The 60,018-nt window shown below is 48.4% G+C and overlaps 2 protein-coding genes across 4 annotated transcripts; both read right to left on the bottom strand.

Moving 5' to 3' along the window:
- Window positions 1–1,712: 1,712 nt before the first annotated feature.
- Window positions 1,713–3,023, bottom strand: LOC136656056 (uncharacterized protein F54H12.2-like). Its single transcript, XM_066632893.1, has 2 exons — window positions 2,815–3,023; window positions 1,713–2,727 (listed from the first exon to the last, which is right to left on the bottom strand). The coding sequence occupies exons 1-2, from the start codon at window positions 3,021–3,023 to the stop codon at window positions 1,713–1,715; spliced, it is 1,224 nt and encodes a 407-aa protein (XP_066488990.1).
- An 11,055-nt stretch (window positions 3,024–14,078) lies between these two features.
- LOC136655421 (fibrinogen gamma chain-like) lies at window positions 14,079–36,707 on the bottom strand. Of its 3 annotated transcripts, none has more exons than XM_066631861.1 (11): window positions 31,787–31,811; window positions 25,247–25,411; window positions 25,100–25,147; window positions 24,633–24,816; window positions 24,442–24,535; window positions 20,890–21,020; window positions 19,722–19,855; window positions 19,429–19,613; window positions 17,233–17,510; window positions 16,384–16,550; window positions 14,079–14,737 (listed from the first exon to the last, which is right to left on the bottom strand). In XM_066631861.1, exons 2-11 carry the CDS (start codon window positions 25,301–25,303, stop codon window positions 14,723–14,725), a joined length of 1,293 nt encoding a protein of 430 aa, XP_066487958.1. In that variant the 5' UTR covers window positions 25,304–25,411; window positions 31,787–31,811; the 3' UTR covers window positions 14,079–14,722. The 3 variants fall into 3 exon arrangements, with proteins under 3 accessions (XP_066487958.1, XP_066487957.1, XP_066487956.1); XM_066631860.1 differs by having other exon boundaries at window positions 16,326–16,550; XM_066631859.1 differs by lacking the exons at window positions 14,079–14,737; window positions 31,787–31,811 and adding an exon at window positions 36,599–36,707 and having other exon boundaries at window positions 16,139–16,550.
- Window positions 36,708–60,018: the final 23,311 nt, after the last annotated feature.

A 60,018-nucleotide genomic window follows, 5' to 3' on the forward strand; every position in this document is an offset into this window, starting at 1 on the left:
CCTCCTCACGGCAACATGTCTATCTGCGTGAGGAGAAATCTACCCCTTTTACCGCTGCTTATCAAGGCCCCCCCCGCGACAGAGAAAAACCATTCTGTGCACGGCTCCTCACGATCTCGTCTCGGCTATCTCAGAAATTGCACTCAACACTTTAAAAGGTAACATTCCCTTATCTGGCAGTCAGATTTCTCAACTGAGAAAAAACCGCTCACTCATCAGAAAACTGAGTAATAAACGGCTATCATTAAGAAAAAAGAAGCAGCTGGTAAATCAATCTGGAGGGTTTCTAGCTCCCTTGTTAAGCATAGCTCTCCCCCTAGTCGCAGAGCTTTTACGTAACCGTTGATGGAACACGCTGAAAAAATGTTCCTTGTACCTAGCCACCAGTTAGAGCAACTGAAAAATCCTTCCCCAGGAGAAGAAAACATCAGAACTACAGCCCTCAGTTCCTTAGATGCTGACATGCGAAATGTTTTACAGAGAAGGGACTTAACGGAATATGAAAAGGCAAAACAATATTCCGCTCTGCTTCAAAAATATCTAACTCATGTGAAACAGGGGAAATCTGAAAAAGGACATCTGACCTTGTCGTTACCAGCAGCAATGCCTGCAGAACCGGCTGAGACAACTACCAAAGCATATGTCTCTTCAGATCCAGACAGTGTATATCATGAAGTCTTGGACAGTTTGTCTGTCAGATATAAAAACCCTGCGAAGATAGTACTAAACAAAATGATGCAAAACAAGTCTGTTTCTTCATGGAATGAAAAGGGGGCTTTTGTTTACAAAGGGGAAACTATCCCTGGCTCCAACATGTTGGACTTGGTGAAAGGAATTACACAAATCCACGCGCTGCCAGCTGCGCGCACGCCTAAGGGTTGGGATGTCTTTCTGAAGGCAATGGCTGAACTAAATATCCCATCCACGGTTGTCGGCAACCCGGGAAACAGGACCTCTTTGGACCACTTGAAAAACCCCAGCCCCGTGACGGAAATAAAACATAACCCCAAGGCTTCCAGAAGATCTTCTAAAAAGCAGAGACAATCTAGTTCTGTACCGTGGCTGACCTTATAAAAAATAAAAGCACTTTAAAAAAAACAAAAAAACACGCTGCTTCGACTTTTTTTTTCTTTTAAACCCCCTCAGAGAGGGGTATCTTTTTTATTGAAAACCATGCCCATGAAAATTACTACATGACACACAGGTTTGGGGCTGATAAAAAAAACTGGGAGGCTAGTCGTGACATGTTCTGCTTCTTTTTTACAAATAGCAGTACCATGTGGTCGTTCCTTAGCAAATCATCGGAATAGAGTTCTTGAATCTGGTTAAAAGTTAGCCCCTTACACCGTTGGCGCAGAAAAAACACACAGTGGTAACCACAGGTTGCAGAGTCCGGGTATTGTACTTGCTTTGCTTGATATGTCGTTACAGGGCCACATGTTCTTAAAAAATCCATGATTGCCTTGGGGAATCGGGGATGGTCTGGCGGATGGCTGTAGGAGTCAAAAAACTTTACCTGGTTTTCTTCTGACAGGTACAAAGCTAGCCAGTGCTCTCCCGGGCGATCATGAGGGTCCGTGTTGACCACCAGTCCCGCGGGTCTCTGTAGCTGGTTCGCTTTAGGAAGCTGGTCACAAGGAAACACTCCCTTGAATACCTTACGGGTGGCGGGGTCAACGGACAGCAGCCGCGTTAACTGCAGAGTGTCCATGTCACATATAATCAAACAGAACATTCCTCTGGTTATTTATTTCAATTATGTTGTCAAAAACCCCATAGACGATCATGTTAACGGTCTGCGGGAGGGGTCTGGCAAACTGAACTTCTGCCCTAAGGTTCCCCGTGTTGATCAAGGAATAGTGCTCGCCACATTCCTGGTCAGGGGACAGGTCGAAGGCGAAGAGCGTGTACCCCCTCGCAAAGTCTTCTCTGTTGACTATCAGCCCCTTGTCTTTCATGTGCTTACCAGAGGCGTGCACCAGGCTCATGTACTCCCTCACACAGCTTCCTTCTTGAAAGTCTGGTTGAAAAAGCTTTGCTGGGATTTGGTACCCCGACAGGTAAATAGCAAAAAAATTGATGTCATAATGCTTAAAGTTAAACGGGTTTTTGCTGAAGGTTCCGCTGAAAGCGTCGTTGTCCACCAGGCCGATCACGAACATCTTCGGCAGTTGTCCCAGAAACAGGTTCTCCTGGTTACTAACGCGACTCCCCACCGGGAGACTAAACACTTTCATACTGACACGGTCCACGGGGTACTTGGCGGTGGCTGTAAGCAAAGCTTCAGCGTGCCCCAGCCGTACCCCCGGGGAGACTCTCACCTTCTTTACAAACAGCGACGCCGTCAAAAGCTTCAACTTGTAGCAGACGTTTGCATCATCAGTCATCATGCAGAATCTGTCTTTGCTCCGGGTGAGTTTAATTTTCACGTCCACCCCGTTTAACAACAGTTTTTCTTGAAAAAAGAGGTCCGCATGGAGATGACCCAGGAGTTCTATTTTTCTGCTTTCAGCAGTCAGTCCCGCTCTTTTAATAAACCCTTGGTTTTTCCCATCCAGGTCCGCTGAGTCGTGTTCACCAGGTGTGTCTTTGTAAAACATTCCGGCAGAGAACTGACTGGATAGTGCGTCTTCGCCGTAGTTTAGCACAGACTTGATGAAAGCCCTATAGGGATAGCAGTTGTTGCTCTGGCTGATGAGTCTGTCTCCCAGGGTCACGTCCAGCTGACTAAAAATGGAAGCGATAGGGTAGTTCACCAACGCCACTTCTGCCTGTCGATCACTGTTACCCCCATCTTCTTTTACAATTTAACACCTCAGGTAAAGTAGAGTGTTGTTTAAATTCAAATAATCCTCCCCATTTCCCGCGATGAAAAACTCCAATGATGAAGACTCCGTCACAGCCGTCAACGGAGGCACCTCCACATAAACGCTTCCTTCAATGCTGGTCTGCGTAGGGGCTATTTGGAACAGGTCTAGTTCGGATTTTGTACACTCTTCTGAGCAACCGTGAATAAAGGCCATGGTCGTTTTTTTTAAAATATGTCTCTAGAGAGGACTCTCTTTCTGCACCTCGGCTTCCGAGCTTTTCTCTTCTGTGTAGTCCTTCGACTTTAGCCCTTCTTTTAAAGGGACGGGGTGGTCCTGTCAGCAGCGCTCGTGATGCTTTTCGTTTAACCGCCTTCCTTCTTTTCACGTACATCAGACCCGACCCCTTCTGTGGTATAACTTTATTCAATACGGCCTGAGAAACGTTTCCAACCATGTCCCAGGTAATATTGCGGGCAGCTAATTTAATGTGCGGTTTAATAATCTCTAACCCCCTCCTCAAAGGGGAACCACCTTTCGAAAAAGACTTCGGAATATGCCTCCGACCCCCGCTCCATACATAACAGGCGCTCCATGAAATCCTTGAAGTCCATGCCCAGCCTGCACCCTGTAGTAGTTGGTAAAAAGGGCCAGGTCCCCATAGCGTTTTAGAAGGACCATGTTTTTTTAAAATATCCTGTTTTTCCTGGGACGGAAGTGTAGCTTCACAACCACTTTGCCAAAACGAAATGACACGTTTTTGTTCTGGTCTGTCTTTATCTCCATGGTGATGCTGTCTATATGGTCCCTGCATATGCTGACATAGTGTGGTCTATCATAAGTCACTGTAACTTGTTCACCATTCTCGCTGCGAATAGGAACACATCGCAACAGAGGCACATAAAAGTCCCCCACGACCTGGTGGTCTATAATGTCTGTGTAAACGTACAGGGTGCTAAACCCCCCTGTAATATCCGCAGTGAAGGTTGATTTTCTGGTGGTTAAACTCGTGTCCAGCCCTAATATATGAGACAGTTCCGCTTCTGCTTCAATTTTGTGAAGCGACGGGGCAATAAGATAGATCTTCCTATCCATAGAATCATAGGTCAGAGATGTATCAGGTGGTGGATTTATATGACTCTTTATTACCTTGTTCATATTATCCAGTATGTCAGGTACTGAAGCGTAATAACCCCTACGTAGAGTGAATAGCCATTCTGTCCTTCCATCGTCAATTTGAAACTTTCTATCGTCTGTGAGTGTGTCCCAGGTGTGAGGGTATTGTATCTCCGCTAACCCCACTTCCCACTCCCCCGGCAGATCCAGGGAGCGCGCCAGCCGGATCGTGAAGGCAGCACTGGTGTTCTGATCAGATATTTTATTGCAGGCGTTGCTAGGAAGGGTGATGTAAAAATCGTTTTCCGCCATTTTCCCCCTTCTCTACTTAGCTTCACACAGTTCAGAGTCTGCGACCCAACTATTAAATTTGTCAGGCCACCCTAACCATTTCACCAAGTGTTGCTTTTTCTTACCCCTCCCCCTCGTAGCTAGAACTTTTTCAACCCTGTAAATCCTATCCTCTCTGGCCCTCACTCTCTGTAATTCTTCAGGATGGAAAGTCCCCGCAATGCTCTCCCCCTCGTAATCTTTTAAGCTGTACACGGGTCTTCTCCCCTTGTTGCTGACTTGGTCGACTATGAAAATCTCAGTGGTAAAGCTTTGTTCGTAACCTTTTTCAAATACCCCCTTGAGCTTTGAGATCCTCACATGATCTCCTTTTCTGAACACAGAAACCTCTTTTCCCCCTCTAACCCAATCTCCGTACACTGTTTTCCAGACAGCCCCGGCATTGGAGTGGTTCACATCCACAGGTCAAACCCTGATCGTTCTGTGCACCGTGTGGTTATAACTGCTTATAAGTCGCGGTAGCACTTCCTTGTATCTAAAAGTGTTGTTAGCTGTGAAAAATCTCCACATTCTTGATTTTAATGTTCTATTAAAACGTTCCACGACCGCAGCTTTGACCTCATTCCCTGTAACAAAGTGATGGACGCCATGTTTTTTTAATAGTTCTCTCACAGTACGGTTTAGAAATTCTTTACCAGAATCAGTTTGCAGTTTGCGTGGTATTCTCCCCTGTTTGAAAATGTGTTGAAAAGCGGATGCCACCTGCCTGCGTATTTGGAAAGTATATCCACCACTGTTAAAATGTACTTGTATCCCGCGTTGTACTTAGAAAACTGTTGCATATCCACTAAATCAGCCTGCCACTGCGCATCCATTCCCGAAACAACCGTTTTGTTTCTCTTAAATCGTACTCGGTGCTGTTTGTGCAGTGTGTAAGCATCTTGCTCTGCAAGCCAGTCCTGAACATGTTTTTGAGTCAGAGATTTACTTTGCTTTTTGGCCTCTCGAAAGAGCGTGTTTACCCCTCCAAAGCTCCCGACCGCCCCGGGTGTATAATATATATTTTTTAAAATTTCCTCATGCTTTTCCATGGCTCCAGTTAGCACAAAAACGCGCACAATCAGATAACGTAATTCTGTTTTATTTTCTTCTTCACAGTTATTTTCATTCCTCCTCCGGCTTTTTAGGGAAGCACGAACAGCCTAACAGCTCACTGAGAGTCATGCGCCCAAAATCCTCTTCAATTTCCTAGACAAGACAAAAAATCATGTCTCACACATTTTTTTTTCCCCCTCAGTGATCGAGGTGTCTAGTTATATTTCAGACCCCCCCCCCCCCCGTAAAATTTTACATACAGACATGCACGGACACCACTGCGGTGTCTTCTTCGGGACTTTCCAGATATCTTCACTGGTATCCCCATCAGCCGACCAATCTAGTGGAGCAACATCTAGTTCCCGCATCTGATTTTTTTTAAAAAAAAAGAAAAAATGCAAAATATTACCACTCCACCCCATGTACCCGATATCGAAACCCTCCCCCCCAAAAAACAGTGCTTTTTTTTTGCTTACCGTGGACTGTGTCCAATAGGGTGCTGAATCCACTTCACTTTCCTGGCTGTCAGGCAGAGAACTACCCCTGTATAAAACCCCCTCTGGAGGTCCAATACATGGCTCTGGTTCTTCACTCTCCAAGGGGACCTTTCCAATTAAATCATCCATGTGTGTACCCCATTCAAGTGAATTACTACGCGGATCCACGGCGTTATAAAAATTGATAGTTGTACCCAAGCACTGCCCATCTACAGTCTCCATTTTTAATTTTTTTACACTCGGGCCGGGGCCTTAAATACAGGGGCATGCCCTGGCATGCCCGGACATGTTCCTGAAAGCCTATTCCTATTGGTTCATTCCTCCCTCCTCCCCTCAAAAAACATACATTGTGGGTCTTCCATTTTCTTTATTTTTTAAAAAATCATACAAAGGTTTTCTTACATCTCCTTCTCTTGTCATGAACACTTAGACAGCAGTGCCCTCTTGCAAGAAACTTTTGATACTTTTTTTTAGAAACCACGGTATATACATAGTCAAGGTAAGTGTAATCCTCCCAATCCACCAATGTATTAAGCCAAACCAGCGGGTCAGGAAAGATATTCATGCTAGCAAACAGGCTTAAAATATAATCAACGGTTGTGGCGGTCAGATGCAAAAACCGAAAACTGTAAGCTATATTAATCACAGTGTTCAGAATTTCCTTCAGGTAGATTCTTTTACACACAACTTCAAACAATCCTAATCTATCAAAATTACTCCATTGTCTGCAAAAGTGGGCTTCCTCTTCCTTGGATTTAATTTTACATCCAATGCAGCGGTCAAGTAAATACCCCTTATAGCAATGCTTAAGAATCACATACACTGTAGCTCTGATCAGTGATTTCATAGCGCCTGAGCGGCAATTGGGGGTGAAATGCTCCACCCGGGTCTTCTGAAGGCCTAAAATTTCACGGAAACTTGTACGGCCTTTTTCTTCTTGATTTTCTAGAACCTTCCCGGTGTTTGGAGATCCGGGACATTCTTTCTCCTTTTAAAAAATATATAAAAAAACAATCTTAATTTCTAGTCCATTAATACAGTTGCAATGAGGATCATCCATAAATGTAAAAATGTTACCTGCGCAATCTTAATTGATGCGGCCTTAGGATACTCGGACACTGAGTGGAAAAGCGCAAACCCGCAGACACAGCCGGCTGGGGGAAAACGCACAGTCTCTTCACCCCAAGCCAGCTTGAAAAGAAGCTCCATAGGTATTGGCCTACAAAATTCACCACTGACATCGATTTCACAGGAGCGGCTCTTCTTCCTCGGAGGAGAATCCGTCAATCGCTCAGAGCCTGAAGCCCGGTAGGGAAGATTCTCAAACACTGATCTAAGCGCGTTAGTGTTAGGCGATTCAGGGCTGTCCATGGTCTCCCACCCCTCAGAAGGCGGCACGTTCTCCTTCTCTTCTTCGGGGCTGTCCATCTTGACCACCACCATAGTGTGATTTTCACTCTCCTCCCCGGCAGGGGATTCGCACTCCAACTGGGGAGCCTCCATCTCAGAAGGCGAAGTGGGTGAGCTTTTCAGAGGGGGGCCATGGCAGAAACAACAGCAACCGCAAAGGCTGAATGGGTTTCTCCCTCCCCCCAAAGACCCTGGGCCTTAAATACAAGGACATGTCCGGACCTGTTCCCACTCCCCCTTTTTCCCCATTGGCTCCACATGGTGGTCCGAGAGCTATGAAACCTGCGCCTATTGGTCGGCGGCAATGGGGCGAGTTGTTTGAGTGGTCACATGAACCCCTTTCCCACACTTTATTGGCGGGCTCCTTTTCCCGCCAAACCAAATGTCGGGGTGCTACAAAACCCTTCCCTAGCAGTCGAGGGGAATGGGGCGAGTTGTTTGAGTGGTCACATGAACCCCCTTTCCCACACTTTATTGGCGGGCTCCTTTTCCTGCCAAACCAAATGTCGAGGTGCTACAAAACCCTTCCCTAGCGGTCGAGGGGAATGTGGCGAGTTGTTTGAGTGGTCACATGAACCCCCTTTCCCACACTTTATTGGCAGGCTCCTTTTCCCGCCAAACCAAATGTTGGGGTGTCCCAAAAACCCTCCCCAGTGGTGGGGGGCAGTGGGGAGAGTTGTTTGAGGGGTCACTTGAACCCCCTTAGGGGGCGGGATTTCTGGTAAAAAGGGGCGGGACCAGCTGTCAAAGTTAGTTTTGACATAAGGTATGTACTTCCTACTAATAAGGTAGTCCCTCCCTCCAAGCAGATGAATGTATTGAGCCCTATGGAAAGCAAAAATAAGCCACACGGTCGCATTTACTCGCGAGTAAGCAAACATGCCTTGGCTCCTGGTCAAGTCAGGCAAAGGGGAATGCAAGGCTAGCTGCATGGTCCCAATATGATGAAAGTGGAGCTCAACGAATGCTCCAGAAGGCAGCCCACCGCCCCAAGAATAAAACAGAGGTTTCAGCTGGTAAGGCCATTTTATTTGTTTTTAGACTTGTAAAGCCAGGTGGGTCCTGATAGTGCAATGCTTGAAATATAAGAATTTACACTGAACTGGGCACTGGGGAGGGCTGAAAATCTCACTGATATTTTTGTGGAGGGGGTGTTCTTGCAAGCAGGCTACAAAGAAAATTCACTTGGTGGAACAGGGCTGGCTTCCCCTTATTTCATTATTTATTTTTCTTTAATTTAATTATTTACAATTATTTATTTTACTGTGCTTGATGATGTCACTTCCCGCCATGACATCACTTCCAGTGAGTCCTGGACAGTGAGTTCTAAAAAGTGGGTCCCAGCGTTAAAAGTTCAAAAAACACTGACTTAACTCAAAACAGGTCAATTAGACATTCTTGGGAGGGGGGAAGTGTGACACCCTACTGACCAAAATTCTGGAAATCATGGCTTTTAGGAATAATACCATCATGTTATATACCATTTGATGCAGAATTTCATTCTTTGCTTGTGGGAAAATATTCACTGCATTTATTTTCTAGCCATTATTATTAATTATTCATTTCAAACCCTGAGCTGCTTAGAGGAAGGGTGGTATAAAAATGTGAATGAATGAATGATGTTATATGGGGTGACAAATATTTTTTGTCCCCGGCTGTCAAATGACCTAGCTACGCCACTGTTCACAAGGTAAGGGAACATTTGTTCTCTTGCCTCAGGGCTGCATTGCCTCTGCAACATTGCTAGAAAGTTGGATAAGATTTGAAAGGAGGGAGTGGAGATGATATGGAGTCACTTGTGGGGAGCAGTGACCTACCCTTCAGATTTCCCTCTGCTCTCTTTGTTAGTTTTCCTGGTGCAAAGTGCTATTGTGTATCAGCAGTCCTGTTTTCCCTGTGGACCCAGAAGTCTTTGGTTAGGTATAATGAGTGGGACACTAATGGTGAAACTTAACATGACCCTAAACACATGCCTTCAACTTTATGGTTTGTTTTTTTTCCTTTTTTTTTTCTTTTCAGGAGTAGTGTTTGAAGAAAGAGGTGAAACGTGGCAAAACTGTGGTGAGGACAGGCAGACTGTAGTACTTTGCCCCCACTGCCATTCTGGGCCCAGTCCTAATCCTTCCCATGCTTTTACTTGAGAAAAACTTCCATTGGCATTCACGCCAACCATTTATTTATTTTAACAGAGATGGCAATGTAGGCTATACTGAACTCAATTTTTAGAATGGTTGTGAGCTGTTCCTTTCACCTAACAGCAACGACACTGTAGACTGCAAAATTATTGAATATTTAACTGGACTTCTAATGGGCCAATAATTAATCATGTTTGTAGCTACAATTTGTAGTTTTAAAAATGGGAATAAATATTTAAGTACACATAGTGGCCTGGATCCAAGGAACTGCAACTAATTCTTCATGTCGAACGGAGATTTGCACTTGTTCTTAAGAAACCTGCTGCATCAAACTAAAGGTCCATGTAGTCCAGCATCTTGTTTATTATCACAGTCAGCCAGTTGCTCCCAGGAAGCCCATCAACAGAGCATGAAGTTATACTTCTCAGCTGTTAGTCTTCCAAAACCCCCTCCAAAAAAACTATAGCATTCTGCGGTGTTCATTTGCATACAGCCTCTTGAACTGGGAAGTTCCTGTCAAGTTGTAATTGCTAATCTTTTCCACTATAAATTTGTTACTTTGTTTAATTGCCTTCTAAAGCCATCTAAGAGGAACAGGCCTTGCTGAGGGAGAGTCAGCATGGCTTCTGTAAGGGTAAGTCTTGCCTCACCAACCTTATAGAATTCTTTGAAAAGGTCAACAGGCATGTGGATGCGGGAGAACCCGTGGACATTATATATCTGGACTTTCAGAAGGCGTTTGACACGGTCCCTCACCAAAGGCTACTGAAAAAACTCCACAGTCAGGGAATTAGAGGACAGGTCCTCTCGTGGATTGAGAACTGGTTGGAGGCCAGGAGGCAGAGAGTGGGTGTCAATGGGCAATTTTCACAATGGAGAGAGGTGAAAAGCGGTGTGCCCCAAGGATCTGTCCTGGGACCGGTGCTTTTCAACCTCTTCATAAATGACCTGGACACAGGGTTGAGCAGTGAAGTGGCTAAGTTTGCAGACGACACCAAACTTTTCCGAGTGGTAAAGACCAGAAGTGATTGTGAGGAGCTCCAGAAGGATCTCTCCAGACTGGCAGAATGGGCAGCAAAATGGCAGATGCGCTTCAATGTCAGTAAGTGTAAAGTCATGCACATTGGGACAAAAAATCAAAACTTTCGATATAGGCTGATGGGTTCTGAGCTGTCTGTGACAGATCAGGAGAGAGATCTTGGGGTGGTGGTGGACAGGTCGATGAAAGTGTCGACCCAATGTGCGGCGGCAGTGAAGAAGGCCAATTCTATGCTTGGGATCATTAGGAAGGGTATTGAGAACAAAACAGCTAATATTATAATGCCGTTGTACAAATCTATGGTAAGGCCACACCTGGAGTATTGTGTCCAGTTCTGGTCGCCACATCTCAAAAAAGACATAGTGGAAATGGAAAAGGTGCAAAAGAGAGCGACTAAGATGATTACGGGGCTGGGGCACCTTCCTTATGAGGAAAGGCTACGGCGTTTGGGCCTCTTCAGCCTAGAAAAGAGGTGCCTGAGGGGGGACATGATTGAGACATACAAAATTATGCAGGGGATGGACAGAGTGGATAGGGAGATGCTCTTTACACTCTCACATAATACCAGAACCAGGGGACATCCACTAAAATTGAGTGTTGGGCGGGTTAGGACAGACAAAAGAAAATATTTCTTTACTCAGCGCGTGGTCGGTCTGTGGAACTCCTTGCCACAGGATGTGGTGCTGGCGTCTAGCCTAGACGCCTTTAAAAGGGGATTGGACGAGTTTCTGGAGGAAAAATCCATTATGGGGTACAAGCCATGATGTGTATGTGCAACCTCCTGATTTTAGAAATGGGTTATGTCAGAATGCCAGATGTAGGGGAGAGCACCAGGATGAGGTCTCTTGTTATCTGGTGTGCTCCCTGGGGCATTTGGTGGGCCGCTGTGAGATACAGGAAGCTGGACTAGATGGGCCTATGGCCTGATCCAGTGGGGCTGTTCTTATGTTCTTATGTTCTTAAGAGCCCAATCCTGGGCTTGGCGCCGTGGCTTTGTGCACACTGTCGCAAATGTGCCGTAACGCACGTTTGCGAGCCTCACCACCGGGCTACCAGCCATGCTAGCCCAGTGCCGGCCAGTGCTGAGCTGGTGCTGGGCTAGTGCAGGGCGGGCGTCCAGCCTCTGCTGCTTGGCGTTCTCATGGACTGCTGAGCCGCAGCATGGTAAGCGGGGACAGGGAGGAGGCGTTCCGGGGAGGGGGGAGGCCGGCGGGGGCAGAGAGAGGGCAGATGGGAGGCGTGACGGGGAGTCGGGGGGAACGGGCAGAGGATGGGCAAGAGGTGTGCCGGGGGAAGGAGCAGGGAGGGAGGGAGGCAGGTCTGTGGAGCTCTGCTCCACTGGATTCTGTGAGTTCATGTGGCGTTTGGCGCCCTACACAAACGCCTTTACTTTGGTAAAGTGAGTAACCCCATTGTGGGGCTGCTTCCCTTACCCGGGGGAAGGGGACAAAAGTCCCCTTCTCCCGAGGTGCCTCCCGCGGTAGCCTGAGGCGCACAGGATCTGGCGGCAGCCGTTCTCGGTGCCGCCAAGGCTGGGCGTCCCAGGCAGCTCAGGATTAGGCTGTCAGTCAGTGGCACTCATTGCATCTTGTGGCGGTGGCTTCCATACATTCAGTATACACTGTATGAAGAAGCAGTTTTCTGATGACACACCTCCATTATACCCATACACCTTACCATACAGCAAGTGGGAATGCAATGTGTTTCAAAGCAACACTAGACACAAGCCCATCCTAAATTCCAGTGGCTTCTGAGCATGCACCTTGCTCCAACCTTCCCCCTCATGGCAATCTGGGTCCCAATTCCATGGCAGCATGTGGAGCTTACCACTTCCCTGTGCCCCTTACCTGACACAGGTACAATTCCTCCTCCTATTACTGCTACATGTCCTGCTCTCTACCTTTTCCATTGGAAAAGGAAAAGGTGCAAAAGAGAGTGACTAAGATGATTACTAGGCTGGGGCACCTTCCTTATGAGGAAAGGCTACGGCGTTTGGGCCTCTTCAGCCTAGAAAAGTGACGCCTGAGGGGGGACATGATTGAGACATACAAAATTATGCAGGGGAAGGATGAAGTGGATAGAGAGATGCTCTTTACACTCTCACATAACACCAGAACCAGGGGACAGCCACTAAAATTGAGTGTTGGGAGGGTTAGGACAGACAAAAGAAAATATTTCTTTACTCAGCGTGTGGTCAGTCTGTGGAACTCCTTGCCATAGGATGTGGTGACAGCATCTGGTTTGGATGCCTTTAAAAGAGGATTGGACAAGTTTCTGGAGGAAAAATCCATCATGGGTTACAAGCCATGATGTGTATGTGCAACCTCCTGATTTTAGAAATGGGCTATGTCAGAATGCCAGCTGCAAGGGAGGGCACCAGGATGCAGGTCTCTTGTTATCTGGTGTGCTCCCTGGGGCATTTGGTGGGCCGCTGTGAGATACAGGAAGCTGGACTAGATGGGCCCATGGCCTGATCCAGTGGGGCTGTTCTTATGTTCCAAAAGTAGAGGGCAGGGAACAGAATGGAAGGAAGGGTTGAGGCACAGAGATGAGATGCTCCTACACACTTTCTTCTGCTTCATACCACATCCTCTGCCTTGAAAGGGCAAGGAGTAGGACAGAAAAGGTGAAGCAGTGGCAGCAACAGCACAGCACAGAGATGGGTAAGGAAAGAAGCCAGTTAATATGACGAGAAGTGCATGGGGACCCCCCTGCCATCCATCTCACCCTACCTCATTAGCAGATGGGCTATGTCTAGGCAGCATCATGGATACAACAGCCCTAAACATTCTATGCTTCTGGAAGAACCAACTATCTGAGCAGGGTGTGTTTGATATTGGCTGAAACATTCACAAATTATTCATTAATTATTATTGTATTTTTCCTACTGAAGTAACTACAATTATACACTGAGGGCCCAATCTTATGCAGTGCATGCTGGCTTACTGCTGACACATTCTGTCGCAAACGTGCAGTAAGGCACATTTGCAGGGCTTAGCACCAGCCGAGTACCAAAGCTAGCCCAACACCAGCAGGCACTGGGCTGGCGCTGGGGGATAGCTGGTGCTTCACTGCCCAGTGGTCGCCTGAACCGCTGGGTGGTGGAGAGGTCGATGGGGGTGTGGGGAGGAGGCATTCAGGGGTGGGGGAGGCAGCAGAGGGTGGGGAGGTGTGGTAGCAGAGGGAGCAGGGCAGGCGGAGGGCGGGACCGGTGGAGCTGAGCTCCACTGGATCCTTAGCTCCTTGTCAGGCCACACGGCCCGACACGGAGCTCTTTGATTCTGCACCGGCCCAAGGGTTCCCGCAGAATTGAGTAACCCCATTGTGGGGCCCCATTCCTTACCAGGGGAAGGAGATGAACCTCCCTTTCCCCCGAGGATCCCGTTGGTGGCTGCCTGGTTGCAAGTTGAATGCAGCGGCAGCCATTTTTTGCGCCACGGCAGTTCCACGCAGCTCAGGATTGGGCTGTAAAAGTAAGCAATATGAATAATTCCCCAGTGGCCAGTAGTGAATTAATTTCAGGCTAGAAGCTGCTCTTGGGTTTTGTTCAACTAGGAATCATCTAAATAAATAAATAAATAACCTGGCTTTCAGTGTGAATGAAAGAGGTTGTGTGGTGCAGAAATGTCTTTACAATGAAGAATACAGTAATTCAGGCATGAGGTGAGTTTGTTATTAAAGTACCAAATTTGAAATTTGGAGCTTTTATTCACCAAATGAGATGCATTTTTAAAATTCCGTTGTTGTCCAACTCTGATACAAGATCATTTTAAATAAAGGGACATTTGACCACTGACAAATCTATTCAGTGTACTAGCACAGCGCTTTTGTATGGCTTATCGAACAGTAGAGAACACTAAGGTGCTGCAGTCCATATACAAAGGTATAAACAAATATTTTTAAAACAGTTCAGAACTTTTCTTCATTTTGTTACGGCAACAAATGGTCACACATTTTATTCCTTTGTGTGTGTGCGTGTGTATTTCTCACATGTGGAAACTGCCATATTGTTGCATTCAGACACAACCCAAAGAATATCAAGATTCTGGCTTTTATCAGGTGGGCTGCAGGGGTGAGCCATTCACTTTTTTCCTAGCCTAGAACAAGCCAGTACCATTCTGTGTACCTGTGTTTAGTTCAATCCATGCTGAATGTGGGCTGTGAATGTCTTTTATCCCATTCATGGTGGAACAGATGGGTACATGCAATTATCTGATTTCATTTTTAGATCCTATATCACAGTTAACTGTGGTGACTTTTAGGTGAATTCATTGTACCATTTTATAAAGGTTTGTGAACTTGTCCAGTTAAATCTTTGCCAAAAATGCTCTTTTAAACATCTCCAACCTACAATAAAAGAGAAAAGAAACAAATGTAATTTTTTTCTTGAGAAACAGCTAAATTATGTATGCCTAGAATAGGAGTTTTTTTTAACAAAGGACAAGGCCAAAGGTTCATCCAGTTCTCCTGGAAATCCAACAGCAGAGTATGAAGGAATAGCCCTCTCCTTCTGTTTGTTCCCAACAATTGGTATTCAGAGGTAAACTGTGTCTGAATGCAGATGTTCCATGACACTATTATGGCTTACAGCAGTTTATACATTCATCCTTCTCTTTATAAACACTTTTAGCCAGTCGCCATCACCACATGTAGTGACAGCAAATTCCATGTGTTGGGGATGTACATTTAAACTACTTAATTTCAAAGCATAAAGTATTTGAAAAAAATATGAATAGTAGTGATTGTCTGAGAATGAGACGGGCAGCCCAATTCAATGCTAGGACAATGGCCGTTTCAAAGAGTACCCCTCCTGGGCCTTGAAGCCTGACACAAATGTCCTTGGTTACGTACCAGCTAAATAGCTCTCTGGCTGGTTCCCCTGCCCCACAGGATATAGCAGTAGTCATACTGACGCAGTTGTACCATGGTACAGTGGTCAGGAATAGGACTGTATTTGTTAATTTAATAAACTAAGGGCCCAATCCTGTCCAACTTTCCAGTGCCACAATGCAGTCGCAAGGTAAGGAAACAAATGTTCCCTTACCTTGAGGAGGCTGCTCTGCAGGGCTTCTGAGAGGAATTTTATCAGGGGGTTCAAAGTTTCTTTTGGGTCCCTACCCAAAGGTGGAGGGGGCAATGGTGGCAGGCAGAACGAGGGGCAAAATAGGATAGGGGGAGGATACTGACAGCCAGAATATGTAGTCTTTGGAGCCCAGGGCTACCTGACCATGCAGCACTGGAAGCTAGATAAAGTAATACGGAAAACTAAACTTCCATGTCTCTCTAAAACCTTTGCAATATAGAAAATCCATTGCATAAAATTAACATCTTCATATCTGGGCTCACACTAGAATGGACAGTGTCCTATGCACCAAAGTGAACTTCTGCAGCAGCTGTAGTCTTGCAGCTGTGTCCCTGATCTCCTATACACTCCTTCATAGTAAGCGGATCCTCAAATTAAAGAGCTACTGTAGCAGGTCGGTTTCCTCCCAGATTTGACACTGTGTTAAGGAGGGTCTTGGATGCATGCCTGGGCCTGGTGTGTATGGCTTGCAGCAGCTGTTGCTACTGCATGCCCGCGGTTGTGCCTCCAGCATCATGGCAGGCAGCAAGTTCAGGTGAGACAGGAAAATGTCAGATCCCAGGAACTTTGGGGGCCTCCTCCTTTGACTCCTGGGCCCCCTGTCTGACCCTGGGCCCGGGTACAAATTACCCCCCTCTCCTAGGCCCTGCCGCTCTGACTACCAGCCACTGCAGAATGCAGTGCACACCCCATTCACACGGCTACATCAGCCCTGGAAAGTTGGATAGGATTGGGCCCTTAGCCACACAAATAAGTGCAGGCAACATTAAATACTGGTAAAACTGAGAACATTTTTCTATAAGAGCCAAGGAAAATGCAGACAGTTTGTTCAGGTGCAAAGTTGTTATTGACCATATTTGTGGTGAGCTTTATTATCTTTCTAAATGTCTCCTCGGTCTCCTGCTCCAACCTGCTTCACTCCTCCAATCTGTTGTCCATCTGCTATTGCAAGTCTGGTGAATGGAATTATTTTCATTGTCGTTTTCTTCATGGAATACCACCGACTATGCCAGGTTGCCCAGATAATTCCATTGTCATATCCAGTTGGACCTGCATCTTTCTCAGTGTAAGTACCACCTGAAATGCAAGGAACATCATACTGACTACAGGGCTTTTGATATAAGGATGATATTTGTATAGTTTAAACTATGTTTGACATTCCTATGTTTCTTGTCTCCAGAATTTATTTCAACATTTCCTTAGTCTGTCCTAAGTATGTTCCACTGAATTCAGTGGAACTAATTCTTTAGAAAGTATGCTAATTGCCCAATCCCATCCCCTGCCAGCCCAGAATATGCAATGAGAGTAAGTCCCAGATCCTAACCAACTTTCCAGCACTGGCATAGTGGTGCCAAAGGCTCTGCTTCTCACAGCAAACCTGTCTGACTTCAGGAGGTGGGGTAACTTGGAGTTAGGCCTCCTCTCTAGGGGCCTAATAATATCTAAGGGCCCAATCCTATCCCATTTTCCAGTGCCAATAGAGCTGCTGTGCCAATAGAGTATGCTTTGCTTCCTGTGTTGGAGAAGCAGTCACAGAGGCCTCCTCAAGGTATGGGAACATTTGTTCCCTTACCTTGGGGCTGCATTGCGGCTGGACTGGTGTTGGAAAGTTGGATCAGATTGGGTCCTAAGGCTGCAATGCTATACAGACTTTCCTGGAAGTAAGCCCCATTAAACACAATAGGACTTACTTTTCAGTAGATATGCATAGGATTGTGCTGTAAGTACTCAGGACGGTTTATACAGTTCATATTATTACCTTGATAATATTTGCCATTGAGGTGACCGGCATGGCATCTGTTCATCCACCATCCGGACCCATCCTGTTCAGCACAGTTGCCTTCATATTTATCATTGTCACTATCAGGTGTGCTGAACAGCATGCCATTGTGGGAGGTAAAGATTTTGTCGCTTGGATCATCCCCAAAATTAAAGCCATCAAAGGCATCTCCAGCTTCACCCCCGGAAAAGAAGGCATAGGTCAGGCGATACTTATCCGCTTCAGCTCCCAGTCTGAAGTGGGCATAATCTGCATGGCTAATTAAAAAGAAAAGGAAAAGTTGAAAACATCCCAAAATTTAGAAATGTTCATTTTTTGTTACTTTTGATTGCCCAGACATGATCAATTGTAATGCAGGATGAAAGTAGTTCAAATATAGGAACGGACTATTTTTGCTACCCCACCCCCTAAAATGGCAGCAATTTACTCCACCATCAATAGGCAAGAAGTTTCTCTCTGGAGATGTCTATATCAACAGAACTAGTCTGCTACTTAATAAGGCAGATAGCACAGAAGAAAAATATTTAATTGCTGAAGTTACTATTGAAGTAAACTACTGCTTTTTAGGGTAAGTGGTCCTGCATGCTGAGTCTCACACAGACACACACTCAAATACATGCACACACTGTAATTACACAGTAATATTCTCCAACGTTGTGTCAACAAAGAAAAAAGTACTAGAACCTGTCACTGGCCTTGCCATTTTCTACTGAAACTCAGGAAGCTGCCTTACACTCAGTCAGACCATTGATCCATCTAGCTCAGTTCTGCCAACTGCTTTCCAGGATTTCAGACAGGAAGTTTTTTCCCTAAATGAAGATATCAGAGACTGAACCTGGGATCTTCTGCATGTAAAGTAAAGCAACACCACTGAGCTACAGCTTCTCCCTGCTATGTAGGAGAGGCACAACTACATAGTGCTACATAGTTATAGTGCCATATACTCTGGAGATATCTCTGTTTTAGACATGCACCCAAATGTGTGCTTATGATCCTGTATTTTTGTTTTCCTTTTTAAACAAAAAAAGTGAATGTACAAAATGGTTCAAAACCATGGAGGATGGGGGAGGGGCTTTAGTACATAATTGTCATCATAGTTCCTAACACAAATTGTGCACCCTCCTGTGCACTCAGTGCTCACGTCCCCCATCCATCCCCTGCCACAGTCTGGGGGCATTTCATGTGCTCCACTAACTGTTTAAAAAGAAAAAAAAATCAGTCAAAAGCATGTATTTGCATGCTGCTTTGGCAGGCGGTTACTTTGGCAGACACATCTAGTCTGGAAAGAGCAACTTTTTATATTGTATTGTGCTTATGCAGTTAGGCCTCTGCAGTCAATTGACCAAGCTGGTGTATCAATGAACATTAATACACTGACTGAATACTTGCAGTCAAGTTTCCACAAGGGAAGGTAAACTTGTAATTCTAGTGTAATTAGAACTTTGCAGACACCATAGAGAATAGCTTTGCAGGGCAGGATGAAGACTGAGAAGCCATCTCAGGACTTGTGGAAGCGAAGGGGCAAGGTGCTAAGAGATAAGAAGAGTTGAACATGGCAACAGGGGCCAAGAAATAGTGTGGAACGGGCAATGCTTTTCACATATTGATTTGAATTAACTAGCCACTTACAGGTGTGCACCACTCAACAATGGGGATACATTCTCTGATCCCCGTTGTTATGCAATTAGGTCATTAAGTGAACATTCAGTCCAATCTATTGCCTTTGTTACATAAACAGACACTCCCTAACAGACACAAGCTGGCTGCACAGGCTACTGGAGATATATTTCCTCTTCTTTGCATTAAGAACCTCTCTGTTGTGTAACCTCTCTGTTGTCCACTCTGCTGCAGCTTCCCCTCATCTCCTTCACTTGCCTTGCAGCCGCTGGACAGCCCTGATTCTGAGATGTGCAGAATCACTGCTTCCATTGTCACTACCTCTCCTAACCCTAACCTCATGGAGCACATGATGAGCAGTTGCACAATACTCAGGGTTTCACTGTGCACCTTAGAAAGGGAATTGAGAACATGAACAGTAGTTAGGGGTTTAGTGAAGTATCTAGAAGTGCATATGAGTAATGAGACACATTTTGTTCATAGGAGCATGTGGGAAGCTACAGTAGATTGTCGGAAGGTCTCTGCCGTATTACTGAAGAAATGTAATTCATAGAATACCTTTTCTGGCCACTCCAGTCCTCCAGCTCTATTCTCAGGGCATATGGAATAGCAGACTGAGTAGTTATTAAATGAACCTTCTCATTTCCCAGCCAAAACTCTGTCTGGTCATTTGGTGACAGGTGTCCAAAACCTTCCTTGTACTGAATCCAGTTCTTGTTAAAATTTTCACTCCCATCAAGCCTCTGATAATAGATTGGACAGAAAAAGGGATGAGAGGAAAGATTAATGAGCTGAGTATTCATTGTGGGCAATGCATTTCTTGCCAGAGATTTAATTTACTGCTGACGTACCCTCTGAAAAACTGTCCACCCGTTGCCCAGAGTATCAATTTCACAATAGACCAGAAACTGCTCTTTGGCTTTGGCAGGCTTGATGAAATAGAGACCACTTTGCCTGGCACCTTTATTTGCAATATCTTGACAATCTAAAACAAACAAACAACACCAATGTTCAATCGTTCCCCACCTTCACATTTTAACTAAACAAGACTGCAAGAGTTTAACGAAACAAGGTTACATTTGGAACCTTCCCTGTGGCTGAGCAGGTATTTGAACTCAAGTATAAGATATTGGGGGTCTCAAACCAAGGACTCTTGCATCAGAGCTCACTTTACTCCCTGTACCACCTTGATAGCTTCAAGGCCAATGGCGCTATCAGTCCACTGCAGCTGAATGACCATCCACATAATAGATAGAACCCATATTGCAGCTCTTCAACCCAGTTAACTTGAAGAGTCAATAGGGCTGGCTGGCTCCATAGAACAGTTGCTCCAGGCTTGACTTTTCAGTCTTGGCAATCTCATCTGACTAGCAATAGCTTTGCCTTGCCTTGCTTGAATAAACTGGCATTTGATTCCAGGACCGCTGACAGCTGGCAATAAACTCAGGGCAAGATGCCCTTTCCTAAATTCTCCTACAAACCAGATGCTATTACATTTTAAAATCAAGTTTTTAATTGACAGTTTCAACTTAGCATGAACATGAACAAGATAGAAATGAAATGAAAATATCAGAATGGAATAATTTCCTTACTTTGAGTAATGGCAGTGGCGCAGCTGTACAAAATGGTGTGTCACCTTTTGCAAACTTGTAAAGCGCATTGTGCTGCCAGAACTCGAGTTATGGTGGTGTAACAGGCCCATAGGATAAGGCAGTTAGATACAGAGATGCCACTGGGCAGGACAACCAAGACGGTGTAGTCAGTAGTTTGGGAGTTGGACGTAGACCTGAAAAATCTAAGGTTCAAATCCTTGCTCAGCCATAAAGCTTCCTGGGCAACTTTGGGCCAGTCACTGTCTCTCAGCCTCACTTACCTCACAGGGTTGTTGGGAAGACAAAAAGACAGAAAGAATTATGTACACCAGCTTGAGCTCCTTGGGGGAAGGGCAGTATAAACATGTGAATGAATGAATGAATGAATGAATGAAATCACACAGGATTGATTCAAAGACATTCTTACCTCTTCCGCTTAAGTCCTGTATCTGGACAGTGTCCCTGCAGGAATTCTGACATTGTGCCTCGAGCTGAGCAATCTTTTGCTTTAATTGCATAATCTTGTTATTGTTTGATACCAGTATGTCTGTCAGTTGCCTGGAGATTACAAATTAAACACCATATAGATTTGGTGGAATAATCCTTGAACCTGTAGACTTTTCAAAGCAACTCTGGTGTGTTAAACTGTATATAGGTCCATGTACACAGTGCTGTAAATTATGAGGTGATGCCCCACTAAAAATATACCATGAAAATAACCTTTAAATGTCTTCAGTAGAGTTTGTTTTTGTTCTCCTGTTACATGTTTACTTTGAAACTTACACAGCTACATCACTAAAATAAGCTGACTTCATCCCCAACTCTTGGAGTGGGTTGCAACAGTTTATATATACATATACACAAAAATTGAAAGGTGTAATTAAAACTCTCCCAAATAAATAAAAAAGTATACTAGAGGACAACATTAACTCAAAAGTATGTTCCAGTTACTACCACTGCCCATGTCTCTGGGGGCCCCTCATTCAATTAAGCAAAGTATTCAAGTCCCTACTCTTCTCACTGAGGGGCATGATCCAGGCTTACCTTCTCCCCTTCTTCCATCCATCCACCCTTCCTCTCTCCTATCTATCGATCTATCTGCACCCCCTCTATCATTTATTTGCATCTGGGGACAGGGCAGCCTGTCCTTAGGCAAGGTTTTCAGTTTGCTGCCTGCTAAGCCTGATTCTTAGATTCTTTGAAAACAGTCTCAAAGGCAGTGCCTGAGTGTTTCTATTGATGATGTCAAAACTCCTACTATAAGGAAAGTCTGAATGTTGAGCCTTGCCCCCTGATACGTCCTTGGTAACACCCCTGCTTGGTATACAAGACAGATATGCAAAGACAAGAGATATGGTCAGATGAAGAAAAGTGGAAGGAGCAATTTTCTGTTTGTACTGTGAAACAAAGTCTGCTGCTGCAGTTGGTGTTTGACTACTATGCATGCCAAAAGAGATCTGATTTATGGGTTCCTCAATGCATAATCACTTGTAAATACATGCACATATCTGCAAATGTACTTATGAATGTTCAGTGGGATGCAGATTTTCCAAAAATCATTATTTTCTTTTATGATTTCACAGCTTCTCTCTTCCTTCTGGCATTCCTATCCACTCTTCTTCAAGCATTTAGTCATCTATTTAGCAATGGACTCAATCACACACTGAACTAAAAATATGGAACTACTGAACTACTTCACAGGTATTCATAAGGGTATTCAGGGCCCAATTTGATCCTATTTTCCAGCATTGATGCAGCTGTGCTAGCAGAGCATATCCTGTATCCTGTGGTGGTGGTGGGGCAGTCACAGATGCCTTATCAAGATAAAGGAACATTTGTTCCCTTACCTTGTAGCTGCATCAGCGCTGGAAAGTTGGGTAGCATTGGGTTCTCAGCTGCTTAACATTTCAATCTGTGTTTATGAACGTGTGCCACCATACAGCCATTTACAACAGCGGAACCTCTATTCCTCTGTTGTAACTTTTAATTAGGACTGGGCTGTAAATTCAGTAAGTACTCTGAACCAGTTTCTGAACCAAGTTCACAGGGTTACACAGGGTTACAACCCCATGTAACCCCATGTACAACCCCCATGCAGGAGGTCTGGTCTAGAGGGTAGAGCCTCCATTTGCCTGAAGATAACATCTGAAGGTCGCCAGTTCGAGGCCACTGGCACCATGCGACCTTGAAGCAGCTGACAAGCTGAGCTGAGTTATTCCATCTGCTCTGAGCGTGGGAGGATGGAAGCCAGAATGTGAAACCAGATCAAGAAAGTAACACCTGAATGTTGTGGTTCTTGTAAGATAGAACATTCTTTCAAATTGTAAAAATCCCTAAAATTCCTAAATCCAGGGGATTTAACAAGCCTGCCTATGTAAACCTCCTTGAATAAAGTCTTGAATGAAGACCAAAGAAAGGCGGTATATAAATACCTGTATTATTATTATTATTATTATTATTATTATTATTATTAGGTACAAATAAAACAATGTAAAGGTATAATGCAGTCAATAAGCACACAAGACAACAAGCACAACCTGCGTCCTGGTGCCCTCCCATGCATCTGGCAATCAGAGGCAGCTTGCCTCTAAAACCAAGAGCTTCCACATACCTACTGTTATGGGTTACAAGTCATAGTAGGTATGTGGAAGCTCTTGGTTTTAGAGGCAAGCTGCCTCTGATTGCCAGATGCAGGGGAGGGCATCAGGATGCAGGTTGTGCTTGTTGTCTCGTGTGCTTCCTGGGGCATTTGGTGGGCCACTGTGAGATCCAGGAAGCTGGACTAGATGGGCCTTTGGCCTGATCCAGTGGGGCTCTTCTTATGTTCTTATGTACAGTCCAGTGAGGTGCCTAAATTTCCATCAAAATCAGGTAGTGCTGTGTATAATGAGTAATCAATTAATAACAGAGCCATTTCTGTTGAGGCATCAATGGGACACTGTCCTGAGATATGTCTGCCTGGCCTAATCTTTACTTGCCTTTCAATATGCAGTACAAATGTATATTTTCTAGCGGGATTGTGGGGGGGGGCAGGTATGTGGCTTGCTTAATTGCCTAATAATGTATTAAACTACAGTCATTTTAAATGCTTGACTGCTGTTCTGTTTTACAAATTTTATTCTATTGCCTAATATTTTAATTTTTTTGTTAGCTTGCTCTATCTCTGTGGTTTATGCTGTTAGCAACCCAGCAGTTCCCAAACTGTGGGTCCATGGCCCACCAGTGGGTCACAACCCAATTTTGGGTGGGTCATGAAACAAGGCAGATTAGGCTATGTGCATCAAGGGTTAAACAAACTGCTACTTGGGGGGAGCTCTGCTGCCCCATCACCATTATAGCCACAGAGGCTTGAGTGGTTGGTAAAGTGAAGCCCAGTGCTAAAAGGTTTGGGAACCACTGTATAGCCAATGATTATTTAAGTAAAATAAAGGAGAGATCAGTGTCTGGGACCCATCACTGTGCATTTTCATTGACCTTCACCCTTAACTCTTGCGCAGGGGAAATCTGTATAAAAATCTAAGTAAACAATAAATGATTAACTACAGTTTTGAAATCCAAACTAATTTATCTAATATATAGGTTAAAATGTGTTTTCGAGAAGCTTCTGGCGCAGCCTAGTCTAATCATGTTTACTCAAAAGTAAGTCCTATGGTGTTCAGTGGGGCCTGCTCCCTCGTAAATGTGCATAGGATAATAACCAGGTAGATAACTTGTTTGGATATTTTAAAAAAACACTAAACAGGTGAAGTAATTTGTCTGCTTATGCAGAAGCAATTTGCAGATACACAAATGTTTTCTTTTAGACAACTAAAGAATTTATGAGAAGAAAAAATTAGATGGGAAATAGTAAAATTAAGCAAAGCAAATATAGCCTGCATCAGAAGCAAAAAGTTAATAATTAAATAAATAAAGTTAATAATTAAATTAACAATTAATTATTGTTAATAATTAATAATAATAAAAAGTAGAAAATACATACTGTATTGTACTTTCATGGTCTGCAACAGTGTTTTCATATCTGATGATTTCATCAATGATTTCTCTAGACTTTTGAGTATAGCCTGGAAGAGCATCTGTAGAACAGGCACAGAAGTGTACAAAATGTTATTAAGATCATCATTAGATGAGAAGTAAATGAAAATTGCACTGTAGTGACCTTTGTTTTCTCACTTTGCTGAGCCGTAGGGGTCGTGATGTGCCCTAGTCGGATCTGACGGATCAACTGCTCTGTTGAGAATGACGCATTTGAGATTTGATCTAGAAGTCGTTCAATGATTTGGAGGTCTCGATCCACCTCGGGATGATATTTATTCAGGAAATCTGCAATGCCACATATGGTAGGGCAATAGCTTCCCTAAAGAAAAAGAGAACATTTACTCTATTTCAACAATAAGAAATTTTTAATAGTCAGACTATGGAACTGCTCCTTCCCTGCACATGCAGACATTGAATCCAATCCTATGAGTGTCTATTCAGAAGTTAGTCCCATTATGGCCAATGGGACTTACTCCCAAGTAAGTATGCACAGGATGGCAGCATCATATTTAATAACTGTTTCACATTAGTAATGTTTACTGGCAGTAATCTGCCAGTAATAACCATAATTCTATACAGTTCAAGAATAGACATTGACTTACAAATCGCTGATCCAAGATGCAGCAGTTATCTCGGGTAACAGGAACATACTAAGTGAGAAATGATAAAACAGCACCATCAGTGATTTTGCTATTTCAGGGATTTAGTCACTCCTTTAACATTTGATCACCCTGCCCAGTTACACTTACTGCAGTGCAAGCTGAAAAGAGCAAAGGCAGAAGCCAGATGTTGAACTTTGGTTTCATTGTGTCTATTGCTCCGTGCGCTTCCAAGCACCAAAGAGGCAGTGCTTAATCTGTGCAGCTTTGTGAGCTCCAGAGATCTGATCTTCCTCTCTGAACTGCGGCCACAGCCTAAGAGATCAGATGGAACACACTGAGTGGGCACAGTGTAAACATGGAATGACGTGGTAGGGGGAGGGCACTCTCTTATTGACTTTGCGGGAATATGTGCAGGATTTTGTTGGTTCCTTTCTTCCCATTTTTAACACCAATGTTACCCATCAACCACCTCCGCAAGTCCTCCTTTGCAGCAAAAACAAAAAAAGAGTAGATTGACAAGTTGCCCTATTGTGCAATCACTTCCAGTAACCATTTGCAAGGAACCTGACCTGTATTGCCCCAGGACCTGAATGAACACAAGCAAAGGTCTCAAGGAGAGCACCTTACTGAAACCAATATCTGAAGTCACAAAAGAAAGCTTCCACCCTGGGGTTTATTGCAGCTTTAGGGAAGCAACTCAACTCTGCATTGTACAAGATTGGGCCCCCAGGAACAGGAAGAGGATAGGGATAAGCTGACAGTTCTTAACATAAGAACATAAGAACAGCCCCACTGGATCAGGCCATAGGCCCATCTAGTCCAGCTTCCTGTATCTCACAGCAGCCCACCAAATGCCCCAGGGAGCACACCAGATAACAAGAGACCTCATCCTGGTGCCATCCCTTGCATCTGGCCTTCTGACATAGCCCATTTCTAAAATCAGGAGGTTGTGCACACACATCATGGATTGTACCCCATAATAGATTTTTCCTCCAGAAACTTCGCCAATCCCCTTTTAAAGGTTTCCAGGCCAGTCACCATCACCACATCATGTGGCAAGGAGTTCCACAGACCAACCACATGCTGAGTAAAGAAATATTTTCTTTTGTCTGTTCTAACTCTCCCAACACTCAATTTGAGTGGCTGTCCCCTGGTTCTGGAGTTATGTGAGAGTGTAAAGAGCATCTCCCTATCCACTCTGTCCATTCCCTGCATAATTTTGTATGTCTCAATCATGTCCCCCCTCAGGCGTCTCTTTTCTAGGCTGAAGAGGCCCAAATGCCGCAGCCTTTCCTCATAAGGAAGGTGCCCCAGCCCCGTAATCATCTTAGTCGCTCTCTTTTGCACCTTTTCCATTTCCACTATGTCTTTTTTGAGATGTGGCGACCAGAACTGGACACAATACTCCAGGTGTGGCCTTACCATAGATTTGTACAACGGCATTATAATATTAGACGTTTTGTTCTCAATACTTTTCCTAATGATTCCAAGCATAGAATTGGCCTTCTTCACTGCCGCCGCACATTGGGTTGACACTTTCATCGACCTGTCCACCACCACTCCAAGATCTCTCTCCTGATCTGTCACAGACAGCTCAGAACCCATCAGCCTATATCTAAAGTTTTGATTTTTTGCCCCAATGTGCATGTCTTTACACTTACTGACATTGAAGCACATCTGCCATTTTGTTGCCCATTCTGCCTGTCTGGAGAGATCCTTCTGGAGCTCCTCACAATCACTCCTGGACTTCACCATTCGGAAAAGTTTGGTGTTGTCTGCAAACTTAGCCACCTCACTGCTCAACCCTGTCTCCAGGTCATTTATGAAGAGGTTGAAAAGCACCGGTCCCAGGACAGATCCTTGGGGCACACCGCTTTTCACCTCTCTCCATTGTGAAAATTGCCCATTGACACCCACTCTTTGTTTCCTGGCCTTCAACCAGTTCTCAATCCAGGATAGGACCTGTCCTCTAATTCCCTGACTGTGGAGTTTTTTCAGTGGCCTTTGGTGAGGGACCGTGTCGAATGCCTTCTGAAAGTCCAGATATATAATGTCCACGGGTTCTCCCGCATCCACATGCCTGTTGACCTTTTCAAAGAATTCTATAAGATTCGTGAGGCAAGACTTACTCTTACAGAAGTCATGCTGATTCTCCCTCAGCAAGGCCTGTTCGTCTATGTGTTTTGAGATTCTATCTTTGATGAGGCATTCTACCATCTTACCCGATATAGATGTTAGGCTGACCGGCCTATAGTTTCCCGGGTCCCCCCTCTTTCCCTTTTTAAAGATAGGCGTGACATTTGCTATCCTCCAATCTTCTGGCACCGTGGCCGTTTTGAGGGACAAGTTGCATATCTTAGTCAAGAGATCTGCAACTTCATTCTTCAATTCCTTAATAACTCTTGTGTGGATGCCATCCGGGCCCAGTGACTTATTGATCTTTAATTTAGCAATGAGGTCTGAAACATCTTCTCTTTTAACCTCTATCTGACTTAACTCCTCAGTCAAGAGGGGCCGTTCGGGCAGTGGTATCTGCTTGAGGTCTTCTCGAGGTCTGCTCGAGGTCTTCTGTCGTGAAGACAGATGCAAAGAACTCATTTAATTTCTCTGCCATCTCTAAGTCTCCTTTTATCTCCCCTTTCCCTCTCTCACCATCTAGAGGGCCAACCGCTTCTCTGGCGGGTTTCCTGCTTCTAACATATTTGAAGAAGCTTTTATCATTCCCCTTAATGTTGCTGGCCATGCGTTCCTCATAGTCTCTCTTGGACTCCCATATCACCTTCTTACATTTCTTTTGCCACAGTTTATGTTCCTTTTTATTCTCCTCATTAGGGCAAGACTTCCATTTACAGAAGGAAGCTTCCCTCACAGCCTCTCTAACTTGGCTCGTTAGCCATGTGGGCACCCTCCTGGATTTAGTGGAACCCTTCTTTCTTTGCGGTATACACCTCTGCTGGGCCTCTATTACTGTTGTTTTAAACAGCCTCCATGCACTCTGGAGAGATTGGACTCTTCACCCTCCCTTTCAACCTCCTTCTAACCAGCGTCCTCATTTGAGTGAAGTCCGCCCGTCGGAAGTCAAGGGTTTTTGTTAGAGATTTGCCTGGTATTCTTCCCACAACGTGCATGTCACGTTCTTACAGTGGACGAAAGAAAATAGTGGCGTTCCCTCCCCAGGATATATATTAATATCAGTGCTATAAAATGTATTCCTAAATGATTCAGAGTCAGGGGTGCGCAGAGAACTTATCAAGTTGTGGATGACACCATTTTTTCGAGACAAACTGTGAAGAACTCCAAAAAGATCTCTCTGAAACGTGTGAATGGGCAACACAATGGCAAATGAGGTTTAAGAACGTATGTAAAAATAAAGTGCTGTAACGCATCCTGGGGCAAAAATAACATTGAAAAATCCTAAACACATTTGTGCCAGTTCACGAATTACGCAGTGAAAACCCAGGCTTGCCAGTGAATTTACTCTCAATCAGAGGAGCAACTACTCTAGGCTTCCTGGTGAATGAACCTGTATGACACACATACCTAACTGGGATAAGCATATGTGTTTCAATCCATGATATGTATCATGTTTAGGTGTATGTCTAAAGCACCTTCAGTGTTCAAGTCAAAAACCCTTGAATGGTTGAAGCAGCCTCAACTTAGTGCAGCTTCTCAGATATTATTTTCAAATCTCTTATCACCAACTCACCGCTGCTTCCTGATAAACACAAACCCCTCTCATGCCCCTCCCCCTGCATGTTTGTCTCACCAATGCTCCCTATTCAACTTCCTGATACACACAAACCCCTCTCATGCCCCTCCCCCTGCATCCCAATTGTCTCACCTCTGCTCCCTATTCAACTTCCTGATACACACAAACCCCTCTCATGCCCCTCCCCCTGCATGTTTGTCTCACCAATGCTCCCTATTCAACTTCCTGATACACACAAACCCCTCTCATGCCCCTCCCCCTGCATCCCAATTGTCTCACCTCTGCTCCCTATTCAACATCCTGATACACACAAACTCCTCTCATGCCCCTCCCCCTGCATGTTTGTCTCACCAATGCTCCCTATTCAACTTCCTGATACACACAAACCCCTCTCGTGCCCCTCCCCTGCATCCCATTTTTCTGACCTCTGCTCCCTATTCAACTTCCTGATACACACAAACCCCTCTCATGCCCCTCCCCCTGCATCCCATTTGTCTCACCTCTGCTCCCTATTCAAGTTCCTGATACACAAAAACCCCTCTCGTGCCCCTCCCCCTGCATCCCATTTTTCTCACCTCTGCTCCCTATTCAACTTCCTGATACACACAAACCCCTCTCATGCCCCTCCCACTGCATCCCAATTGTCTCACCTCTGCTCCCTATTCAACTTCCTGATACAAACAAACTCCTCTCATGCCCCTCCCCCTGCATGTTTGTCTCACCAATGCTCCCTATTCAACTTCCAGATACACACAAACCCCTCTCGTGCCCCTCCCCCTGCATCCCATTTTTCTGACCTCTGCTCCCTATTCAACTTCCTGATACACACAAACCCCTCTCATGCACCTCCCCCTGCATCCCATTTTTCTCACCTCTGCTCCCTATTCAAGTTCCTGATACACACAAACCCCTCTCGTGCCCCTCCCACCTGCATTGCATTTGTCTCACCTCTGCTCCTTATTCAACTTCCTGATACACACAAACCCCTCTCGTGCCCCTCCCACCTGCATTGCATTTGTCTCACCAATGCTCCCTATTCAACTTCCTGATACATACAAACACCTCTCGTGCCCCTCCCCCTGCATGTTTGTCTCACCAATGCTCCATATTCAACTTCCTGATATACACAAACCCCTCTCATGCCCCTCCCCCTGCATGTTTGTCTCACCTCTGCTCCCTATTCAACTTCCTGATATACAAAAACCCCTCTCATGCCCCTCCCGCTGCACGTTTGTCTTACCACTGCTCCCTATTCAACTTCCTGATACACAAAAACACCTCTCGTGCCCCTCCCCCTGCATGTTTGTCTCACCACTGCTCCCTATTCAACTTCCTGATACACAAAAACCCCTCTCATGCCCCTCCCCCTGCATGTTTGTCTCACCAATGCTCCCTATTCAACTTCCTGATATACACAAACCCCTCTCATGCCCCTCCCCCTGCATGTTTCTCTCACCACTGCTCCCTATTCAACTTCCTGATATACAAAAACCCCTCTCATGCCCCTCCCCCTGCATGTTTGTCTCACCTCTGCTCCCTATTCAACTTCCTGATGCACACAAACCCCTCTCATGCCCCTCCCCCTGCACGTTTGTCTCACCAATTCTCCCTATTCAACTTCCTAATATACACAAACCCCTCTCATGCCCCTCCCGCTGCACGTTTGTCTTACCACTGCTCCCTATTCAACTTCCTGATACACAAAAACACCTCTCGTGCCCCTCGCCCTGCATGTTTGTCTCACCACTGCTCCCTATTCAACTTCCTGATACACAAAAACCCCTCTCATGCCCCTCCCCCTGCATGTTTGTCTCACCAATGCTCCCTATTCAACTTCCTGATATACACAAACCCCTCTCATGCCCCTCCCCCTGCATGTTTCTCTCACCACTGCTCCCTATTCAACTTCCTGATATACAAAAACCCCTCTCATGCCCCTCCCCCTGCATGTTTGTCTCACCTCTGCTCCCTATTCAACTTCCTGATGCACACAAACCCCTCTCATGCCCCTCCCCCTGCACGTTTGTCTCACCAATTCTCCCTATTCAACTTCCTGATATACACAAACCCCTCTCATGCCCCTCCCGCTGCACGTTTGTCTTACCACTGCTCCCTATTCAACTTCCTGATACACAAAAACACCTCTCGTGCCCCTCGCCCTGCATGTTTGTCTCACCACTGCTCCCTATTCAACTTCCTGATACACAAAAACCCCTCTCATGCCCCTCCCCCTGCATGTTTGTCTCACCACTGCTCCCTATTCAACTTCCTGATACACAAAAACCCCTCTCATGCCCCTCCCGCTGCATGTTTGTCTTACCACTGCTCCCTATTCAACTTCCAGATACACACAAACACCTCTCATGCCCCTCCCCCTGCATGTTTGTCTCACCACTGCTCCCTATTCAACTTCCTGATACACAGAAACACCTCTCGTGCCCCTCCCCCTGCATGTTTGTCTCACCACTGCTCCCTATTCAACTTCCTGATACACAAAAACCCCTCTCATGCCCCTCCCCCTGCATGTTTGTCTCACCAAAGCTCCCTATTCAACTTCCTGATACATACAAAAACCTGTCGTGCCCCTCCCCCCTGCATCCTGTTTGTCTCACCTCTGCTCCCTATTCAACTTCCTGATACACAAAAACCCCTCTCATGCCCCTCCCCCTGCATGTTTGTCTCACCAATGCTCCCTATTCAACTTCCTGATATACAAAAACCCCTCTCATGCCCCTCTTCCTGAATCCCATTTGTCTCACCACTGCTCACAATTCAACTTCCTGATACACACAAACCCCTCCCGTGCCCCTCCCTCTGCATCTCATTTGACTCACCACTGCTCCCTATTCAACTTCCTGATACACACAAACCCCTCTCAGGCCCCTCCCCCTGCATGTTTGTCTCACCGCTGCTCCCTATTCAACTTCCTGATACACACAATCCCCTCTCATGCCCCTCCCCCTGCATGTTTGTCTCACCACTGCTCACTATTCAACTTCCTGATTCACATAAACCCCTCTCATGCCCCTCCACCTGCATCCCATTTGTCTCACCTCTGCTCCCTATTCAACTTCCTGATATACACAAACCGCTCTCATGCCCCTCCCCCTGCATGTTTGTCTCAGCACTGCTCCCTATTCAACTTCCTGATACACACAAACCCGTCACATGCCCCTCCCCCTGCATGTTTGTCTCAGAACTGCTCCCTATTCAACTTCCTCATACACACAAACACCTCTCATGCCCCTCGCCCTTCATGTTTGTCTCACCACTGCTCCCTATTCAACTTCCTGATACACACAAACCCCTCTAATGCCCCACCCCCTGAATCCCATTTGTCTCACCTCTGATCCCTATTCAACTTCCTGATACACACAAACCCCTCTCATGCCCCTGCCCCTGCATGTTTGTCTCACCACTGCTCCCTATTCAACTTCCAGATACCCACAAACCCCTCATGCCCCTCCCCCTGAATCCCATTTGTCTCACCACTGCTCACTATTCAACTTCCTGATTCACAGAAATCCCTCTCGTGCCCCTCCACCTGCATCCCATTTGTCTCACCTCTGCTCCCTATTCAACTTCCTGATACAAACAAACCGCTCTAATGCCCCTCCGCCTGCATGTTTGTCTCACCACTGCTCCCTATTCAACTTCCTGATACACAAAAACTCCTCTCATGCCCCTCCCCCCTGCATCCCATTTGTCTCACCTCTGCTCCCTATTCAACTTCCTGATATACACAAACCGCTCTCATGCCCCTCCCCCTGCATGTTTGTCTCAGCACTGATCCCTATTCAACTTCCTGATACACACAAACACCTCTAATGCCCCTCCCCCTGCACGTTTGTCTCAGCACTGCTCCCTATTCAACTTCCTCATACACACAAACACCTCTCATGCCCCTCGCCCTTCATGTTTGTCTCACCACTGCTCCCTATTCAACTTCCTGATACACACAAACCCCTCTCATGCCCCTCCCCCTGAATCCCATTTGTCTCATCTCTGATCCCTATTCAACTTCCTGATACACACAAACCCCTCTCATGCCCCTGCCCCTGCATGTTTGTCTCACCACTGCTCCCTATTCAACTTCCAGATACCCGCAAACCCCTCATGCCCCTCCCCCTGAATCCCATTTGTCTCACCACTGCTCCATATTCAACTTCCTGATACACAAAAACCCCTCTCATGCCCCTCCCCCTGCATGTTTGTCTCACCAATGCTCCCTATTCAACTTCCTGATACACAAAAACCCCTCTCATGCCCCTCCCCCTGCATGTTTGTCTCACCAATGCTCCCTATTCAACTTCCTGATACACAAAAACCCCTCTCATGCCCCTCCCCCTGCATATTTGTCTCACCAATGCTCCCTATTCAACTTCCTGATATACACAAACCCCTCTCATGCCACTCCCGCTGCATGTTTGTCTTACCATTGCTCCCTATTCAACTTCCTGATACACACAAACACCTCTCGTGCCCCTCCCCCTGCATGTTTGTCTTACCAATGCTCCCTATTCAACTTCCTGATACACAAAAACCCCTCTCATGCCCCTCCCGCTGCATGTTTGTCTTACCAATGGTCCCTATTCAACTTCCTGATACACAAAAACCCCTCTCATGCCCCTCCCCCTGCATGTTTGTCTCACCAATGCTCCCTATTCAACTTCCTGATACATACAACTACCTCTCGTGCCCCTCCCCCTGCATGTTTGTCTTACCAATGCTCCCTATTCAACTTCCTGATACACAAAAACCCCTCTCGTGCCCCTCCCCCTGCATGTTTGTCTTACCAATGCTCCCTGTTCAACTTCCTGATATACACAAACCCCTCTCATGCCCCTCCCCCTGCATGTTTGTCTCACCTCTGCTCCCTATTCAACTTCCTGATACACACAAACACCTCTCGTGCCCCTCCCCCTGCATGTTTGTCTTACCAATGCTCCCTATTCAACTTCCTGATATACACAAACCCCTCTCATGCCCCTCCCGCTGCATGTTTGTCTTACCACTGCTCCCTATTCAACTTCCTGATACACACAAACACCTCTCGTGCCCCTCCCCCTGCATGTTTGTCTCACCACTGCACCCTATTCAACATCCTGATACACAAAAACCCCTCTCATGCACCTCCCCCTGCATGTTTGTCTCAACGAAGCTACCTATTCAACTTCCTGATACATACAAAAACCTCTTGTGCCCCTCCCCCCTGCATCCTGTTTGTCTCACCTCTGCTCCCTATTCAACTTCCTGATACACAAAAACCCCTCTCATGCCCCTCCCCCTGAATCCCATTTGTCTCACCACTGCTCACTATTCAACTTCCTGATACACACAAACCCCTCCCGTGCCCCTCCCCCTGCATCTCATTTGACTCACCACTGCTCCCTATTCAACTTCCTGATACACACAATCCCCTCTCATGCCCCTCCCCCTGCATCCCATTTGTCTCACCACTGCTCCCTATTCAACTTCCTGATACACACAAACCCCTCTCAGGCCCCTCCCCCTGCATTTTGTCTCACCGCTGCTCCCTATTCAACTTCCTGATACACACAATCCCCTCTCATGCCCCTCCCCCTGCATGTTTGTCTCACCACTGCTCACTATTCAACTTCCTGATTCACATAAACCCTTCTCATGCCCCTCCACCTGCATCCCATTTGTCTCACCTCTGCTCCCTATTCAACTTCCTGATACACACAATCCCCTCTCGTGCCCCTCCCCCTGCATCCCATTTGTCTCACCTCTGCTCCTTATTCAACTTCCTGATACACACAAACCCCTCTCATGCCCCTCCCCCTGCGTGTTTGTCTCACCACTGCTCCCTATTCAACTTCCTGATATATACAAACCCCTCTCATGCCCCTCCCCCTGAATGTTTGTCTCACCTCTGCTCCCTATTCAACTTCCTGATGCACACAAACCCCTCTCATGCCCCTCCCCCTGCAGGTTTGTCTCACCAATGCTCCCTATTCAACTTCCTGATATACACAAACCCCTCTCATGCCCCTCCCGCTGCATGTTTGTCTTACCACTGCTCCCTATTCAACTTCCTGATACACACAAACACCTCTCGTGCCCCTCCCCCTGCATTTTTGTCTCACCAATGCTCCCTATTCAACTTCCTGATACACAAAAACCCCTCTCATGCCCCTCCCCCTGCATGTTTGTACCAGCACTGCTCCCTATTCAACTTCCTGATACACACAAACCCCTCCCGTGCCCCTCCTCCTGCATCCCATTTGTCTCACCTCTGCTCCCTATTCAACTTCCTGATACATACAAACCCCTCTCATGCCCCTCCGCCTGCATCCCATTTGTCTCACCACTGTTCCCTATTCAACTTCCTGATACACACAAACCGCTCTCAGGCCACTCCCCCTGCATGTTTGTCTCACCGCTGCTCCCTATTCAACTTCCTGATACACACAATCCCCTCTCATGCCCCTCCCCCTGCATGTTTGTCTCACCACTGCTCCCTATTCAACTTCCTGATTCACATAAACCCCTCTCATGCCCCTTCACCTGCATCCCATTTGTCTCACCTCTGCTCCCTATTCAACTTCCTGATATACACAAACCGCTCTCATGCCCCTCCCCCTGCATGTTTGTCTCAGCACTGATCCCTATTCAACTTCCTGATACACACAAACACCTCTAATGCCCCTCCCCCTGCACGTTTGTCTCAGCACTGCTCCCTATTCAACTTCCTCATACACACAAACACCTCTCATGCCCCTCGCCCTTCATGTTTGTCTCACCACTGCTCCCTATTCAACTTCCTGATACACACAAACCCCTCTCATGCCCCTCCCCCTGAATCCCATTTGTCTCATCTCTGATCCCTATTCAACTTCCTGATACACACAAACCCCTCTCATGCCCCTGCCCCTGCATGTTTGTCTCACCACTGCTCCCTATTCAACTTCCAGATACCCGCAAACCCCTCATGCCCCTCCCCCTGAATCCCATTTGTCTCACCACTGCTCACTATTCAACTTCCTGATTCACACAAATCCCTCTCGTGCCCCTCCACCTGCATCCCATTTGCCTCACCTCTGCTCCCTATTCAACTTCCTCATACACACAAACCGCTCTCATGCCCCTCCCCCTGCATGTTTGTCTCACCACTGCTCCCTATTCAACTTCCAGATACACACAAACACCTCTCGTGCCCCTCCCTCTGCATGTTTGTCTCACCACTGCTCCCTATTCAACTTCCTGATTCACATAAACCCCTCTAATGCCCCTCCACCTGCATCCCATTTGTCTCACCTCTGCTCCCTATTCAACTTCCTGATACACACAAACCGCTCTCATGCCTCTCCCCCTGCAAGTTAGTCTCACCATTGCTCCCTATTCAACTTCCTAATACACACAAACCGCTCTCATGCCCCTCCCCCTGCATGTTTGTCTCACCATTGCTCCCTATTCAACTTCCTGATACACACAAACCCCTCTCCTGCCCCTCCCCCTGCATTTTCGTCTCACCATTGCTCCCTATTCAACTTCCTGATACACACAAACCCCTCTCATGCCCCTCCCCCTACATGATTGTCTCACCACTGCTCCCTATTCAACTTCCTGATACACACAAACCCCTCTAATGCCCCTCCCCCTGCATGTTTGTCTCACCACAGCTCCCTAATCAACTTCCTGATACACACAACCCCTCTAATGCCCCTCCCCCTGCATCCCATTTTTCTCACCTCTGCTCCCTATTCAACATCCTGATACCCACAAACCCCTCTCATGCCCCTCCCCCTGCATCCCATTTGTCTCACCTCTGCTCCCTATTCAACTCCCTGATACACACAAACCCCTCTAATTCCATTCCCCCTGCATGTTTGTCCCAGCACTGCTCCCTGTTCAACTTCCTGATACACACAAACCCCTCCCGTGCCCCTCCCCCTGAATCCCATTTGTCTCACCTCTGCTCCGTATTCAACTTCCTGATACACACAAACCCCTCCCGTGCCCCTCCCCCTGAATCCCATTTGTCTCACCTCTGCTCCCTATTCAACTTCCTGATACACAAAAACCCCTCTCATGCCCCTCCCCCTGCATGTTTGTCTCACCAATGCTCCCTATTCAACTTCCTGATATACAAAAACCCCTCTCATGCCCCTCTTCCTGAATCCCATTTGTCTCACCACTGCTCACAATTCAACTTCCTGATACACACAAACCCCTCCCGTGCCCCTCCCCCTGCATCTCATTTGACTCACCACTGCTCCCTATTCAACTTCCTGATACACACAAACCCCTCTCAGGCCCCTCCCCCTGCATGTTTGTCTCACCGCTGCTCCCTATTCAACTTCCTGATACACACAATCCCCTCTCATGCCCCTCCCCCTGCATGTTTGTCTCACCACTGCTCACTATTCAACTTCCTGATTCACATAAACCCCTCTCATGCCCCTCCACCTGCATCCCATTTGTCTCACCTCTGCTCCCTATTCAACTTCCTGATATACACAAACCGCTCTCATGCCCCTCCCCCTGCATGTTTGTCTCAGCACTGCTCCCTATTCAACTTCCTGATACACACAAACCCGTCACATGCCCCTCCCCCTGCATGTTTGTCTCAGAACTGCTCCCTATTCAACTTCCTCATACACACAAACACCTCTCATGCCCCTCGCCCTTCATGTTTGTCTCACCACTGCTCCCTATTCAACTTCCTGATACACACAAACCCCTCTAATGCCCCACCCCCTGAATCCCATTTGTCTCACCTCTGATCCCTATTCAACTTCCTGATACACACAAACCCCTCTCATGCCCCTGCCCCTGCATGTTTGTCTCACCACTGCTCCCTATTCAACTTCCAGATACCCACAAACCCCTCATGCCCCTCCCCCTGAATCCCATTTGTCTCACCACTGCTCACTATTCAACTTCCTGATTCACAGAAATCCCTCTAGTGCCCCTCCACCTGCATCCCATTTGTCTCACCTCTGCTCCCTATTCAACTTCCTGATACAAACAAACCGCTCTAATGCCCCTCCGCCTGCATGTTTGTCTCACCACTGCTCCCTATTCAACTTCCTGATACACAAAAACTCCTCTCATGCCCCTCCCCCCTGCATCCCATTTGTCTCACCTCTGCTCACTGTTCAACTTCCTGATACACACAAACGCCTCTCATGCCCCTCCCCCTGCATGTTTGTCTCACCACTGCTCCCTATTCAACTTCCTGATACACACAAACGCCTCTCATGCCCCTCCCCCCTGCATCCCATTTGTCTCACCTCTGCTCCCTATTCAACTTCCTGATACACACAAACCCCTCTCATGCCCCTCCCCCCTGCATGTTTGTCTCACCACTGCTCCCTATTAAACTTCCTGATACATACAAACACCTCTCATGCACCTCCCCCCTGCATGTTTGTCTCACCACTGCTCCCTATTCAACTTCCTGATACACAAAAACCCCTCTCATGCCCCTCCCCCTGCATGTTTGTCTCACCAATGCTCCCTATTCAACTTCCTGATACACACAAACGCCTCTCATGCCCCTCCCCCTGCATTCGATTTGTCTCACCTCTGCTCCATATTCAACTTCCTGATACACAAAAACCCCTCTCATGCCCCTCCCCCTGCATGTTTGTCTCACCAATGCTCCCTATTCAACTTCCTGATACACAAAAACCCCTCTCATGCCCCTCCCCCTGCATGTTTGTCTCACCAATGCTCCCTATTCAACTTTCTGATACACAAAAACCCCTCTCATGTCCCTCCCCCTGCATATTTGTCTCACCAATGCTCCCTATTCAACTTCCTGATATACACAAACCCCTCTCATGCCACTCCCGCTGCATGTTTGTCTTACCATTGCTCCCTATTCAACTTCCTGATACACACAAACACCTCTCGTGCCCCTCCCCCTGCATGTTTGTCTTACCAATGCTCCCTATTCAACTTCCTGATACACAAAAACCCCTCTCATGCCCCTCCCGCTGCATGTTTGTCTTACCAATGCTCCCTATTCAACTTCCTGATACACAAAAACCCCTCTCATGCCCCTCCCCCTGCATGTTTGTCTCACCAATGCTCCCTATTCAACTTCCTGATACATACAACTACCTCTCGTGCCCCTCCCCCTGCATGTTTGTCTTACCAATGCTCCCTATTCAACTTCCTGATACACAAAAACCCCTCTCGTGCCCCTCCCCCTGCATGTTTGTCTTACCAATGCTCCCTGTTCAACTTCCTGATATACACAAACCCCTCTCATGCCCCTCCCCCTGCATGTTTGTCTCACCTCTGCTCCCTATTCAACTTCCTGATACACACAAACACCTCTCGTGCCCCTCCCCCTGCATGTTTGTCTTACCAATGCTCCCTATTCAACTTCCTGATATACACAAACCCCTCTCATGCCCCTCCCGCTGCATGTTTGTCTTACCACTGCTCCCTATTCAACTTCCTGATACACACAAACACCTCTCGTGCCCCTCCCCCTGCATGTTTGTCTCACCACTGCACCCTATTCAACATCCTGATACACAAAAACCCCTCTCATGCACCTCCCCCTGCATGTTTGTCTCAACGAAGCTACCTATTCAACTTCCTGATACATACATAAACCTCTTGTGCCCCTCCCCCCTGCATCCTGTTTGTCTCACCTCTGCTCCCTATTCAACTTCCTGATACACAAAAACCCCTCTCATGCCCCTCCCCCTGAATCCCATTTGTCTCACCACTGCTCACTATTCAACTTCCTGATACACACAAACCCCTCCCGTGCCCCTCCCCCTGCATCTCATTTGACTCACCACTGCTCCCTATTCAACTTCCTGATACACACAATCCCCTCTCATGCCCCTCCCCCTGCATCCCATTTGTCTCACCACTGCTCCCTATTCAACTTCCTGATACACACAAACCCCTCTCAGGCCCCTCCCCCTGCATTTTGTCTCACCGCTGCTCCCTATTCAACTTCCAGATACACACAATCCCCTCTCATGCCCCTCCCCCTGCATGTTTGTCTCACCACTGCTCACTATTCAACTTCCTGATTCACATAAACCCTTCTCATGCCCCTCCACCTGCATCCCATTTGTCTCACCTCTGCTCCCTATTCAACTTCCTGATACACACAATCCCCTCTCGTGCCCCTCCCCCTGCATCCCATTTGTCTCACCTCTGCTCCTTATTCAACTTCCTGATACACACAAACCCCTCTCATGCCCCTCCCCCTGCGTGTTTGTCTCACCACTGCTCCCTATTCAACTTCCTGATATATACAAACCCCTCTCATGCCCCTCCCCCTGAATGTTTGTCTCACCTCTGCTCCCTATTCAACTTCCTGATGCACACAAACCCCTCTCATGCCCCTCCCCCTGCAGGTTTGTCTCACCAATGCTCCCTATTCAACTTCCTGATATACACAAACCCCTCTCATGCCCCTCCCGCTGCATGTTTGTCTTACCACTGCTCCCTATTCAACTTCCTGATACACACAAACACCTCTCGTGCCCCTCCCCCTGCATTTTTGTCTCACCAATGCTCCCTATTCAACTTCCTGATACACAAAAACCCCTCTCATGCCCCTCCCCCTGCATGTTTGTACCAGCACTGCTCCCTATTCAACTTCCTGATACACACAAACCCCTCCCGTGCCCCTCCTCCTGCATCCCATTTGTCTCACCTCTGCTCCCTATTCAACTTCCTGATACATACAAACCCCTCTCATGCCCCTCCGCCTGCATCCCATTTGTCTCACCACTGTTCCCTATTCAACTTCCTGATACACACAAACCGCTCTCAGGCCACTCCCCCTGCATGTTTGTCTCACCGCTGCTCCCTATTCAACTTCCTGATACACACAATCCCCTCTCATGCCCCTCCCCCTGCATGTTTGTCTCACCACTGCTCCCTATTCAACTTCCTGATTCACATAAACCCCTCTCATGCCCCTTCACCTGCATCCCATTTGTCTCACCTCTGCTCCCTATTCAACTTCCTGATATACACAAACCGCTCTCATGCCCCTCCCCCTGCATGTTTGTCTCAGCACTGATCCCTATTCAACTTCCTGATACACACAAACACCTCTAATGCCCCTCCCCCTGCATGTTTGTCTCAGCACTGCTCCCTATTCAACTTCCTCATACACACAAACACCTCTCATGCCCCTCGCCCTTCATGTTTGTCTCACCACTGCTCCCTATTCAACTTCCTGATACACACAAACCCCTCTCATGCCCCTCCCCCTGAATCCCATTTGTCTCATCTCTGATCCCTATTCAACTTCCTGATACACACAAACCCCTCTCATGCCCCTGCCCCTGCATGTTTGTCTCACCACTGCTCCCTATTCAACTTCCAGATACCCACAAACCCCTCATGCCCCTCCCCCTGAATCCCATTTGTCTCACCACTGCTCACTATTCAACTTCCTGATTCACACAAATCCCTCTCGTGCCCCTCCACCTGCATCCCATTTGCCTCACCTCTGCTCCCTATTCAACTTCCTCATACACACAAACCGCTCTCATGCCCCTCCCCCTGCATGTTTGTCTCACCACTGCTCCCTATTCAACTTCCAGATACACACAAACACCTCTCGTGCCCCTCCCTCTGCATGTTTGTCTCACCACTGCTCCCTATTCAACTTCCTGATTCACATAAACCCCTCTAATGCCCCTCCACCTGCATCCCATTTGTCTCACCTCTGCTCCCTATTCAACTTCCTGATACACACAAACCGCTCTCATGCCTCTCCCCCTGCAAGTTTGTCTCACCATTGCTCCCTATTCAACTTCCTAATACACACAAACCGCTCTCATGCCCCTCCCCCTGCATGTTTGTCTCACCATTGCTCCCTATTCAACTTCCTGATACACACAAACCCCTCTCCTGCCCCTCCCCCTGCATTTTCGTCTCACCATTGCTCCCTATTCAACTTCCTGATACACACAAACCCCTCTCATGCCCCTCCCCCTACATGATTGTCTCACCACTGCTCCCTATTCAACTTCCTGATACACACAAACCCCTCTAATGCCCCTCCCCCTGCATGTTTGTCTCACCACAGCTCCCTAATCAACTTCCTGATACACACAACCCCTCTAATGCCCCTCCCCCTGCATCCCATTTTTCTCACCTCTGCTCCCTATTCAACATCCTGATACCCACAAACCCCTCTCATGCCCCTCCCCCTGCATCCCATTTGTCTCACCTCTGCTCCCTATTCAACTCCCTGATACACACAAACCCCTCTAATTCCATTCCCCCTGCATGTTTGTCCCAGCACTGCTCCCTGTTCAACTTCCTGATACACACAAACCCCTCCCGTGCCCCTCCCCCTGAATCCCATTTGTCTCACCTCTGCTCCCTATTCAACTTCCTGATACACACAATCCCCTCTCGTGCCCCTCCCCCTGAATCCCATTTGTCTCACCTCTGCTCCCTATTCAACTTCCTGATACATACAAACCCCTCTCATGCCCCTCCCCCTGCATCCCATTTGTCTCACCTCTGTTCCCTATTCAACTTCCTAATACACACAATCCCCTCTCGTGCCCCTCCCCCTGAATCCCATTTGTCTCACCACTGCTCACTATTCAACTTCCTGATACACACAAACCCCTCTCATGCCCCTCCCCCTGCATGTTTGTCTCACCACTGCTCCCTATTCAACTTCCTGATACGCACAAACCCCTTTCTTGCCCCTCCCCTTGCATCCGGTTTGTCTCACCAATGCTCCCTATTCAACTTCCTGATGCACACAAAGCCCTCATGCCCCTCCCCCTGCATCCCATTTGTCTCACCTCTGCTCCCTATTCAACTTCCTGATGCACACAAAGCCCTCATGCCCCTCCCCCTTCATCCCATTTGTCTTACCTCTGCTCCCTATTCAACTTCCTGATGCAAACAAAGCCCTCATGCCCCTCCCCCTGCAGCCCATTTGTCTCACCTCTGCCCCCTATTCAACTTCCGGATACACACAAACCCCTCTCAGGCCGCTCCCCCTGCATCCCATTTGTCTCACCTCTGCTCCCTATTCAACTTCCTGATACACACAAACCCCTCTCATGCCCCTCTCCCTGCATCCCATTTGTCTCACCACTGCCCCCTATTCAACTTCCTGATACATACAAACCCCTCTCATGCCCCTCCCCCTGCATCCCATTTGTCTCACCTCTGCTCCATATTCAACTTCCTGATACACACAATCCCCTCTCGTGCCCCTCCCCCTGAATCCCATTTGTCTCACCACTGCTCCCTATACAACTTCCTGATGCACACAAAGCCCTCATGCCCCTCCCCCTGCATCCCATTTGTCTCAACTCTGCTCCCTATTCAACTTCCTGATACACACAAACCCCTCTCATGCCCCTCCCCTTGCATCCGGTTTGTCTCACCACTGCTCCCTATTCAACTTCCTGATGCACACAAAGCCCTCATGCCCCTCCCGCTGCATGCCATTTGACTCACCTCTGCTCCCTATTCAACTTCCTGAAACACACAATCCCCTCTCGTGCCCCTCCCCCTGCATCCCATTTGTCTTACCTCTGATCCCTATTCAACTTCCTGATACACACAAACCCCTCTCATGCCCCTCCCCCTGCGTGTTTGTCTCACCACTGCTCCCTATTCAACTTCCGGATACATACAAACCCCTCTCATGCCCCTCCCCCTGCATGTTTGTCTCACCTCTGCTCCCTATTCAACTTCCTGATGCACACAAACCCCTCTCATGCCCCTCCCCCTGCAGGTTTGTCTCACCAATGCTCCCTATTCAACTTCCTGATATACACAAACCCCTCTCATGCCCCTCCCGCTGCATGTTTGTCTTACCACTGCTCCCTATTCAACTTCCTGATACACACAAACACCTCTCGTGCCCCTCCCCCTGCATTTTTGTCTCACCAATGCTCCCTATTCAACTTCCTGATACACAAAAACCCCTCTCATGCCCCTCCACCTGCATGTTTGTACCAGCACTGCTCCCTATTCAACTTCCTGATACACACAAACCCCTCCCGTTGCCCCTCCCCCTGCATCCCATTTGTCTCACCTCTGCTCCCTATTCAACTTCCTGATACATACAAACCCCTCTAATGCCCCTCCGCCTGCATCCCATTTGTCTCACCACTGTTCCCTATTCAACTTCCTGATACACACAAACCGCTCTCAGGCCACTCCCCCTGCATGTTTGTCTCACCGCTGCTCCCTATTCAACTTCCTGATACACACAATCCCCTCTCATGCCCCTCCCCCTGCATGTTTGTCTCACCACTGCTCCCTATTCAACTTCCTGATTCACATAAACCCCTCTCATGCCCCTTCACCTGCATCCCATTTGTCTCACCTCTGCTCCCTATTCAACTTCCTGATATACACAAACCGCTCTCATGCCCCTCCCCCTGCATGTTTGTCTCAGCACTGATCCCTATTCAACTTCCTGATACACACAAACTCGTCACATGCCCTTCCCCCTGCATGTTTGTCTCAGCACTGCTCCCTATTCTACTTCCTCATACACACAAACACCTCTCATGCCCCTCGCCCTTCATGTTTGTCTCACCACTGCTCCCTATTCAACTTCCTGATACACACAAACCCCTCTCATGCCCCTCCCCCTGAATCCCATTTGTCTCATCTCTGATCCCTATTCAACTTCCTGATACACACAAACCCCTCTCATGCTCCTGCCCCTGCATGTTTGTCTCACCACTGCTCCCTATTCAACTTCCAGATACCCACAAACCCCTCATGCCCCTCCCCCTGAATCCCATTTGTCTCACCACTGCTCACTATTCAACTTCCTGATTCACACAAATCCCTCTCGTGCCCCTCCACCTGCATCCCATTTGCCTCACCTCTGCTCCCTATTCAACTTCCTCATACACACAAACCGCTCTCATGCCCCTACCCCTGCATGTTTGTCTCACCTCTGCTCCCTATTCAACTTCCTGATACACACAAACCGCTCTCACGCCTCTCCCCCTGCATGTTTGTCTCACCATTGCTCCCTATTCAACTTCCTGATACACACAAACTGCTCTCATGCCCCTCCCCCTGCATGTTTGTCTCACCATTGCTCCCTATTCAACTTCCTGATACACACAAACCCCTCTCCTGCCCCTCCCCCTGCATTTTCGTCTCACCATTGCTCCCTATTCAACTTCCTGATACACACAAACCCCTCTCATGCCCCACCCCCTGCATGTTTGTCTCACCACTGCTCCCTATTCAACTTCCTGATACACACAAACCCCTCTCATGCCCCTCCCCCTGCATGTTTGTCTCACCACTGCTCCCTATTCAACTTCCTGATACACACAAACCCCTCTAATGCCACTCCCCCTGCATGTTTGTCTCACCACAGCTCCCTAATCAACTTCCTGATACACACAAATCCCTCTCATGCCCCTCCCCCTGCATGTTTGTCTCACCACTGCTCCCTATTCAACTTCCTGATACACACAACCCCTCTAATGCCCCTCCCCCTGCATCCCATTTTTCTCACCTCTGCTCCCTATTCAACATCCTGATACCCACAAACCCCTCTCATGCCCCTCCCCCTGCATCCCATTTGTCTCACCTCTGCTCCCTATTCAACTCCCTGATACACACAAACCCCTCTAATTCCATTCCCCCTGCATGTTTGTCCCAGCACTGCTCCCTGTTCAACTTCCTGATACACACAATCCCCTCTCGTGCCCCTCCCCCTGAATCCCATTTGTCTCACCACTGCTCACTATTCAACTTCCTGATACACACAAACCCCTCTCATGCCCCTCCCCCAGCATGTTTGTCTTACCACTGCTCCCTATTTAACTTCCTGATACGCACAAACCCCTTTCTTGCCCCTCCCCTTGCATCCGGTTTGTCTCACTAATGCTCCCTATTCAACTTCCTGATGCACACAAAGCCCTCATGCCCCTCCCCCTGCATCCCATTTGTCTCACCTCTGCTCCCTATTCAACTTCCTGATGCACACAAAGCCCTCATGCCCCTCCCCCTTCATCCCATTTGTCTCACCTCTGCTCCCTATTCAACTTCCTGATACACACACACCCCTCTAATGCCCCTCCCCCTGCATGTTTGTCTCACCACAGCTCCCTAATCAACTTCCTGATACACACAAATCCCTCTCATGCCCCTCCCCCTGCATGTTTGTCTCACCACTGCTCCCTATTCAACTTCCTGATACACACAACCCCTCTAATGCCCCTCCCCCGGCATCTCATTTGACTCACCACTGCTCCCTATTCAACTTCCTGATACACACAATCCCCTCTCGTGCCCCTCCCCCTGCATGTTTGTCTCACCTCTGCTCCCTATTCAACTTCCTGATACACACAAACCCCTCTCATGCCCCTCCCCCTGCATCTCATTTGACTCACCAGTGCTCCCTATTCAACTTCCTGATACACACAAACCCCTCTTGTGCCCCTCCCCCTGCATGTTTGTCTCACCACGGCTCCCTATTCAACTTCCTGATACACAAATACCCCTCTCATGCCCCTCCCCCTGCATCTCATTTGACTCACCAGTGCTCCCTATTCAACTTCCTGATACACACAAACCCCTCTCGTGCCCCTCCCCCTGCATGTTTGTCTCACCTCTGCTCCCTATTCAACTTCCTGATACACACAAACCCCTCTTGTGCCCCTCCCCCTGCATGTTTGTCTCACCTCTGCTCCCTATTCAACTTCCTGATGCACACAAACCCCTCTCATGCCCCTCCCCCTGCATGTTTGTCTCACCACTGCTCCCTATTCAACTTCCTGATGCACACAAACCCCTCTCATGCCCCTCCCCCTGCAAGTTTGTCTCACCACTGCTCCCTATTCAACGTCCTGATACACACAATCCCCTCTCATGCCCCTCCCCCTGCATGTTTGTCTCACCACTGATCCCTATTCAACTTCCTGATGCACACAAACCCCTCTCATGCCCCTCCCCCTGCATGATTGTCTCACCACTGCTCCCTAATCAACTTCCTGATACACACATACCCCTCTCATGCCCCTCCCCCTGCATCTCATTTGACTCACCACTGCTCCCTATTCAACTTCCTGATACACACAATCCCCTCTCGTGCCCATCCCCCTGCATGTTTGTCTCACCTCTGCTCCCTATTCAACTTCCTGATACACACATACCCCTCTCATGCCCCTCCCCCTGCATCTCATTTGACTCACCACTGCTCCCTATTCAACTTCCTGATACACACAATCCCCTCTCGTGCCCCTCCCCCTGCATGTTTGTCTCACCTCTGCTCCCTATTCAACTTCCTGATACACACAATCCCCTCTCTTGCCCCTCCCCCTGCCTGTTTGTCTCACCACTGCTCCCTATTCAACTTCCTGATACACACATACCCATCTCATGCCCCTCCCCCTGCATGTTTGTCTCACCTCTGCTCCCTATTCAACTTCCTGATACAAAGATACCCCTCTCATGCCCTCCCCCTGCATATCATTTGACTCACCACTGCTCCCTATTCAACTTCCTGATACACACAATCCCCTCTCATGCCCCTCCCCCTGCATGTTTGTCTCACCTCTGCTCCCTATTCAACTTCCTGATACACACAAACCCCTCTCATGCCCCTCCCCCTGCATCTCATTTGACTCCTCACTGCTCCCTATTCAACTTCCTGATACACACAATCCCCTCTCGTGCCCCTCCCCCTGCTTGTTTGTCTCACCTCTGCTCCCTATTCAACTTCCTGATACACACAAACCCCTCTCATGCCCCTCCCCCTGCATGTTTGTCTCACCACTGCTCCCTATTCAACTTTCTGATACACACATACCCCTCTCATGCCCCTCACCCTGCATCTCATTTGACTCACCACTGCTCCCTATTCAACTTCCTGATACACACAATCCCCTCTCGTGCCCCTCCCCCTGCATGTTTGTCTCACCTCTGCTCCCTATTCAACTTCCTGATACACACAATCCCCTCTCTTGCCCCTCCCCCTGCCTGTTTGTCTCACCACTGCTCCCTATTCAACTTCCTGATACACACATACCCCTCTCATGCCCCTCCCCCTGCATGTTTGTCTCACCTCTGCTCCCTATTCAACTTCCTGATACAAAGATACCCCTATCATGCCCTCCCCCTGCATCTCATTTGACTCACCACTGCTCCCTATTCAACTTCCTGATACACACATACCCCTCTCATGCCCCTCCCCCTGCATCTCATTTGACTCACCAGTGCTCCCTATTCAACTTCCTGATACACACAAACCCCTCTTGTGCCCCTCCCCCTGCATGTTTGTCTCACCACGGCTCCCTATTCAACTTCCTGATACACAAATACCCCTCTCATGCCCCTCCCCCTGCATCTCATTTGACTCACCAGTGCTCCCTATTCAACTTCCTGATACACACAAACCCCTCTCGTGCCCCTCCCCCTGCTTGTTTGTCTCACCTCTGCTCCCTATTCAACTTCCTGATACACACAATCCCCTCTCGTGCCCCTCCCCCTGCATGTTTGTCTCACCTCTGCTCCCTATTCAACTTCCTGATACACACAATCCCCTCTCGTGCCCCTCCCCCTGCATGTTTGTCTCACCTCTGCTCCCTATTCAACTTCCTGATACACACAAACCCCTCTTGTGCCCCTCCCCCTGCATGTTTCTCTCACCTCTGCTCCCTATTCAACTTCCTGATGCACACAAACCCCTCTCATGCCCCACCCCCTGCATGTTTGTCACACCACTGCTCCCTATTCAACTTCCTGATGCACACAAACCCCTCTCATGCCCCTCCCCCTGCATGATTGTCTCACCACTGCGTCCTAATCAACTTCCTGATACACACATACCCCTCTCATGCCCCTCCCCCTGCATCTCATTTGACTCAACACTGCTCCCTATTCAACTTCCTGATACACACAATCCCCTCTCGTGCCCCTCCCCCTGCATGTTTGTCTCACCTCTGCTCCCTATTCAACTTCCTGATACACACATACCCCTCTCATGCCCCTCCCCCTGCATCTCATTTGACTCACCACTGCTCCCTATTCAACTTCCTGATACACACATACCCCTCTCATGCCCCTCCCCCTGCATGTTTGTCTCACCTCTGCTCCCTATTCAACTTCCTGATACAAAGATACCCCTCTCATGCCCTCCCCCTGCATCTCATTTGACTCACCACTGCTCCCTATTCAACTTCCTGATACACACAAACCCCTCTCATGCCCCTCCCCCTGCATGTTTGTCTCACCTCTGCTCCCTATTCAACTTCCTGATACACACAAACCCCTCTCATGCCCCTCCCCCTGCATCTCATTTGACTCCTCACTGCTCCCTATTCAACTTCCTGATACACACATACCCCTCTCATGCCCCTCCCCCTGCATCTCATTTGACTCACCACTGCTCCCTATTCAACTTCCTGATACACACAATCCCCTCTCGTGCCCCTCCCCCTGCTTGTTTGTCTCACCTCTGCTCCCTATTCAACTTCCTGATGCACACAAACCCCTCTCATGCCCCTCCCCCTGCATGTTTGTCTCACCACTGCTCCCTATTCAACTTTCTGATACACACATACCCCTCTCATGCCCCTCCCCCTGCATCTCATTTGACTCACCACTGCTCCCTATTCAACTTCCTGATACACACAATCCCCTCTCGTGCCCATCCCCCTGCATGTTTGTCTCACCTCTGCTCCCTATTCAACTTCCTGATGCACACAAACCCCTCTCATGCCCCTCCCCCTGATTGTTTGTCTCACCACTGCTCCCTATTCAACTTCCTGATACACACAATCCCCTCTCATGCCCCTCCCCCTGCATGTTTGTCTCACCACTGCTCCCTATTCAACTTCCTGATGCACACAAACACCTCTCATGCCCCTCCCCCTGCATGTTTGTCTCACCACTGCTCCCTATTCAACGTCCTGATACACACAATCCCCTCTCATGCCCCTCCCCCTGCATGTTTGTCTCACCACTGTTCCCTATTCAACTTCCTGATACACACAAACCGCTCTCAGGCCACTCCCCCTGCATGTTTGTCTCACCGCTGCTCCCTATTCAACTTCCTGATACACACAATCCCCTCTCATGCCCCTCCCCCTGCATGTTTGTCTCACCACTGCTCCCTATTCAACTTCCTGATTCACATAAACCCCTCTCATGCCCCTTCACCTGCATCCCATTTGTCTCACCTCTGCTCCCTATTCAACTTCCTGATATACACAAACCGCTCTCATGCCCCTCCCCCTGCATGTTTGTCTCAGCACTGATCCCTATTCAACTTCCTGATACACACAAACTCGTCACATGCCCTTCCCCCTGCATGTTTGTCTCAGCACTGCTCCCTATTCTACTTCCTCATACACACAAACACCTCTCATGCCCCTCGCCCTTCATGTTTGTCTCACCACTGCTCCCTATTCAACTTCCTGATACACACAAACCCCTCTCATGCCCCTCCCCCTGAATCCCATTTGTCTCATCTCTGATCCCTATTCAACTTCCTGATACACACAAACCCCTCTCATGCTCCTGCCCCTGCATGTTTGTCTCACCACTGCTCCCTATTCAACTTCCAGATACCCACAAACCCCTCATGCCCCTCCCCCTGAATCCCATTTGTCTCACCACTGCTCACTATTCAACTTCCTGATTCACACAAATCCCTCTCGTGCCCCTCCACCTGCATCCCATTTGCCTCACCTCTGCTCCCTATTCAACTTCCTCATACACACAAACCGCTCTCATGCCCCTACCCCTGCATGTTTGTCTCACCTCTGCTCCCTATTCAACTTCCTGATACACACAAACCGCTCTCACGCCTCTCCCACTGCATGTTTGTCTCACCATTGCTCCCTATTCAACTTCCTGATACACACAAACTGCTCTCATGCCCCTCCCCCTGCATGTTTGTCTCACCATTGCTCCCTATTCAACTTCCTGATACACACAAACCCCTCTCCTGCCCCTCCCCCTGCATTTTCGTCTCACCATTGCTCCCTATTCAACTTCCTGATACACACAAACCCCTCTCATGCCCCACCCCCTGCATGTTTGTCTCACCACTGCTCCCTATTCAACTTCCTGATACACACAAACCCCTCTCATGCCCCTCCCCCTGCATGTTTGTCTCACCACTGCTCCCTATTCAACTTCCTGATACACACAAACCCCTCTAATGCCACTCCCCCTGCATGTTTGTCTCACCACAGCTCCCTAATCAACTTCCTGATACACACAAATCCCTCTCATGCCCCTCCCCCTGCATGTTTGTCTCACCACTGCTCCCTATTCAACTTCCTGATACACACAACCCCTCTAATGCCCCTCCCCCTGCATCCCATTTTTCTCACCTCTGCTCCCTATTCAACATCCTGATACCCACAAACCCCTCTCATGCCCCTCCCCCTGCATCCCATTTGTCTCACCTCTGCTCCCTATTCAACTCCCTGATACACACAAACCCCTCTAATTCCATTCCCCCTGCATGTTTGTCCCAGCACTGCTCCCTGTTCAACTTCCTGATACACACAATCCCCTCTCGTGCCCCTCCCCCTGAATCCCATTTGTCTCACCACTGCTCACTATTCAACTTCCTGATACACACAAACCCCTCTCATGCCCCTCCCCCAGCATGTTTGTCTTACCACTGCTCCCTATTTAACTTCCTGATACGCACAAACCCCTTTCTTGCCCCTCCCCTTGCATCCGGTTTGTCTCACTAATGCTCCCTATTCAACTTCCTGATGCACACAAAGCCCTCATGCCCCTCCCCCTGCATCCCATTTGTCTCACCTCTGCTCCCTATTCAACTTCCTGATGCACACAAAGCCCTCATGCCCCTCCCCCTTCATCCCATTTGTCTCACCTCTGCTCCCTATTCAACTTCCTGATACACACACACCCCTCTAATGCCCCTCCCCCTGCATGTTTGTCTCACCACAGCTCCCTAATCAACTTCCTGATACACACAAATCCCTCTCATGCCCCTCCCCCTGCATGTTTGTCTCACCACTGCTCCCTATTCAACTTCCTGATACACACAACCCCTCTAATGCCCCTCCCCCGGCATCTCATTTGACTCACCACTGCTCCCTATTCAACTTCCTGATACACACAATCCCCTCTCGTGCCCCTCCCCCTGCATGTTTGTCTCACCTCTGCTCCCTATTCAACTTCCTGATACACACAAACCCCTCTCATGCCCCTCCCCCTGCATCTCATTTGACTCACCAGTGCTCCCTATTCAACTTCCTGATACACACAAACCCCTCTTGTGCCCCTCCCCCTGCATGTTTGTCTCACCACGGCTCCCTATTCAACTTCCTGATACACAAATACCCCTCTCATGCCCCTCCCCCTGCATCTCATTTGACTCACCAGTGCTCCCTATTCAACTTCCTGATACACACAAACCCCTCTCGTGCCCCTCCCCCTGCATGTTTGTCTCACCTCTGCTCCCTATTCAACTTCCTGATACACACAAACCCCTCTTGTGCCCCTCCCCCTGCATGTTTGTCTCACCTCTGCTCCCTATTCAACTTCCTGATGCACACAAACCCCTCTCATGCCCCTCCCCCTGCATGTTTGTCTCACCACTGCTCCCTATTCAACTTCCTGATGCACACAAACCCCTCTCATGCCCCTCCCCCTGCAAGTTTGTCTCACCACTGCTCCCTATTCAACGTCCTGATACACACAATCCCCTCTCATGCCCCTCCCCCTGCATGTTTGTCTCACCACTGCTCCCTATTCAACTTACTGATGCACACAAACCCCTCTCATGCCCCTCCCCCTGCATGATTGTCTCACCACTGCTCCCTAATCAACTTCCTGATACACACATACCCCTCTCATGCCCCTCCCCCTGCATCTCATTTGACTCACCACTGCTCCCTATTCAACTTCCTGATACACACAATCCCCTCTCGTGCCCATCCCCCTGCATGTTTGTCTCACCTCTGCTCCCTATTCAACTTCCTGATACACACATACCCCTCTCATGCCCCTCCCCCTGCATCTCATTTGACTCACCACTGCTCCCTATTCAACTTCCTGATACACACAATCCCCTCTCGTGCCCCTCCCCCTGCATGTTTGTCTCACCTCTGCTCCCTATTCAACTTCCTGATACACACAATCCCCTCTCTTGCCCCTCCCCCTGCCTGTTTGTCTCACCACTGCTCCCTATTCAACTTCCTGATACACACATACCCATCTCATGCCCCTCCCCCTGCATGTTTGTCTCACCTCTGCTCCCTATTCAACTTCCTGATACAAAGATACCCCTCTCATGCCCTCCCCCTGCATATCATTTGACTCACCACTGCTCCCTATTCAACTTCCTGATACACACAAACCCCTCTCATGCCCCTCCCCCTGCATGTTTGTCTCACCTCTGCTCCCTATTCAACTTCCTGATACACACAAACCCCTCTCATGCCCCTCCCCCTGCATCTCATTTGACTCCTCACTGCTCCCTATTCAACTTCCTGATACACACAATCCCCTCTCGTGCCCCTCCCCCTGCTTGTTTGTCTCACCTCTGCTCCCTATTCAACTTCCTGATGCACACAAACCCCTCTCATGCCCCTCCCCCTGCATGTTTGTCTCACCACTGCTCCCTATTCAACTTTCTGATACACACATACCCCTCTCATGCCCCTCACCCTGCATCTCATTTGACTCACCACTGCTCCCTATTCAACTTCCTGATACACACAATCCCCTCTCGTGCCCCTCCCCCTGCATGTTTGTCTCACCTCTGCTCCCTATTCAACTTCCTGATACACACAATCCCCTCTCTTGCCCCTCCCCCTGCCTGTTTGTCTCACCACTGCTCCCTATTCAACTTCCTGATACACACATACCCCTCTCATGCCCCTCCCCCTGCATGTTTGTCTCACCTCTGCTCCCTATTCAACTTCCTGATACAAAGATACCCCTATCATGCCCTCCCCCTGCATCTCATTTGACTCACCACTGCTCCCTATTCAACTTCCTGATACACACATACCCCTCTCATGCCCCTCCCCCTGCATCTCATTTGACTCACCAGTGCTCCCTATTCAACTTCCTGATACACACAAACCCCTCTTGTGCCCCTCCCCCTGCATGTTTGTCTCACCACGGCTCCCTATTCAACTTCCTGATACACAAATACCCCTCTCATGCCCCTCCCCCTGCATCTCATTTGACTCACCAGTGCTCCCTATTCAACTTCCTGATACACACAAACCCCTCTCGTGCCCCTCCCCCTGCATGTTTGTCTCACCTCTGCTCCCTATTCAACTTCCTGATGCACACAAACCCCTCTCATGCCCCTCCCCCTGCATAATTGTCTCACCTCTGCTCCCTATTCAACTTCCTGATGCACACAAACCCCTCTCGTGCCCCTCCCCCTGCTTGTTTGTCTCACCTCTGCTCCCTATTCAACTTCCTGATACACACAATCCCCTCTCGTGCCCCTCCCCCTGCATGTTTGTCTCACCTCTGCTCCCTATTCAACTTCCTGATACACACAATCCCCTCTCGTGCCCCTCCCCCTGCATGTTTGTCTCACCTCTGCTCCCTATTCAACTTCCTGATACACACAAACCCCTCTTGTGCCCCTCCCCCTGCATGTTTCTCTCACCTCTGCTCCCTATTCAACTTCCTGATACACACAATCCCCTCTCGTGCCCATCCCCCTGCATGTTTGTCTCACCTCTGCTCCCTATTCAACTTCCTGATGCACACAAACCCCTCTCATGCCCCTCCCCCTGCATGTTTGTCTCACCACTGCTCCCTATTCAACTTCCTGATACACACAATCCCCTCTCATGCCCCTCCCCCTGCATGTTTGTCTCACCACTGCTCCCTATTCAACTTCCTGATGCACACAAACACCTCTCATGCCCCTCCCCCTGCATGTTTGTCTCACCACTGCTCCCTATTCAACGTCCTGATACACACAATCCCCTCTCATGCCCCTCCCCCTGCATGTTTGTCTCACCACTGCTCCCTATTCAACTTCCTGATGCACACAAACCCCTCTCATGCCCCTCCCCCTGCATGATTGTCTCACCACTGCTCCCTATTCAACTTCCTGATACACACATACCCCTCTCATGCCCCTCCCCCTGCATCTCATTTGACTCACCACTGCTCCCTATTCAACTTCCTGATACACACAATCCCCTCTCGTGCCCCTCCCCCTGCATGTTTGTCTCACCTCTGCTCCCTATTCAACTTCCTGATACACAAATACCCCTCTCATGCCCCTCCCCCTGCATCTCATTTGACTCACCACTGCTCCCTATTCAACTTCCTGATACACACAATCCCCTCTCGTGCCCCTCCCCCTGCATGTTTGTCTCACCTCTGCTCCCTATTCAACTTCCTGATACACACAATCCCCTCTCGTGCCCCTCCCCCTGCATGTTTGTCTCGCCACTGCTCCCTATTCAACTTCCTGATAAACACAAACCCCTCTCATGCCCCTCCCCTTGCATCCGGTTTGTCTCAACACTGCTCCCTATTCAACATCCTGATTCACATAAACCCCTCTCATGCCCCTCCCCCTGAATCCCATTTGTCTCACCACTGCTCCCTATTCAACTTCCAGATACCCACAAACCCCTCATTCCCCTCCCCCTGAATCCCATTTGTCTCACCACTGCTCACTATTCAACTTCATGATTCACACAAATCCCTCTCGTGCCCCTCCACCTGCATCCCATTTGCCTCACCTCTGCTCCCTATTCAACTTCCTGATACACACAAACCGCTCTCATGCCCCTCCCCCTGCTTGTTTGTCTCACCACTGCTCCCTATTCAACTTCCAGATACACACAAACTCCTCTCGTGCCCCTCCCTCTGCATGTTTGTCTCACTACTGCTCCCTATTCAACTTCCTGATTCACATAAACCCCTCTCATGCCCCTCCACCTGCATCCCATTTGTCTCACCTCTGCTCCCTATTCAACTTCCTGATACACACAAACCGCTCTCATGCCTCTCCCCCTGCATTTTTGTCTCACCACTGCTCCCTATTCAACTTCCTGATACACACAAACCCCTCTCATGCCCCTCCCCCTGCATCTCATTTGACTCCTCACTGCTCCCTATTCAACTTCCTGATACACACATACCCCTCTCATGCCCCTCCCCCTGCATCTCATTTGACTCACCACTGCTCCCTATTCAACTTCCTGATACACACAAACCCCTCTTGTGCCCCTCCCCCTGCATGTTTGTTTCACCTCTGCTCCCTATTCAACTTCCTGATGCACACAAACCCCTGTCATGCCCCTCCCCCTGCATGTTTGTCACACCACTGCTCCCTATTCAACTTCCTGATGCACACAAACCCCTCTCATGCCCCTCCCCCTGCAAGTTTGTCTCACCAGTGCTCCCTATTCAACGTCCTGATACACACAATCCCCTCTCATGCCCCTCCCCCTGCATGTTTGTCTCACCACTGCTCCCTATTCAACTTCCTGATGCACACAAACCCCTCTCATGCCCCTCCCCCTGCATGTTTGTCTCACCTCTGCTCCCTATTCAACTTCCTGATACACACAAACTCCTCTCGTGCCCCTCCCCCTGCATGTTTGTCTCACCTCTGCTCCCTATTCAACTTCCTGATACACACAAACCCCTCTCATGCCCCTCCCCCTGCATGTTTGTCTCACCTCTGCTCCCTACTCAACTTCCTGATACACACAAACCCCTCTCATGCCCCTCCCCCTGCATCTCATTTGACTCCTCACTGCTCCCTATTCAACTTCCTGATACACACATACCCCTCTCATGCCCCTCCCCCTGCATCTCATTTGACTCACCACTGCTCCCTATTCAACTTCCTGATACACACAATCCCCTCTCGTGCCCCTCCCCCTGCTTGTTTGTCTCACCTCTGCTCCCTATTCAACTTCCTGATGCACACAAACCCCTCTCATGCCCCTCCCCCTGCATGTTTGTCTCACCACTGCTCCCTATTCAACTTTCTGATACACACATACCCCTCTCATGCCCCTCCCCCTGCATCTCATTTGACTCACCACTGCTCCCTATTCAACTTCCTGATACACACAATCCCCTCTCGTGCCCATCCCCCTGCATGTTTGTCTCACCTCTGCTCCCTATTCAACTTCCTGATGCACACAAACCCCTCTCATGCCCCTCCCCCTGCATGTTTGTCTCACCACTGCTCCCTATTCAACTTCCTGATACACACAATCCCCTCTCATGCCCCTCCCCCTGCATGTTTGTCTCACCACTGCTCCCTATTCAACTTCCTGATGCACACAAACCCCTCTCATGCCCCTCCCCCTGCATGTTTGTCTCACCACTGCTCCCTATTCAACGTCCTGGTACACACAATCCCCTCTCATGCCCCTCCCCCTGCATGTTTGTCTCACCACTGCTCCCTATTCAACTTCCTGATGCACACAAACCCCTCTCATGCCCCTCCCCCTGCATGATTGTCTCACCACTGCTCCCTATTCAACTTCCTGATACACACATACCCCTCTCATGCCCCTCCCCCTGCATCTCATTTGACTCACCACTGCTCCCTATTCAACTTCCTGATACACACAATCCCCTCTCGTGCCCCTCCCCCTGCATGTTTGTCTCACCTCTGCTCCCTATTCAACTTCCTGATACACAAATACCCCTCTCATGCCCCTCCCCCTGCATCTCATTTGACTCACCACTGCTCCCTATTCAACTTCCTGATACACACAATCCCCTCTCGTGCCCCTCCCCCTGCATGTTTGTCTCACCTCTGCTCCCTATTCAACTTCCTGATACACACAATCCCCTCTCGTGCCCCTCCCCCTGCATGTTTGTCTCGCCACTGCTCCCTATTCAACTTCCTGATAAACACAAACCCCTCTCATGCCCCTCCCCTTGCATCCGGTTTGTCTCAACACTGCTCCCTATTCAACATCCTGATTCACATAAACCCCTCTCATGCCCCTCCCCCTGAATCCCATTTGTCTCACCACTGCTCCCTATTCAACTTCCAGATACCCACAAACCCCTCATTCCCCTCCCCCTGAATCCCATTTGTCTCACCACTGCTCACTATTCAACTTCCTGATTCACACAAATCCCTCTCGTGCCCCTCCACCTGCATCCCATTTGCCTCACCTCTGCTCCCTATTCAACTTCCTGATACACACAAACCGCTCTCATGCCCCTCCCCCTGCTTGTTTGTCTCACCACTGCTCCCTATTCAACTTCCAGATACACACAAACTCCTCTCGTGCCCCTCCCTCTGCATGTTTGTCTCACTACTGCTCCCTATTCAACTTCCTGATTCACATAAACCCCTCTCATGCCCCTCCACCTGCATCCCATTTGTCTCACCTCTGCTCCCTATTCAACTTCCTGATACACACAAACCGCTCTCATGCCTCTCCCCCTACATGTTTGTCTCACCATTGCTCCCTATTCAACTTCCTGATACACACAAACCCCTCTCCTGCCCCTCCCCCTGCATTTTTGTCTCACCACTGCTCCCTATTCAACTTCCTGATACACACAAACCCCTCTCATGCCCCTCCCCCTGCATGTTTGTCTCACCACTGCTCCCTATTCAACTTCCTGATACACACAAACCGCTCTCATGCCCCTCCCCCTGCATGTTTGTCTCTCCATTGCTCCCTATTCAACTTCCTGATACACACAAACCCCTCTCCTGCCCCTCCCCCTGCATTTTCGTCTCACCATTGCTCCCTATTCAACTTCCTGATACACACAAACCCCTCTCATGCCCTCCCCCTGCATGTTTGTCTCACCACTGCTCCCTATTCAACTTCCTAATACACACAAACCCCTCTCATGCCCCTCCCCTTGCATCCGGTTTGTCTCACCACTGCTCCCTATTCAACTTCCTGATTCACTTAAACCCCTTTCATGCCCCAACACCTGCATCCCATTTGTCTCACCTCTGCTCCCTATTCAACTTCCTGATACACACAAACCCCTCTCATGCCCCTCCCCCTGCATGTTTGTCTCGCCACTGCTCCCTATTCAACTTCCTGATACACACAAACCCCTCTCATGCCCCTCCCCTTGCATCCGGTTTCTCTCACCACTGCTCCCTATTCAACTTCCTGATTCACAGAAACCCGTCACATGCCCCTCCCCCTGCATGTTTGTCACACCATTGCTCCCTATTCAACTTCCTGATACACACAAATCCCTCTCATGCCCCTCGCTCTGCATGTTTGTCTCACCACTGCTCCCTATTCAACTTCCTGAAACACACAAACACCTCTAATGCCCCTCCCCCTGCATCCCATTTTTCTCACCTCTGCTCCCTATTCAACTTCCTGATACACACAAACCCCTCTCATGCCCCTCCCCCTGCATGTTTGTCTCACCTCTGTTCCCTATTCAACTTCCTGATACACACAAACCCCTCTCATGCCCCTCCCCCTGGATGTTTGTCCCAGCACTGCTCCCTATTCAACTTCCTGATACACACAAACCCCTCTCCTGCCCCTCCCCCTGCATTTTTGTCTCACCACTGCTCCCTATTCAACTTCCTGATACACACAAACCCCTCTCATGCCCCTCCCCCTGCATGTTTGTCTCACCACTGCTCCCTATTCAACTTCCTGATACACACAAACCGCTCTCATGCCCCTCCCCCTGCATGTTTGTCTCTCCATTGCTCCCTATTCAACTTCCTGATACACACAAACCACTCTCCTGCCCCTCCCCCTGCATTTTCGTCTCACCATTGCTCCCTATTCAACTTCCTGATACACACAAACCCCTCTCATGCCCCTCCCCCTGCATGTTTGTCTCACCACTGCTCCCTATTCAACTTCCTGATACACACAAACCCCTCTCATGCCCCTCCCCTTGCATCCGGTTTGTCTCACCACTGCTCCCTATTCAACTTCCTGATTCACTTAAACCCCTCTCATGCCCCTCCACCTGCATCCCATTTGTCTAACCTCTGCTCCCTATTCAACTTCCTGATACACACAAACCCCTCTCATGCCCCTCCCCCTGCATGTTTGTCTCGCCACTGCTCCCTATTCAACTTCCTGATACACACAAACCCCTCTCATGCCCCTGCCCTTGCATCCGGTTTCTCTCACCACTGCTCCCTATTCAACTTCCTGATTCACAGAAACCCGTCACATGCCCCTCCCCCTGCATGTTTGTCACACCATTGCTCCCTATTCAACTTCCTGATACACACAAATCCCTCTCATGCCCCTCGCTCTGCATG

This window comes from Tiliqua scincoides, chromosome 6 (assembly GCF_035046505.1).
Source record: "Tiliqua scincoides isolate rTilSci1 chromosome 6, rTilSci1.hap2, whole genome shotgun sequence".
NCBI lineage: Eukaryota > Metazoa > Chordata > Lepidosauria > Squamata > Scincidae > Tiliqua > Tiliqua scincoides.

Bases quoted from the DNA above. Each gene is read 5' to 3' on its own strand.
- LOC136655421 (XM_066631860.1), bottom strand. From the start codon at position 25,303: ATGAAACCAAAGTTCAACATCTGGCTTCTGCCTTTGCTCTTTTCAGCT. The intron at 24,817-25,099 runs GTAAGTCAATGT...CTTTTTCTTTAG, and splicing joins GCATCTTGGATCAGCGATTT to GGAAGCTATTGCCCTACCAT. The intron at 16,551-17,232 runs GTAATAATATGA...CTTGCATTTCAG, and splicing joins CAATGGCAAATATTATCAAG to GTGGTACTTACACTGAGAAA.
- LOC136656056 (XM_066632893.1), bottom strand. From the start codon at position 3,023: ATGGCCTTTATTCACGGTTGCTCAGAAGAGTGTACAAAATCCGAACTA. The intron at 2,728-2,814 runs GTGTTAAATTGT...TTCCATTTTTAG, and splicing joins AACACTCTACTTTACCTGAG to TCAGCTGGACGTGACCCTGG.